Here is a 64,351-nt window from a genome sequence, read left to right on the forward strand (position 1 = left end):
ATGGGGAAAACCCTCCAGCACAGCCGAGAATTTGCTCAACACTGGTGTGAGTACCATGGACTACACTGCATTTTTTTCTGAAGAGATTATTCGGCTACTGGACACTTTTCCCAGGAATCGAAGCAGGATGTGTAAGCAGATGGCAATGCAAATAGGAAGATGTGATGGTGTGCAACAGATGCTTATGTTGTAGTCAGTTACTGTAGGATTCCCCTTCCCTCAGTTATCCTCGCCAAAGTCCAGTCATTTAAAAACAAAGTGGATGAACTTCAGGCAAATGTCAAGCTCCTGTTGGAGTATAGCAGTGCTTGTATCCTAGCCTTCATAGACACTTTGCTTAAGGAGCAAGACTGTCGAGATTGATGGCTTTGGAATTCCCTTTTGTTTGATATTGAGCTCCTTTCTATATTTCTACATCCCTTCTATCTTCCAAGAGAATTCACTAGGCTATTAGTGATTCCTGTTTATATCACCTGGTTTGACTGTTCTCTTACTATTGAATATGCATTTTGTGTATATGTCACTCACTCATGCCTAATTACCTACTGGAACCTACTGAACCTACCAGTTGGTTCAGTAGGTTCCAGTAGGTATCATTTTCATCATGTACATTATGTAAATTACACCCTTAAATTTAAGCATGACAACTACTCAGCTATATTTAGGAATTAAAACATGTTGGTCAGGTTTAAGCAACAAAATATGTTGGTTAGGTTTAGGCAAAAAAAAGGCCTGGTGTGAAGAAATAAAATGTCTTGTGCAGGTTTTGGCAATAAAACAAACAAAAACGTACAGCATTAGCTAATCACCATTGACTAGCATTGTCTCCAGTAGGTGAGTAGGCTTCTACTGACCTATATAAAAAGGACTGATTTAAGCTGATAACGCCTATTCAACAGTCAAATCGGCTGTTTATATCCACCCGAAGACTGATAATGAAGCTTCTCATGCCCTAACAATAAGAGTACAGCACCTTCAGGACATTGCGCGAGAGGCTTGTTATGGGTGATTTTAATCATTTTAAATGGTTGAGGAATAACATCTAATGTGTAATTAATACTTAATCTCACATATGCACCTGTGTACTGTTACTGAACCTCCACTCACCCAAGATACACTATACATGTAATCTCATTTATCCCTTCTTTGCATCTTTCATTAATATTAGTAAATGCTGTGAACCTAATTTGTGTTTTAACTGGGTGTCACCATGTGTCTGTTAGCTAATGCTACCTAAGGCTATCCCTAGCTCCCACCCTTAAAAAAACTAGAACTCAGTGTCCTGACCATCACAACACAACTCTGAAAGCTATATCTCACCATCATAATATCTCGAGTCCTCATGTTACCTTAAAAAGATATTTTTCTACGAACCAAAACCAGGTGGGACTTCTCCCTCAAAGGAGAAAAAAAAAATCCTTTTATGTGTGTTTTCTCTTTCTGAAAAACACATTTGCCTACTGTACGATCCACTTTGACTAATGTCAATGTAAAATAAATGTAATGTAAAATAAATTATTAAATCATTAATAAATAAATAATTATAATTAATTAAAGTAATTAAGATCAACATACTGACAAAATGATTTTAATTATATTCTCTTCTCCAATAGTCTCTCCTGTTCTTTATGAATACAACATTCTCCTTGAGGTGAACACTACAGATACAGATCAGCTGAGAAAGGCTCTGAAAAATATCACTTTCCCTGTTCAAATCAGTGGAAAAACAAACATCTCAGAGGCTGCTCTGACTGCAGGTAAAGACAAGTAGAGCTTGTCGTGATATGTATTTTGAAATTATAAGAAAAAATACAATACAAATATCTAATGCCTGAAGTTTTACAGGTGAGAACAACACAACACTGATTTTAACATTATACAAACAATCTGACATTTAATGTGTTTATGTGTATGTTTTTAACTGTCTCTGCAGTTTGTTACCCCAGTAATTCAACTTACCAATGCAAATGTGAAGAACAGTTTGGTTGGCCTTATAACACGTGCTCCACTTCTGGGACATGTGACAATAATAAAGTTAACAATACATGTGGATGCATCAATGCTATTCCTCCAGATGGTGTTTATTGTCAGCCACTGACAGGTAAGAGCTGAGAGCTTCATACAACTTGCTGTCATGGCTCAGTTACAGTGAACATATGTGCCATTACCAGTTCAGAATATTCTGTTAGGCATCTGTACCACTTTAGTGGACATCATTTGACTGAAACTACACAATATTTTATATTGAATTGAAATTCATATATTTAGTTTCATGTCTATATTTCTGTTTTTTCTGATTGTACCCTAGATTTTAACAACAAAACAGTCCCAACACCACAAACACCTGGAACAAGTAAGTGATCAACAAAAAGTGCTACAATGTGAAAAACACAGTAAAATGTACAATGAAATCTTCTAGACTTGCACAACTTTTTTTTAGTATCAGTAAGTTAGTAAGTTTTTATAATTAAATGGTACTTGTAGACGTGAAACCTGCTGCTACAAAAGGTATGGGCACTTAAGACTCCTATGTCTTATAGCAAGGCAGTTAATATAAAACTTGTTTGCCATTTCAACAAGTTTTTTAAGATAATTCTTACCTTACATTTCTTTGATATTACGTGTAACAAGTAGAAATTGCAAAAAAGAAAACTTTTAACACAAAGATGCGGTAAAATACACAACAAATCATTTAGACTTGCTCACAATTATTTGGTTTATTATCTGAGAGAAGGCATTATAATGAAATTGTCTTTTCAGACTAAAAACCAGCAAAATCAACAAAAATGGGTGAAATTAAATTAGAACATTTGTAATTATTTAATTAAGCTAATCAGTGACACCATTCTTGTGAATATTTAATTGAAACTCTACAATTAAAAAAGGTATATTGCATGACAACAGCCTACTGAACCTACTAATAGTTGAAGAAGGGATCTCCTGAGCCATAACTATGGCCTGATAAGAAATGATAATGGGCCATTGATTGGCATGATAATATCTGAAGTAGGTAAATTATGAATGAAAATATTATATGCCCTCATACTGCTCTCAAAAGCTTTCAACTATTTGCATGGTGTTTATACAGTAAAACTGTCACACGTGATCACATCACATGAATCTGGAACAACATACTGACAAAATGATTTTAATTATATTCTCTTCTCCAACAGTCTCTCCTGTTCTTTATGAATACAACATTGTCCTAGGGGTGAACACTACAGATACAGATCAGCTGAGAAAGGCTCTGAAAAATATCACTTTCCCTGTTCAAATCAGTGGAAAAACAAACATCTCAGAGGCTGCTCTGACTGCAGGTAAAGACAAGTAGAGCTTGTCGTGATATGTATTTTGAAATTATAAGAAAAATTACAATACAAATCTCTAATGCCTAAAGTTTTACAGGTGAGAACAACACAACACTGATTTTAACATTATACAAACAATCTGACATTTAATGTGTTTATGTGTATGTTTTTAACTGTCTCTGCAGTTTGTTACCCCAGTAATTCAACTTACCAATGCAAATGTGAAGAGCAGTTTGGTTGGCCTTATAACACGTGCTCCACTTCTGGGACATGTGACAATAATAAAGTTAACAATACATGTGGATGCATCAATGCTATTCCTCCAGATGGTGTTTATTGTCAGCCACTGACAGGTAAGAGCTGAGAGCTTCATACAACTTACTGTCATGGCTCAGTTACAGTGAACATGTGTGCCATTACCAGTTCAGAATATTCTGTTAGGCATCTGTACCACTTTAGTGGACATCATTTGACTGAAACTACACAATATTTTATATTGAATTGAAATTCATATATTTAGTTTCATGTCTATATTTCTGTTTTTTTCTGATTGTACCCTAGATTTTAACAACAAAACAGTCCCAACACCACAAACACCTGGAACACGTAAGTGTTCAACAAAAAGTGTTACAATGTGAAAAACACAGTAAAATGTACAATAAAATCTTCTAGACAACTTTTAGTATCAAAATGAAAGTATTCTAATAATATGGTTTTGTAGATTCCAAATCTTCCACTACAAAATTTCAAGAAAAAGTGTCCTTGTTTTTGAATATGAGACCATAATTTCGTGATTACCTTTACAACCTTTGTAATGCTTTCTTTTAACCTGCATGTCTGCTCACAGACAAACTTCCTGAGCTCACACCTAAATCCTAAAACTCGAGAATTGCAGCAGTAGAGTTAATGTTATTAATTGATTGGATTTATTTTTTTGGAGGCATACACTTTAAATCTTAATGCTTTAAAATAGCTATTTCACTACTTTAACATGTTATATTAGGTACTAGCTAATTAGCTCAGTATGAAATATTTGTGTTAAAACACTGTTTTGTGACTTGCAGTGCTTATACATTGTTAAATGACTACTGATCTCTGTAACTTAATGAAATTCCAGGTAATTGTAAATACTGTTATACTGCTGTTTTTTCAGCTCCTACTGGGACCACATCAACATCAGAAACCACTTCTACATCGCCACACACAACAGCTGCTCCTACCAAAACCACAACCTCTACCCTTACCACTACTACCAGTACAACTGCTACCAGTACAACAGGAAAAGGTAAGTCATAGGCTACTATAGTCTTATAACCCCATTTGTTTTAAGCATATTTGACACGTAAAAGAAAGTAAACATTATTCAGTAGTTTTACTTTAAAATGTAGTTTCTTTCATTCTAAATATAATGCAGTTTCAACATGGATACATTTCACCTGAAAATCACTACAAATTCTTTTCGATAATGTATTTTTTTTTAATATCGACATTTTCACTTTTTAAATTAAATCATGGCTTGTGGCTCTAACAGTCATATCTTGAGGCTTAACAAAAGATGATGTGAATAACAATTTTTCTAATAGGCCTATCCCCAAAGTGCCAGTGTAATAAAGTACTATGGAGCCTGTAGATTTTATTCTGAACTGAGAATAAATCCACAATGTATCTACAAGGAGAGATCACTGTTCTTACACCGACTGATTGATCATAAAAACAATCACGTCAGTAAAGATAAAGAAGTATAACTGTTGCTGTGTCTGAATTGTCTGAGAATTCAAACCTAGAAAGCAAAGTGGATAACCACACCCACACTGGGACCAGTTATTCACAAAAATCAACACAAAAACCTTGACATTTGCTAATAAAAGACCAGGACATTGCAGTTAAGTAATAATCAGTAGTGAAGATAAATTTATAAACTTTCATATGGTATGGTTTTTATTGTTCTACCATCCTTTGTCGAAAACGTACGAGGCATCTTGATCATCAGACAAACCCCTCCCATGGCAGATATGCCTGTGTATAACCAGCACATTTATCACCTGTTTTCTAATTCATCTAATCTAAATATGTAAGAATTTGCATATTTTATCCCAGAGGTTGATTTCCCAAAACTTGTAGACCAGTGTCTTTTGTCTAACCAGGATTTTATTTTTTATTTATTGATTTATTGAACTGTATGAATGGAGAAATAAAACAACTAGTCTGACAACTTTTTCAGACTCTACACCCTGGTTTCAAAATTAGGTAAGTACAAACTCAGATTACCAACAACACACGAGAAACTTTAACAGAAACTAAGCCAAAATGCAGAAGCAGTGTGTGAAAGTACTGTTTACTGTTTCCATAGGAAATAAGAAGGTAATTAGCAGCCAGGTGTTGCTGAACAAATGCACGTTGATCAATTGATTATTTGATAAACAGAAAGTGTGACCCCCTCTATAAAAGGAGACGTTTTGACAGTTTGCTGGTCTGGAGCCTTCAGATGTCAGAAAACAATGCCAAGGAGAAAAGACAGCAATAATCTCAGTGAAGCAATTGTTGCTGTCCATTAATTTGGGAAGTGTTATATGGCCATTTCCAAACATTTTGAAGTTTATCATTCTACAGTGAGAAACATTATTCACAAGTGGAAAACATGCCAGATAGTTGCCAGTCTTCCCAGTTGTGGACATCCCAGTGATTTCAGCCCAAGAATACCAAAAACCGAAGAGCTACATGTAGGACTACAGGCCCCAGTTAGCATGTTAAATGTTAAAGTTAATGACAGTACAGTTAAAAATACTGTACACAATTGTAGACTTCACTGTTCAGACAACACAAATGAATGAGGATGGAAGGTTTGCTAGGAGAAAGCCTCTGCTCTTAAAAATAACATGGCAACATGATTTAGGTTTGCAAAGGTGAGACCAGGCCAAAGTGGAGATGTCTGGCAATAAGGCACAATGACACAAACAGAAAACCAAACACAGCTTATCAGTACAAGCACCTCATACCAATTGGGTCATACAGCAGGTGCAATAATCCCAAGCACAGTAGAAAATCTACAACAGAATGGCTCAAAATAAAAGGAATTGAGGTGTTACAATAACCAAGTCAAAATCCAGATCCCAACCTAATTTAATGCTAATTTAAATACATAATGACACCATGAAATATGTGATATGTTGTTTGTCATCTGAGTTTGTATTTTTTGCCTAAAGACCTGGTACGGATGATTTGTGATGTCATGATACAAAACAACCACGGAACTGACAGAAAGTGTAATTCTTCACATGAATGTATTATGAATTAGAAATGTAGGTCACTCACTAATACAAGAGTAACTTAGAGTTTTAGAAAAATGTATGTATATATGTTGTCATGACCTGACTCAAAGGGTCACAACACCATGTAAATGTTCAAATAAATACTTTATTGAGCCTACTTAGACCAAATGAAACCAAAGTGAACGAAATTATATAGTCAAATTAAATAATTACATTACGATGTGTGGGAAATCAGTAGTGTCAGTAAAGTGTGCATGAGTGAAGAGTGTGTGTAGGTAGGTGTTGAAAAACCAAATCAAAAGAATAACTTAATACAGGTAATCAAGCCAAATCAAACATGTGGTGTGCCTGTAGACGGCAGCAGAGAGAGAGCCTGAGCAATTAACTGCAGTGGCTTAAATAGACTCTCCACACAAGTTCCATGTGTGTTGAGCCACTCTACACACCTGCAGACAAAGAAAAGACACACCCCCAAGATGACACACATGGGGCATCACACATGTTTTTTTTTATTATTTTTTTTTATTCAAGTTACTAATTTTACCCTATTTTTAAAATGGCTTAATGGCCTTTTATTGTATTATATATGTGTATTATGGCATGACAACTTAATCTAGTGCTTCTGTTGACATAGGAATTAACTGATTATATTGCTGTATAGAAATAAATATAGTTTTATATATATAAAAATATTTATAACCTCAACAAAAAGGGGTGAACATAGCTACCAAAGTTTATTTCGGTAAATTATCTGAGGTTTATCAAATAACATTAAATAATAGTGGGCTGTTTATTTAAACTTCACCAGTCACTAATTTATCAAAATTTTAGGAACAAAATTGTTTCCAGAGTAACAGCTTCACAGTATATACAGTACCGATCTGTATTTATTTGCTGCCAAAGCAAATAAATAGTAGTACAAAGTATTAAAAAGAGCCTTGTGCTTCTTTCTGGAAGTGACCAAGATATTATAAAAACAATGTCTTTGTATGTACTTAGTTTACACTTATGTTGTATGTGTTTGTTTGTCAGTACAGTTTCAATGTATAATATTGAAATATTTGTTTTTTTTGTTGTTTTTTTTAAAAACAGTATATAGAGTGAACATATCAGTCACACTGAACTACACTTTCACTGCAAATTTAAGTGATCCAAACAGTCCTCAGTCCAAGGACCTCAACCAAAAGATTCAGCCATTGGTAAATACAAACCCAATACTCATTTACATTTTTTGTCATTTGTTTGTATTGTAATGCAGTGATCATTAACAATATCTCTCCACAGTTAGAAGGGCAGTACAAAACCATACAAGGGTTTACCAGTGTTTCTATGACTGGGTTCAGGTATGAAATACTTGAGTATTTAAAAAGAATTGGATGCAGGAATGAAACCTCATTCTTTATCACAACTTTGACTTGTTTTTACAGACAAGGAAGCACAATTGTAGACTTCACTGTTCAGACAACACAAATCAATGCGGATGAAATAGTCAACGCAAATCAAAACCTTTCAAATTCATTAAAGGACATTGCCCCTGTCATTGGCTCGGCTTCTGCAGTTTTCAGTAAGTTAAAAAAGTTAGTAATATATGAGGTTTTTGTTTAACTTCACTGAGTTTCTAACTGATCTCTTTGACTTTCTCCAATAGGTGAAAATTCAAACAATCCTTCTACTGGTAAAGTGTGAGCCACAATGATTCAGTATTTGTATGTTTTTTTTTTTTTGTTTTAAACTTAATTTACTAATACATTATTGTACTGTTAAGTAGCTAAATGCAACGATTCTCAGTATGGGACTGGGCTGGAAGGGGACAAAAAAATCGTAACATGTGATCAAGGTCAGGAGGGAAGCAAGACTGTGATCTGTCAGGAATCAACATGGAAACTTCAGGACAACTGCATCCTAACAACAATCAAGAGATTAATCAATGTTTCACAGGTATGTGATGAACTGATTTACCACACACACTTATCACTGTAAGGTAAAACACAATCTAATTTAGCCAAAAGTTAAATAGTTTAATATAACTATTATAATATAATAGTTTTTTTAACATGAGTCAGTGTAACTTCTGAAGAAATAACAAATGAGAAGTTGAATTTTTTATTAAAATAAACCCTTGCTCAATTTAAGACTTTGTTACTATAGCCTTAGTGGGTCTTGTATAAATAGACACTAATGGTGACTTGACTGTGGCAAGTCTGTGAAGATTCTCAGTCGTCCAAGTGAAGTTATCCATACATTTCATAGAAGTAGGTTCATTAGTCTGATAAGGCTGACCTAAAAACTAGATGTCCAGTTGCCATGACTCAACATCTAGATGACTATAGCAAGCTATTTCTGTCAGTCTTTCTAACTTATGGTTGTTCTTGACACACGAGTTTAATTATGTCACTGCCTATTGTCAGTGTATTTATCTTAGAAGTAAACTAAAAAAAGAAGCAAACACTATTTATTTATTTTACTAACCTTACTGATTTAAGTTATGCAGAGAAATGTTGAAAGGCTGATATTACTGACCATAAGCTATATATCATACCAGACCAAGTCAGGCTGCAGCAACAAAACCCCTGAGTGGATTCAATTCAGAAAGGGTACATGTTATTTATAATATCTCTTTTGAAGCATGTGTTTTTGTATTTTTTTAATTTGAAGTTACAATGTCTTTAATGGACAACTGCATTGTAACACATTCTAATGTTATGTGTACTCCGACTTTAGCAGAAGTGGTAATGCAACTAATGGGATGGATCACTCCACAGAAAGTCAGAGATAATTTAATAAAAAGAGCTACCTACTCAGTCAGGCAAACCCAGGTTGTTGTACAGTTCTCTTTAATAGAAAACATTTTGGGGCATGTTAATCCTAAAAACACAATTTATGCTGTGATTGTTGCATCCCATACAGGGACCCTCTTCTATGTCATTTCCCCTTTCTTCTGCCCCCCTATTGTCAATCACCTGTAATTCCAGTTTTGGGTGAAACAGTTCATTGTATTTTGGACAAAATACGACCCTTGGATTTTATCCCCTACCTCTGGCAGTGTAGTTACATTACCAGGAAATTGGTTCATAATAACTCTCAACACCCATATCCCCCTCCTACAGTAGGTATGGAAAGTATTCGGACTCCTTTGAATTTTTCACTCTTTGTGTCATTGCAGCCATTTGCCAAAATCAAAAAAGTTCATTTTATTTCTCATTAATGTACACTCAGCACCCCATCTTGACAGAAAAAAACAGAAATGTAGAAATTTTTGCAAATTTACTAAAAAAGAAAAACTGAAATATCACATATCTATAGCTCTAACGGACATTTGAAGTTTCTTCCATCACTCTCCTTGGACATACCATATGTCTCCAACAGATATTAGTACTTTTGGCAGTGTGGGCAGGTGCCTGCTGGAAAATGAAATCAGCATCTCCATAAAGCTGGTCAGAGGGAAGCATGAAGTGCTCTAAAACTCCCTGGTAGATGGCTGCGCTGACCTTGGACCTGATAAGACACAGTGGACCACTACCAATAGATGACATAGCTCCCCAATCCACCACTACTGGAAACTGACCTCAAGCAACTTGGATTCTGTGCCTCTCCACTCTTCTTCCAGACTCTGGGACTTTGATTTATAAATGAAATGCAAAACTTACTTTCATCTGAAAAGAGAACTTTGGACCACTGAGCAACAGTCCAGTCCTTATTTGTCAACCCAAGTGAGGTCCCCTTTGAGGTTGTCTCTGGTTCAAGAGTGGCTTGACACAAAGAATGTGACAGTTGTAGCCTATGTCCTGGATATGTCCCTTGTTAATTCAGTTTGTTCCTCTGTCTCCTTTCTGTGCCCTGAGGACTTTTTTTCATTTAGTGACTCAACTTGCTTTGATATTTTGGACTGTATTTCCCCCTTTGAAGAGCAAATCTTCAAAATTTACAAATGTAAGTGTAGCAGATGCTATACAAACTTATTGAATTTCACCTTCAAATAGGATTCGACGTCACCAGCTCTTCTGTCAGACCGTCACCGAAGCCTATGGTGCTCACGAACTGCCTGTGAATAGCTAAGAGACTGTACTCTATCATTATCATTAAAGAAGGCAGTGGAACAAGTAACATGTGGCACACTGAGCAGCACCCCCATACAGAAATGTAATATATTTAAGTATGTCTGTGAATATTCTCAGTCGTCCAGAGGAGTTTATCTAGAGGTTGAGTCATGGCAACTGGACTATCAGTTCTTTAAGGCTGAAACGTTTCGCCACCCATCCAAGTGGCTTCATCAATCTGAGAGAGGCTGGACTAGAACCTCCAAATTTATTTCCTGGGTTGGTTTCACTCCACCCTTGGCCCAATAGGCTCACTAAGTGAGCTAAGCAAATCAGGTGAGAGTCGCCAGACCCACACCCCTGAGTTGGTTTCACTTCACACCTGGTCTGAATAGGCTCATTAAGTGACCAAAGGAGTGAGCTCAGATGAGGGTCATTAGGATCTAATGGTGGACTCATTCTGATTCTCCTACTGTCTGCAGAGTCTGTTCTTCCCGAGAAACATTGGATTTGTTCCTTAATTTGCTGGGAGCAGATGAAAGGACAGCCTGGTATATTGAAGATAGATTATGTCTGAGTCCTCCACCCCTGTTGAGAGAGGGTTTCTCTGCTTGGACACAGATAGGTTCTTTGACTCCTCTTTCAAACCATCTATCTTCCCTGTCCAAAATGTGTACCTCACTGTCTTTAAAAGAGTGTCCTGTTGCACAGCTGACTGTGGTCCTGAGGAGCTGCTCCTCCTGTGCTGGGCCATCCTCCTGTTGAGTGGTTGGCTCTGGTGTCAAAAGCAACAAACTTTATGAACTGCAAAGACGAGCAACAACTCAAGTTTAACCAGCCACACACAGTGAGATGGCTATCAGTTCACAGTGCAGTATGTGTAGATCCTTGAAAGCCCTAAGAGGTGTCCTGGAACACATGGTTACCTCTTACAGTCAGAACTCAGAAAATGCCAAAGGGTTATTGATTGCTGTTCGGCAGTTCAACTTTGTGGCCCTGTGTCACATGATAAAGGATGCGCTTATACATGTAGTCCTTCTTTCCAAGCATTTTCAAAGAGAAGACTTGGACTTCTCTATGTTCCAGCCAATGATCCAGGGTACCAAAGCAGCACTAAGACAATTAATAGCCCATCCTGGTCCTGCAGAACAAGAATTCTTCAGCTGTCTTGAGGGAAACAAATTTAAAGGAGACAAACAATTTGAATGCCATATTACTTTTTTATTTTATTATTTAACTTAATATATAATTTATTATTTATTTTTTATTACTTTATTACTCAAAAGTCAGCTTTTGATAGCATGAAGAGCAGGTGTGTGGGATCCTTGATTGATGAGACTGACAGAAAATTACCCGCTGACACAATCAATCTTTTTTCATGGTTCACAAGCCAAAGAAGGCCATCGCTGCTAAACAGTCTTTGGAGAGTTTCAGTTTCTACAATGTAGAGAAATTAGACAACCTGCTGAAACACTTTTCATCTAATGTGAAAGTGCCAGAAGCTCACCAGGAGTTTACGATGCCGAAGCAAGTCACGGTCTCCTGTAATTCATATACCTTTCAGCAGTTTGCAGAGACTGTGTTAAGTGAACATAGTCATGTTTTCACTGAAATGGAGAAGCTCATTCAGATAGCCATGGTCATACCAGTTGCAAGTGTGTCATGTGAAAGTGGACTCAGCACACAAAACAGGATCAAAACTAAATTCAGAAATTCATTGAATACAAGTCTCACAAATCTTATGGTCATTCCAGAGCCTGGACTTTCTCATGAACAGTTTGACTTCAACAGAGCCATCATCAAATGAAAAGAGATGAAGAGGAGGAGACAGAGGAAATAAGTCACAAAGTCACAAGCAATGGAAAAAAGTGACTGAAAATGAACTGAAACACATGAAAGACACTGAAATTAAGATACATTAATATATAATTTAAACAGCGTTCTTAATGTTAATTTGAAGGATAGCATGGTGTATTTTGTATAAAGTTTTTTAAAAACAAAGAAATTGAACTATACTGCAATGCAGTGACTCTTAATATATAGTTTTAATACAGTCTTAATGTCAGTTTGAAAGACAGCATGACAAATTTTGTTAGAATTCTTTGAAAACCACCATATATGCATCTACATTTTTTCATTAGTCCCCATCCTGAATTCTGACTAAGTGGTAAGCATTTCTGAGGTCAAACAAAAAAGAACCCGCATGCAACTGGAGACCAGTGTTAATTTCGCTGACGAAGTATTTTCGTTATAATTTTCGGCAACGACAAGTTTTCACTGATGAAAACGAGACGTTAACTAAATAAAAATTAAGTGATGATGACGAAAACTAAATAAAAATATACTGACATTGTTATGAGTCCCCTTTTGGGACTTCCTGCCGGGGACCTTTATACTGAAAGGGCTTCCTGTTTTCCCCCTGCATCGGTCCCCGGCAGCTTTAGGTTGGTCACTGAGTATTCCCACCTGTGTCCAATTACTTGGTTTCTCTGCCGGCTATATATACTGCCGGTGTTCCTTTGTTCGGTGCAGAAGCATTAGCCTGTTAACCTATGTTAACCCGTGTTGATGTGTGTAGATGGTTGCTGATTATTTTGTGTTTTGTTATACGCCTTATGTGGCAGAGTACGCCGCCACGCCGGCAACTATATGTTAACCGTGACACCTGGTAATATTTGGGTTTATTTTCCTGAGCCCTGGAATTTCCAGGAGTCTTATTAAAGCCTCGTTGTCCTGCGTTTGGGTCCTGTCTTTCCTTCCTCCTTCCAGCACCCCAACACGTAACAGACATTTTCGTTGACTAATAAAAACGAGACGAAAATGTGAGTGAGGGACGTTTTTAGAAAAGATGCAATCAGAATTAATCTTCTTAGACGCACTGGGTTTGTCTCTGACTTAAACTATAATGAAATGGAAACAGCTGAAAACAAAGAGAAGATATATGGGTCAATTTCACATTTGATGCAATGGCATTACTGCTAAATACAGTTTGTCTCTTAAATATTTTGGAGTTGCACTTTTGCTTTAAAGAATGAAGAATGTCATATGCAAGTTATAAACAATGCATATCTAATTTTTGGTCTTTTATGGAAAGGCCATATTCCATATATATTTAATGAAACTTGTTTTTCATTTAATTTTAATTTAGAATATTTTGTATATTACAATAGTTTTACTAAATTACACTTAAATTAAATCCAATAGATTTTAGTCGACTAAACCTAAAACAAAGCAGATGACTAAAATATGACTAAAACTAAAATTGCATTTTAGTCAAAAGACTATGACTAAAACTAAATTAAAATCTGCTGTCAAAATTAACACTGCTGGAGAGGAGGATGGGCAGATTATGCCAGACCTTAAGGAATCTTTGATATAAGCTTCCAAGTCCATATTGCATTGGTCTCTGACAGGTAGTGGGTTATCTGTGTGGAGATAATCAGAAGATAGGCATGTTGCATGGCACTTGTCACTACAATTCAGAATATTTCCCCTCTTAATGGATAAAGGCCGATGGCCCCGTAGTCGATTATCAACCTTGATGGCCCTCTCTACCAGGGCATCAAGGGTCTTGGGGATGTCATAATAGATGAGTTCTGCCTTGATCTTGTCACTGAGATTCTGGAGAAAGATAGCTTGGAGATTGCTGTCAGTCCAATCCATCTCAGCAGCACGACTTTGTACAACTTTTTACAATTTCAAGGGATACAGCTATGACATTTCTATATTTAGAAAAATATGTGTAAAAAAAGGAGATGTTGCACTATTTAAGCCTTAATTTATTTAGTAGGTGGACTTATTAGATACATATTATTAAAATTTGGGATATAGGCATTGCATTGATGTATAGTGAATTAACATGCTCCAAAAAATGGCACTACAACAAAGGGTTAAGTGACAAATTTTGGACAGAAAGTAAGACCTCTATGCATTTGTCGCAAATAATTTGCAATCCTATACTAACAAAATGTGATGTCATAATTGATTTTTGTCTTTCTGATGTTTCTTTCTTTCAGAATTTGACTGAGGAAAAAGTGCCAAATTTTGTGATGAATCTAAGTCAAACTGTCCGGGAGAACAAAACAGAAATTGTAAAATCACCTTTAACAATATCAACTATTGTTACAATCCTGAACAATATTGCTAATGTATCCCATACGGTTAATGCTACTGTCATGCAGGTAAAATAAATTTTGTACTATGTAGCTTTTTAAAAAAAAATGTCAACGGCAACAGCTGTAGTTTTGGTCTTTTTGATGAAGTTGTGTCCTCACAATGAAATTATTTTTTTAATCTGCAGGATGTTCTAAACACAGTTGACGTCATCATTGGTGATGGTGCAACACAGTCCTGGGCAGTTCTAAATGCAAATGATGCTCTCAATACCATCTCAAAACTCCTGGGTTCAATGGAGACTCTGTCTGACAGGTTGGTTGGGGAGTTTTCCAACTCAGCTCAACGGATCCTGCTCAACAGAACCATGTTCAACAACTCCTTCTATGCAGACCTCAACTCCAGCATCATCATAGATATACCAAACACTGGCATTACCAACACTTTTATCACCACTATCACCTTCTCCACCCTTAATAATGTAATGCCAGTACGGAACTCCACATTTAATGCCACCAACAAGGGAACTGCCATCAATGCTGCTGTGGTGCTTGTCAAAATAAATGCAACAATTAAAAATGTCACTCTCAGTTATAACAAGGTAAACAAGTCTCTGACACTGAACCCACAGTGTGTCTTCTGGAACTTCACACTTCTTCAAAATCTTGGTGCATGGGATGATAGAGGGTGTAAGTTTGTTTCTGACATAAATAACACAGTAACCTGCCGCTGCAACCACCTCACCTCCTTTTCCCTTCTGATGGCAACAGACATCCCTCCATCACTGACAGAGGCCTTGGATATAATCACTTATGTTGGAGTTGGGATCTCTCTGGCAAGCTTAGTTATATGTCTCATTATTGAAGGCTACGTTTGGAAAGCTGTTACCAGAAACAGCACTGCCTTCATGCGTCATGTTTCCATTGTTAACACTGCCCTGTCCCTGTTGATCGCAGACATCTGTTTCATCATAGCTGCTGCTATTGCTAATAACCCTCTTGAAAACCAAGGGAAGGACCTTACACTTCCAGTTGGACCATGTAGCACAGCAACATTTTTTATGCACTTTTTCTACCTTGCCCTGTTCTTTTGGATGCTCGTGTCAGGCCTTCTGCTCTTTTATCGGACAGTCATGGTTTTCTCCCACATGTCCAAGTCAACCATGTTGGCCACTGGCTTCAGTTTAGGCTACGGCTGCCCTCTGATTATAGCAGCTATTACTGTTGCTGTCACAGCACCAGGACATGGATACATCCGGAAAACTGATGGTTGTTGGCTCAACTGGAGTGACACAAAGGCCTTGCTGGCCTTGGTGATACCTGCCTTGACCATAGTTTTGATCAACATGTTAATTGTAATCGTGGTCTTGTTTAAAATGCTGAGAAGAGGTGTGGGAGACATCACCCAACGAGATGAGAGACACACGCTGGTGGTTGTTGCAAGATGTGTGATCATTTTGACTCCATTATTTGGACTGACCTGGTCTTTGGGAGTGGGAACCATGGTATCATCGACAGATAAAGGAATCCATATAGCTTTTGCGTTCTTCAATTCACTACAGGTATTTACACTGACTAAAATACAAACCTCTAATTTAATACATATATTTGTGTGATAAAACATTTTGTATCCTTTTTTCTGATAATTTAAAAATACATGTTGATTTTCTTTAGGGTTTTTTCATTTTAGTGTTTGGGACACTATCTGATTCCAAGGTATGTTGGATTTATGTATGTTTATACTGTCACACATTGACTGCTCTAACTTAGCCTCATGAGCCTCATGTTAGCAGAGCAGGAGCAGCTTCAGTTCTCCAACTGTCTATATGTGATGCACTCACCACTACCCCAGACACTGAGTGTAGGTCTCCCACTCAATAAAAAATTACTGTAATTATCCACTTAAAAGATAAAAATAATCTACATATGAACTGTAAGAAAAATATCTGGGTCACATTTATTTACATGCATAAAACACACGTCTTTGAGTTGTATAATAAGGTGGAAATGTATCTTTTTAGCTAGATGTGTGAGATGACTGAAAGTGAGATCTTTTAATGTGATTTTGTAGAATATTTTCTATATTGCACAGTAGTTGATTTTGACACTGATATGAATTTGATTTTGCCTGTAGATTCGTTCTGTCCTCTCAAGGAGATTACCCAGACCAACCACTGGCTCTAATCCAACAAGGGTAAGTTATTTTTTTTAATTTCCCAATTCTAAGTTTTTCAGGTTTTCTTCACCAGTGCCTCCAACCTATACTTGAATATACCTGGTAAACGCTACAGAAATAATTATAGAAAAACTTATTAACAAAATTAATTTTCTATGTACTTTTTCTGTTTGTATTTTAGAGTACAAGTGGTGGTCTTTCTGCTTCAAGTGGAATGAATTTGATAAATCGACTATTCAGAAAAAGATGTAAGTTGTTTTAAATTTAACTGTTTACTTATATAAGAAGTATTTATTATGCTTATTTATTATGCTCATTTGTTTTTGTTTTTTTTGTTTGTGCATTCTTCAGCTGTCCATCGTGTTTCACCACCTGCAAACTCAGGCAGCAGTGGAGCATCGGAGTCACTTGTCAGTAGTTGAACATGCCACAGTCTGTACACATGTAACCAGGTTTTAAGTCACTCAGTGTTACAATTACGCAAAATCTGTATTCAACCTCAAATGTAGCATACCCTGGCTAGTAAGATTTCCAAGCCTCTACAGCTCGCACTTATGTTTGCGGTAAATGCTCTTTATTCTTCGGTGGTATTCCCTCTGAGAATACGGAGCATGCCTCTTCCTCTCCCCTTTCTGGACGGTATTCCTGTGGGAGAGGTGGGTGCTGTTTTCCTCTGCTCAGTTAACGGTTCAGTTCTTGTCACTATCTGTTATTAGTCTGTGGGTATTTTAGCTCTTATCATTATGTTTGTCGCTAACCGTAATATGAGTGTGATGATGCATAAAGGTTTGAAATGTAGCGTTAACTTTTTACTGGTAAAGTGTCGCTAGCTAAAGAGCTTTGTTGAACTTAAGCTGACTCCTCCTCGTACTCATTTGTGTAGGAGGTAGTGAGGGCTGAGTGTTCACTGGAGGTGGTTTCATGTAGTTTTGTTTTGGGTACCAGGTATGTGAAATTGTAATTGAGTTCATGTTCTGTGTTACATGTGAACATGCTCGCGGCCCCTATCTGAATGGTAGTCCTGTGGGAGAGGTACTGGGAATAAATGAAAAGTCAACCTAGAACCCTGTGTGACCATTTTGTACACAACACGACACAACACAACGCGAAGTACTGGAGGAAACTGAAGATGGCGAGGCGAACACCAGCAAACCAGGAACAGGGAGGCTCCTAAAGCGACCATGTGGGTCACCGATTTTGCCTATCAGCGATCTCCTGCTCTACTGAGTGGTTGCAAAAGTTTCGTCGCTTTGTCTCTGCTGTGCTCTGTGTGGGTTGCCATCTTCGGGGCTGGACAGCCTACACTTCGACTCACTGGTGTTTTGGTTTGAAGTTGTGGTTAATGAACTAGTAAACTTTGATTCTCCACACTGTTTGCTGGACCTGTGACTGTTTTATTTCGTTGCTTGGGACACTGAAAATATTTACTAATGTCTTCTTTATGACTGAGGTGTCTCCAGTTCAGCAGCTTTGAGTGTAGTATTATAGTGAACATCTGATTTCTTTTACAGTTTTTATTCTTCTTCTCTTTTCAGTTTTCTTTGATAGTCTTTGCAGTGTGTTCAGTCATATTGTGCTCGGTCGATATGTCTAGTGAGGGATTAGTGGGTCTTCATAATGTGACTTTTGGGTTGGGGAGAGGTCAGCAGATTACTCCACCATGTTTCGGCAGAGGCAGGCTAGTTGCCCTTGAGATTGTTGATACTATGGTCGACCAGTTGGTAATGCATTAAAACCAGCGGTTAGCTCCACCCCAGTGGTTGACAACCCACACACCAGACCGTCACAGTCACAGATTGGGAATAGCATTTCATCTGCCTTTAGTGCCATGGCCCAGCCACTACCCACTACACCTGCATCTCCCTAGGCCCAGTTCTGCAGTGGTTGTAATCAGTCCCAGTTAAAGGTGTACAGTGGGTACGGAAAGTATTCAGACCCCTTTAAATTTTTCACTCTTTGTGTCATTGCAGCCATTTGCCAAAATCAAAAAAGTTCATTTTATTTCTCATTAATGTACACTCAGCACCCCATCTTGACAGAAAAAAACAGAAATGTAGAAATTTTTGCAAATTTATTAAAAAAGAAAAACTGAAATATCACATGGTCATAAGTATTCAGACCCTTTGCAGTGACACTCATATTTAACTCACATGCTGTCCATTTCTTCTGATCCTCCTTGAGATGGTTCTGCTCCTTCATTGGAGTCCAGCTGTGTTTAATTAAACTGATTGGACTTGATTAGGAAAGGCACACACCTGTCTATATAAGACCTTACAGCTCACAGTGCATGTCAGAGCAAATGAGAATCATGAGGTTGAAGGAACTGCCCAAGGAGCTCAGAGACAGAATTGTGGCAAGGCACAGATCTGGCCAAGGTTACAAAATAATGTCTGCAGCACTCAAGGTTCCTAAGAGCACAGTGGCCTCCATAATTCTCAAATGGAAAAAGTTTGGGGCGACCAGAACTCTTCCTAGACCTGGCCGTCCAGCCAAACTGAGCAATCGTGGGAGAAGAGCCTTGGTGAGAGAGATAAAGAAGAACCCAAAGATCACTGTGGCTGAGCTCCAGAGATGCAGTAGGGAGATGGGAGAAAGTTCCACAAAGTCAACTATCACTGCAGCCCTCCACCAGTCGGGGCTTTATGGCAGAGAGGCCCGACGGAAGCAAGGCACATGAAAGCCCGCACAGAGTTTGCCAAAAAACACATGAAGGACTCCCAGGACAGGACGACTGGTTGCAATTGAAGGAAAGATGAATGCGGCCAAGTACAGAGATATCCTGGAAGAAAACCTCTTCCACAGTGCTCAGGACCTCAGACTGGGCCGAAGGTTCACCTTTCAGCAGGACAATGACCCTAAGCACACAGCTAAAATAACAAAGGAGTGGCTTTGGAACAACTCTGTGACCGTTCTTGACTGGCCCAGCCAGAGCCCTGACCTAAACCCAATTGAGCATCTCTGGAGAGACCTGAAAATGGCTGTCCACCAACATTCACCATCCAACCTGACAGAACTGGAGAGGATCTGCAAGGAAGAATGGCAGAGGATCCCCAAATCCAGGTGTGAAAAACTTGTTGCATCATTCCCAAGAAGACTCATGGCTGTACTAGCTCAAAAGGGTGCTTCTACTCAATACTGAGCACAGGGTCTGAATACTTATGACCATGTGATATTTCAGTTTTTCTTTTTTAATAAATTTGCAAAAATTTCTACAGTTCTGTTTTTTTCTGTCAAGATGGGGTGCTGAGTGTACATTAATGAGAAATAAAATGAACTTTTTTGATTTTGGCAAATGGCTGCAATGACACAAAGAGTGAAAAATTTAAAGGGGTCTGAATACTTTCCATACCCACTGTATGTAAAATCCGATGCCGAACCCTCGCCTTACTTCAAGGGTGACCACACTGATATTTTCTCCATTAGTGAGTGGGAAGATATGAGGTGTTACTTACGGAGAGTGAATTGTGACATGTATGATGAATGTTTGTCCTGTTAATGTCCAGATTGACTGGCCACAGATGTAGTCAGAGTGTCACTGCGCTGCCGACCTGAAGTGGGTGGGGATGAGCGATTGACTGCAGTGTTTGGCATACTAAAACGCAACTTCAGTGATCTAACATTTTCCAACCTACCTATGAAAGACTTTTATAGCACTATGCCACAACCAGGTGAAAATGCAATGGCCTATTGGATTTGCCTGAATAAAGCTATCGATGCTGTTCTGTCTTCACGGACGGGGAAAGCTGGTGGAGGATCCCAACAGTGAGGTTGTGATGATGTTCATTAATGAATCTTCTTCAGGGACAAGGACATGCAAGGCACATAACAGGCCAGTCAATACACAACCAACGTATTGAACGTCTTTGGAGAGATGTTTTCAAGCAGGTTGTGCGTTACTTCTACATGCTTTTTTATTCATTTGAAGATGAACAAATATTGAACCCTGATGATAACACTCAGAGAATGGCACTACAGGTAGTTTACAAGCCAGAAATCCAAACGCGACTTGATTGTTCTGACATGCTTGGAACAACCACAAAATCAGATCAGCTAACAACCATACACCAACACAAATTTGGATGGAGGACATGCTAGTCACCACTGAGTTAGGAGTCAACACCTCTCAACAATGTCTTTGGAGATGACCCTTACAGCCAAGAAAATCTAGAAGCTGGCTTGGCAAGAAATGGCATACAGCTCACTCAGTTACAAGCAAACCGTGAAGACCCTGAACGAACAGTGATTCTGTCACAACCACTCAATAACCTGAGCTCTGAACAGCAGGAGCTTTACAATGCAACTGATGGAATAACAGACTTAACATGACCTGCCAGCCTGCCTGGCAGTGTGTTTGAAAGAAACATGAAGATTTAATATAGAAACAGAAGCAGACATGTAAACTCACCCACACTTGTCAATCAACACTCACACATGGATGGGGATTGTTAAGACTTCAACACTCCCTAAAAGGTGAAAATAACACACATTCTTTGTTTTCATATTCATGACTCTAAATGACACATTTGACACGTGTAATTATTGTCCATTAATTTGGTGTTGCCAATTCTGAGGCATCCCAAATGAAGTGACATGACTGATTCTTAGTGGGCTGTGTAGCCTGCTCTTGTTCTCTCTCCATCTTACTGCCTCCCTCCCTCTCTCTCTTTGTCAGTCGGTGGTGTTTTCTTTCACATTGAGCCAGTGGGAAAAGTCCCCACATTAACACTCCCTGGTGGTTTGTGTTATCACGTTACATTTTAATTGTGTTCAAGTTGCTTCTAGTGGGATTTTCTAAGAATACTCTGTTGTGAAGTGTTTAAGAAAAAATGTAATGAGCTGTTAAGCAATCTTTGTTTAACCCTATGACTTTGGTATTGCTGTTTCACATAGTAGCACAATGGGCCAGAAATAAATAAGGAAGTGAAATTGGACAAGAAAAATTAGGGAATAATTAAACCTGTTGAGCTACTGCCAGCACATTGTGTGTCTCTTACTATATTACAGGAAGTGTCTTACTATACAAGTTTGACAGTCTCTACGTTCAGTCCTCAATAATGAAGTGTGTTCTCTTCGTGGAGCAATTACAGCAGAAGAGGGTGAGACTGTGACATCTGGTAAGAAAGTTTTTTTTTTTTTTAGGGTGTATGTTTTCAGTTTGACGTCTTTTCTGATTATGTGGAAATCAGCTCAGGAAAGTTTTAGAAAAGAATATTTGAAATAATAGAAGTAAGTGTGAAGTAGTTGAAACTGCTACACTGCCCTTTTTGGGCAGTTTGCAGTGTTTTTGTGTGATTTTGGTGGTTATTGTATACTGTTGGCTTTGTGTTGGATTTGTGACATTTCAAAATGTTTTTAGCACTGTAAATGTAGTCAAAAAGAAAAGTAGAACTTCTGTATTCTCAGGTGCATTGAATGTTTATTATTGTTTTACTTCACACCTGTGTTTTTGAGCAGTGCTTTAGAAATAAATGTTTTTCTTATTACAGACTCAGTTCTTGTTTTGTACCACTGAGATCAGGGTTTTATTTTGTAAGTGAAACTTGGCAATGAATATAAGATGATAAATTAAAAACTGGCAAAGGTCATCAAACATTAACAAAACTCCCAAGTAAAGCTAAAAATCCTTCAGAATGACATAATTGTAAAAATGTGTATATCAAACCACCTAAAATTGAAACATTTTAACATATTTTACTTTACAGCAGCTGTTTGAACTGAAATACACAAATACTGTTATATGAATGAAAACCAAAGGTTCTAAGCACTGTACTGTAATTTAGTCAATCTGTAATGCTTTGTGTCATGCCTCTGGGCTCCGTCATGCCAATTTAGTTATATTCAAGTATTATAGGCATTATATTTTTACATATTCAGGGCACTTTAGCCTATATTTGGTGTTCATCTGTTTTCAAGGTTCTATAACAAGTTGGAGGATGTGATGGTGATTCTGTTTGACTACAAAATAATGTATGTTGAGCTTGTGACCACGATTGTGGCTCTGAGTGTCATAACTGCAACCTGTTCATATGTGTGAACTGCCTGGGTCCAGTGCATACAAAAATAATTTTTTCATTTTTATGGCTTTTTAGAGCAATGGAGCCCTGAAACTGATAAAATAAAGGGAAGGATTAGCACACAAATCAAAATGCTACAAACTCTCCCTCTCTCCATGTGTGTGTCCACTTGTTTATTACATTGTGTGGACAAAGTTTTGTTTGATGCACGATTCCTGTGAGGGGCATTTTGGCCTTGTGATGACATTTTGGCCAATCTTCACAACAATCATTGGGCTTTCATGGACTAAAACATGGTTTTAGGTATAGATTAGCGATAGGGTAAGGGCTGGGCTTAGGCATTACACAGGGACCAGGGATTGCAATCAATGAGTGTCCTCATGACTCTAGAAAGGCATGTATCATGCATTTTTCACCCACTTCCAATTCTAAACAGGTCTCCATTCTGGTATCTTGTATGAGATTCTGCTGGTTTGCCTACAAAACTGGATCTTGTTGACTCAAAGCCAAAGCTGCTTTGTCCAGTGCACTTAATGTTACCTTGAAGAGGATGAGCCATTCAAGGTGTGTACGGTATACTGGAAAGCAATTGTGTTGTTCTGAGTAGAATTGTAATAGATTTTAAGTAGCTTCTAAGAATATTTAGGCCCTGCACAATTTTTGCACACTTTGTGTTGTAGATTTAATTTTGAACTCAGTTAATCAATCTACACTCAGTAACCCATAATGACAAAGAGAAAGCAGGATTTTTTTTGTCAATTTATTAAAAGCTTGTAACATAAATCTCTGTTTGTCATTTCAAATAATGGTCACATTTCTTGCTGCAATTATACCACTGAGATGTGAGTAGGATGTGATTGGAGTCCACCTTTGGCAAACTGAAATAATTAAAACATGAAACACATTCTTGAGTAGGTATATAAGATCCCAAAATTCACACTGTCAAAACAGAAAAACAAGCCATGGATTCCTGAAGAATACCCTATAGATCACAGTAACAGCAGCATTGGGAGTGACGCATTATACAACAGTACTGTAATGTCATTACAGTAAAATTTTACTTTATATTACAGTAATATATTACTTTATTGTTGTAAAGCAAAGAAATATTACACCGATATTATACCCATTATAATCTCAGTAATGCATGCTACAACAAATAAGTGGTGTTTTTAGACATTCCAGTACTAGAGAAATAATCTGCAGGTAAATTAGTATGTCATGTGTCATACCTAGCAACGGGTACAGAGTTAAGAGGTCTAGTCTTTACAGAGTTCATCAGAGTTGCTCTAAGATTGGGCCTAAATAACTCTTAAATGAATTGCCCTGGCTAAAGGTTTTTAGATTAGGTTAGGAGCTCTATGAGAGGATTTCCTATAATCTTTATCAATATTGCCCCAGGTTTCATGGTTGAGTGGCTAGGCAAAAGGTACTTTGAGTAAAGGGCATATTAGAGCACATAGAGTTTGCCAAATGACATTTGGAGGACTCTGAGAGCATGAGTAAAAAGCTTTCCTGGACTGATGAGACAAAATTTAAATGTGGACTAAAGTCCAAGCAGTATATTTGGTGAATACCAGACATGCAATCTATAGAGATTGTATTTAACAGTATTTAACCAATACAATGAATAAATAATACAGTGACATCATCATGCTGGGCTGCAGGGACTGAGGGACTGAGGGAAGGATAAATGCAGGTAAAAACAGATGAGACTGTGAAGACTGTTCTCAAGTGGTCCATACTTCATACAGCATCTCCAATGTTGACTGTTGCTTCTGTCATAAATACTATGGCAGTTATACGTCACCTGTTGGTAGTATGTACTAATGGTCTGCACATTCTGGCCTACTGGTAATCTAATGAAATGTAATTACTGGTGTGATAGCAACAGATGACAGCCAGTTAGTAGGCTAATAATTTCAAAACATTAATCAAAAGGTCTTTACCTTATTGTCTTTAATAGATGTTAGACATCAAAAGTATGACAATATAAGACATTACCTATCCGTTGTCTGTGTATCAAGTAAACTGGCTATAAAACAATGCAGTGAGTAAAGGGAAATTGAGCTGTTACCTAATTTTCAGTTTTATCTGCTTGTTTCTACCTTTCTTGATAGGAATGGCACTATCTAAAAATGACTTGACCCTTTTCACCCTACTCATGACACTTGCCTTTTTGAAAACTGGGAACTTCCATGAATTTTCTAGTCCATTTTTACTGGTAGGTCCACTGTATTCATGATTATAATTCTGATTATTAATGATTAGGACACTTTTTAAATATAAGATTTGTGTTTGATCACAGGTTTTGATAAATAACTCTTGTTTGAACCTGATATATTTCTTATTTCCCAGGAACACAATGAAGGAGAACACTTTCTCTCTCACACCAGGCAGAAAAATAATGGTTAGTTTAGTACTGTATGTGAAAAACTGTGCAATCTTTAAACCATCAGCCCACTCAGAAAAAAAGTTTAACCTTCAGCAGAATTTTTAATTATGTGTAATATGATGTCTCCACAACTTCATGTCCTGAAAGCAGAAAATACCCTAAACCAGGGATGCCCAGTCCTGATCTTTGAGGGCCACGGTCCTGCTTGTTTTCCAACTATCCCTGCCTTACCAACTGCTGATTACCTAGATCAGGTGTGTTCAGCAAATCAGTAGCTGGAAGACACCATCACAGACCATACCATGTCACTTTGTCTTCCCTCACTTCCACCCTCATCTTCTAATGGACTGAACACACCTGATCCAGGTAATCAGCAGTGGGTAGGGCAGGGATAGTTGGAAAACAAGCAGGACAGTAGGGACCAGGATTGGGCACCTCTGCCCTCAACCATCTGATATTTTTTGTTAGGACTGAAAGCCCAGGTTGAGTATGAAGTCGATGTGGAGCTGAATGTGACAGATGCTGTGACACTGAACTACCTTAAGAGCCTACTGAGCAATGGCAGCTTTTCCCTGACTCTGGGTCCCACTGTGAATGTCACACACATTGATATCACCACAGGTAAGAATAGTTTTCTGGTCTGAACATTATGGGTGATCATTTTGTAGTGGGTGCAGGGTGCCAATTTCATTTATATCATTCCTTTGGTGAAATCAGTTCTTCATCATTTTCTATGTAGAGTCAGACATGATGTTTTTCCAGAAAAGGGAGGAGTATAGGGTGACATATAAGAGTGGAGGCAGGAGCACACAAGCTGATTACATCTTGTGCAGACATTTCAACTTGAAAGAGATCAGTGACTGCAAAGCAGTGGTTTGGGAGAGTGTAGCCAGACAGCATAGGATGGTGGTGTGTAGGATGACTCTGGTGGTGAGGAAGATGAAGAGGACAAGGGCAGAGCAGAGGACCAAGTGGTGGAAGTTGAAAAAGGAAGAGTGTTGTGTGGCTTTCAGGGAGGAGCTGAAACAGGCTCTGGGAGGTCAGGAGGTTCTTCCAGATGACTGGACAGCTACAGCTAAAGTGATCAGGGAGACAGGTAGGAGGGTACTTGGTGTGTCATCTGGAAAGAGGAAAGCAGATAAGGACACTTGGTGGTGGAATGAGGAAGTTCAGGAGTGTGTTAAGAGGAAAAGGTTAGCTAAGAAGAAGCGGGACACTGAGAGGACAGAAGAGAACAGACATGAGTACAGGGAGATGCAGCGTAAGGTGAAGGTAGAGGTGGCAAAGGCCAAACAAAGGGCGTATGAGGATTTGTATGATAAGTTGGACACTAAGGAGGGAGAGGTGGATTTGTACAGGTTGGTGAGGCAGAGAGATAGAGATGGGAAGGATGTGCAGCAGGTTAGGCTGATCAAGGACAGGGATGGAAATGTATTGACAGGTGCCACAAGTGTGATGGACAGATGGAAGGAATACTTTGAAGAGTTGATGAATGAGGAAAATGTTAGAGAGCACAGAGTAGAAGAGGTGGCTGTTGTGGAGCAGGAAGGAGCAAAGATCAGTAAGGATCAAGTGAGGAAGGCGTTGAAGAGGATGAAGTGTAGAAAGGCAGTTGGTCCTGACGACATACCTGTGGAGGTATGGAAGTGTTTAGGAGAGGTGACAGTAGAGTTTTTGACTGGGCCACTTAACAAGATCTTGGAGAGTGAGAGGATGCCTGAGGAATGGAGGAGAAGTGTACTGGTGCCCATCTTTAAGAACAAGGGAGACATGCAGAGTTGTGGAAACAACAGAGGAATAAAGCTGATGAGTCACACAATGAAGTTATGGGAAAGAGTAGCGGTATGGTTTCATGCCAAGAAAGAGAACCACAGATGCAATATTTGCTTTGAGAATGCTGATGGTGAAGTACAGAGAAGGCCAGAAGGAGCTGCATTGTGTCTTTGTAGATTTGGAAAAAGCGTATGACGGTGCCGAGAGAGGAGCTGTGGTTTTGTATGAGGAAGTCTGGAGTGGCAGAGAAGTATGTTCAAGTGGTGCAGGACATGTATGAGAGCTGTAAGACAGTGGTGAGGTGTGCTGTAGGGGTGACAGAGGAGTTCAAGATGGAGGTGGGACTACACCAAGGATCGGCGTTGAGCCCCTTCTTGTTTGCTGTGGTGATGGACAGGCTGACAGATGAGGTTAGACAGGACTCTCCATGAACCATGATGTTTGCAGATGACATTGTCATCTGTAGTGAGAGCAGGGAGCAGGTGGAGGAAAATCTAGAGAGGTGGAGGTTTGCTCTGGAAAGGAGAGGAATGAAGGTTAGCCACAGTAAAACAGAGTACATGTGTGTAAATAAGAGTGACTCAAGCAGAACGGTGAGGTTACAGGAAGTAGAGGTGAAGAAGGTGGAGGATTTTAAGTACCTAGGGTCAACAGTCCAGAGCAACGGAGAGTGTGGAAAAGAAGTGAAGAGACGTGCGCAAGCAGGTTGGAACGGGTGGAGGAAAGTGGAAATGAGGATAGTTGGTGTGGGTGAGGAGGATACAGAGGATAGGGTTAAATGGAGGCAGATGATTCGCTGTGGCAACCCCTGAAGGGAGCAGCCGAAAGGAAAGTCAGACATGATGTTTGCTATTTTCTTTTCTGAAAACATTTCAGAGATAGTATTATAGTTTCTTACATGAGTGCTTCTGGGCAGTTCTTTCAACTGCATCAATTGCACTGGCAAGTGTTTGTGTAATTTCTCACCTATTAACTTCAGATATCTAAAGGAAGTAATACAGTAAATATACTGCTTGGAAGCAAAAAACCTTCACCTACTCTTCTGACCAAGAAACCAGTCAATTTTTTTGCTGTTATTATATGTTAATATACTTTTTCTTACAAACCGAGACTTTATAATAACAGTACACTTGTAAGAGACAAGTGTACTATAATTTCATTTTTTTAAAAGAAAAAACGTAATGAACAATCATGTCTTATATTAGAAACAGAAAACTAATATTAAACCTTTCTTTTAGAAAAATGTATTGTGGAAGTTATGTATAAACAACTGCAAAATGATATTTCAATCAGATTAATGCCATTCAGATTAATAGCGATTCAATGACAATTATCCTTTTTGTTTTGGTCAGACTGGTGCTTTAGTGCTAAAACTTTAAGGTTGTGTTAGCTCATCAGAGGTTTCACAGGAGTCGGTCTGTTGGTAAAATGACTACTTTATTCAATTTACTTAAATTCATTCCAGTGTAATACAGAATACAAAATGAAAACCCAGTAATAACCTATAAAGCACCTTGACATTGTGTCCATGTTCTAAATTGCATATCTACCATATGTAAAACACCTAGTTCTGCATAATTTGAGTGATATTTTATATTATAATTTGACATTTTTTATACTAATATGATAATGTGTGATTAGAGTTTTAATGTTCTGTTAAGGTGATATTAGTTCATCAGGGAGTTTTTCCACTGGACTGCACTCATGGTTTAGCAGATGATGATGAGATGATTCATCTGAGGGGAGGAAGAAAAAGAAGAACAAATTTCTGATACATAAATCTGCTTTGATTGTTTGCACTTTCTACTATGTAAAACATTAGCTAACATTGGGGACCTGCTAATAACTTTGGAACCACTGGTTTAACGATTAATGTGCTTTGTTATATAGGCTTTTCACACTGACTCTCTTTTACCACAGTATGAAGTTTGAGTAGAAGAATAACATCTACTCCATATGTCACAGCCTATTAATTTTGCTTCACAACCAAAAGTCAGCATTTGTTTTGTTTGAATTATAGTGAGTTAGAGTACAGAATCACCAATGTGGAAAGTGTGTCACTATCCAAATACTTTAGTCCTGCACAGTATGCCAACTGGAAATTTCCTCCTGGGCCAGACTAGGTATTAATAGTGCCTGTGCCAACAATGCCTTGCATGTAAGTTAATTTATTATCTATATCCGCTTATTCCTTAACCAGGGCCACAGGGATCTGCTGGAGCCTATCCCGGCTTTCTTTCGGGTGGAAGGCTGAGGGTACACCCAGGATAGGTCATCAGTCCATCACAGGGCCACATATAGACACACAAAGACAAACAACCTCACACACTCACACTCACTCCTATGGGCAATTTAGAGTCACCAATCAACCTGACATACATGTTTTTGGACTGTGGGAGGAAACCAGAGTACCTGGAGAAAACCCACACAAGCACAGGGAGAACATGCAAACTCCACACAGAAAGGCCGGGTTGCAAACCCAGGACCTTCTTGCTGTGAGAAAATCATGCAGTCACTGAGCAGCACAGCCCTTTGGCTCAGTGGCCAAACATCAACTGCCTATCAATGAATAATTTTATTCATTGTTCTCAACCATGTAAAATAAAATATGGCATATTAATAAGTATCTGTTATGAAGCTGACCCAAATGCAGGATTATGTTGAGAAAACAAAGTCTTTAGTTGTCAAACTAAAAATCATTGGTGCAGGAGACCTGTGAAATAAGAATACGCAGGTAAATAGCCACTCAGGACTAATTATGGGCATAAGAAAGCTGACTTCACTACCGCGTGAGGTAAACGGACGATCAGGCAATGACATGGAGAAGAAATTTTTATTGCTGAAGTGAGTAATTCAGTGCAGGTGTAGCTCATTCACACCGGTCGATCTCTTCCTGCACCTGTTAATTAAGCACACACAATGTAGACAGTCCACACACACGAGGAAGAGGGGAAGAGAAACAAGCAGATCTGGGAGGGCAATACCGCCACCTCATGGCAGTATCAGACCACAGCAAATTGCTAACTCTTTTTATTGTGTCTTATGTCTGTTTTTTTTAGTCTGTTATCCAAATGGCAGCAACTTCCAATGCAGATGTGAGGGCCAGTATGTTTGGTCATACAGAAACTGTATTATATATGGAGCATGTGATGAGATTATTGATGACACATGCACATGTATCAACAGTATTCCATACGATGGACAATACTGCCAGCCCAAAACAGGTGACAGAGTTTAATGTTTTACATGTTAGAAATGTGGAGCAAAATAATGTCAAAAATAGTTTTTAATTGCATTTTCCTCTTCAATAGTCCATCCAGTTGTGTATGAATACCAGATTTTCATTGAAGTGAACACTACAGATGCAGATCAATTGAGAAACACATTGAAAAGGAGCATGTTCCCGGTTCAAATTGGTGCACAAATATCCATCTCAAGTGCTGATATTACTACAGGTAAAGACAAATACCAACAGCCCTCAAAAGAGACAATTTTTTATGATGTGTGTTTTGAAATTTTGACTGTTTACAAGAAAAACGTGGTGGTTCTTGAAGTTTGCAGGCAAAGTGACACTGGTTTTCAGTGCCGCTGCGAAGACGAATACATTTGGCCTTGTGAAAAGTGTGCCACCTATGAAAAATGTGATAGTAATACAAACAACACATGCAAGTGCATCAAAGCTATTCCCACAGATGGACAATACTGTCAGTCAAGTCATCATCAAAGTGAGTACTGTTGTCACACATGAATCCCACTTTTAATGACCAAACTCAGTTGAAGGTTTTTGTACTTAAAAGAGTGCTGATATAACTTCTTTCTTCCTTTAGTTGTTTTTATGACATGGATGAGTTATTTGAGAGATGTGCCTGTACTTTAACTTTTGTATTACATATCTTTCTGGCAATGTAGCAGATGTTGCAGTGTGTCCTCTGACAACATCTTTACCATCAACAGGTAAAACTGAAGAGATATTATTGGATTCAATTAGATTAAAAAGCCAATGAAGAAGAGTCATATTTATGTATGATCCCTTTGATTCATTTATTGTTTCTCAACATGACCAAACTAATTTAATTAAGGTGTCCCCTTCTTCTAAAGCATTCTTTTTTCTGTCTCTGCAGCTCCTCCAGCTCTTTATGAATACCTCATTTCTATTGAGTTGACCATCTCAGATGTTGCAGTAATAAATGAGCTGAGGACCATTCTGAGCAACATCAGTTACCCCATTAGCATCAACAACCACACACAAATCTCTGATCTCAACATTTCTACAGGTGGGATTAATGACTGAGCACATACTCTTGTTCCAGCTGTTTTCATGCTTTCACAGTTTTTGTATAAAATAAAATAAATATCTTTGTCTCCAGTTTGTTCTCCAAGCAGTGGTGGTTACCAGTGCAGATGTGAGGATCAGTATCGTTGGTCATGTGACCAGTGTTTAACATTTGGAGCCTGTGACAACATCATGAATAACACATGTGGATGCATCAGCACCATTCCTCCAGATGGACAGTACTGCCAGTCTGTTTCTCTATACAGTAAGTTGGTGTTGAATAATTATTACATTGAAAAAACAGGTTTTTGGCTTTCAAGTTGATGGAAGAAAGGAACTAGAATCAGAAGGTAACCTTTAGAAACAGTGCCATCTGTTGCTGAGAAAGTATAATTGCATTTAAATGTCGTCCTCAAATGTAAAATGGCTCAGCTTTATCAAATGTTACATTCAAGTGTCAGCACTTACAATTTCCTTCTTTGTTTCAGACTTTACATATTGCCCGGTTACACCAACTCCAGCACCAGGTAGGACTAAAAAAGAACATTTAATCTGTGAAAACGGAAAAACATAACAGTACTGATTTTAAGTGATGTGTAATTTCTGTTTGAGTTTAAATTTCACATTTCTCTTTTGATTTCTCTATTTGCAGCTCTTTATGAATACCTCATTTCTATTGAGTTGACCATCTCAGATGTTGCAGTAATAAATGAGCTGAGGACCATTCTGAGCAACATCAGTTACCCCATTAGCATCAACAACCACACACAAATCTCTGATCTCAACATTTCTACAGGTGGGATTAATGACTTTGTTGATGGAGTTTTAGACTTGTAATTACTTACAATGTTTTTTCAATTTGACCCGCAGGAAATTATCAATGTTTGGATGTTTGAACAGATTGTTACTACTTGTAAGAAATTAAACTTTTTTTTTTTAAAAAGGCTGAGTTGACAAAAAATTGGTTATGAAAAAAGACCTTTTTCCAAATTTCAGCAAAGTCAGTAGACATATTACAGACATATTACAGATACCTTTAATTAGACATGCCATTGATATCTTTGTCTCCAGTTTGTTCTCCAAGCAGTGGTGGTTACCAGTGCAGATGTGAGGATCAGTATCTTTGGTCATGTGACCAGTGTTTAACATTTGGAGCCTGTGACAACATCATGAATAACACATGTGGATGCATCAACACCATTCCTCCAGATGGACAGTACTGTCAGTCTGTGTATCAGCACAGTAAGCAGTTTGAAGTCATCATGGAAATGATCTAAGTCAGTCTCCATAATAGGTCAGAATTAATATCTTCTCTCTTTTCTTTTTACAGACTTCACAGCTTGTCCTGTTACAACACTTTCTCCAGCTCCAACATGTAAGAAAATGTATAGTGAGTCATCTGGGCATGCACAACATTGTTTTAATGTTAGAATGAAGGCTTTATAATACACTGGTCCTCGCAATCTCAAAGCCTACGCATACAAAAGTTGTCATTGCACATCTTCAACTGCACCAACAACTGTTAAAGTGTTTTTATACAAAACAGCAGTTACTACACTGAAGGATTGTTTTTTCAGATTCAGCACCTGAATATACTACATCTATGAGCTCTACAACAGCTGCAACACCAACAGTAATCATCATAAGTGAGTGCTTCAAAAATAAGACTTTCACTTCCTCTCATTGTCAGAACTAGTTATTGTCTTAGTGTTTTTTTTTTTCGCTTTCACATACATATTCATAAAATGGTCTTTTTTAGACTCAACAACTGTTGCTGTAACTAGTGTGAACATAACAATTATCACACCAACAACTGTAACAAGTAAGTCCTTAATATTTTATTTTAAATAGTTTTTCTCTAGTAATAATAATTGAATAATTAAAAACATGCTAAAACAATTTACAATGTGTTTTCAGGAGAATAAGAACACCACAACAAAACAATGTTGACATTTTTATCAATGAAAACAGTATACATGATATAATAAGATAAAAACAGGATTTAAATGAAAATAAGACATAGATTTTTAAAAAATGTCAATCACCAGGAAGTCTTCATAGAAAATGTTGTTCAAAAATATTTTAAAAGTTAGTTAGTCACATCCAACCTGAATTTTTCAAGAAGCCTGTTCCATAGTCAGAGCTCAAAGGCGCTCTGACTGCAAATGCCTGTTCTCTTGTTTTTTAATGTTTGACATTGGAACAGCCAGATAAGATATGTTGGATTTAGAAGTTGATAGTTTATGCATAATTTATGTATAGTTGTATGTATAGTAAGGCTGAGGTTTGTGTTAAATAAAACACTAATATTTGTATACTGGTGGGTGAAATAAGAGCCAAGTTTCAATTACATCCACATCAAGTAAAGTGATTCTATTTTTTTGTGGGATTAACTTAAAAAAAAATTAAAGTGCATAATTTTTTGATGTCTTTAAAGCAGTTTACACAGTAGAGAATCTCATTAAGGTTATTGGGATCACACTTACTGCCACGCTAGTGTATGTAACGTCAAAAGATCGGACACCAGAGTATAATGCTGATAATCAAAACAAAACACTTCATTGAAGCAAACACAAAACTACTTGAGGCTCAAAAAACTTTCAAGAGGGAATACAGAGTCCAGGTCTTTGTATCCTTTTCAGTAGTAATAATAATAATAATAATAATAATAATAATAACCTTCTCTTTTGTCTCGCCGGGTCTCTCCTTGGCGTCGCTCGTCTCTTATCAATCAGTGAAGAGAAACAGGAGAGCAGGAAGTATCGGCGTTAAAGTTTAGTCAGTCTCTTTAACTCGAAGGGGTTGATCCGCTCCACCTCAGTTGGCTAAACAGCTGATCACCCACTGGTTTTCCCATCTAGTGTTCTGCTGGGTACTTGTCCGTGACAGAGTCTATGCAACCACTGTTGTCGCTGAAGTCCTCTTAGAAACGTTCCGGTGTTCTGAAGCTCTGTTCAGTGGTGTGGCTAATCGGTGGATGTCTGTGAAGGCGAAATCCAGGCTGGTAGAGAGTCTTTTGGGTCGAGTGGTACGGGTGGAAAGCCGATATTTCCAAAAACGGAAACCCAGATGGTGAGTACAGGATCCCAGGGCTTGGCAGGAGTTTACTGGTGACTACCGGCTTAATATGGGAGACATGGAACACAGGGTTAATCTTCACTGTCCCGGGAAGACTAAGTTTAACTGCTCTTGGATTTATTATTCTGACAATGGGAAATGGGCCGATGAACCTGGGGGATAGTTTCTTGGAGATCAACCATAACGGAATGTTTGCTGTGGACAACCAAACTCTTTGACCAATGGAGTATCTGGGCACTGGTCTACTCTGACAGTTTGCCTGTCGCTCGGTTCGGACATTAGTGTGTGTTAGCACCTTTCTGGTCTCCCTCTAGATCTTCCGACAACGGGCTATATAATCCTGGACTGCTGGAGCCTACAACTCCCTCTTGTAAACAACGATGGCTGATACCCCAAAGACACTTGGAAGGGAGATAGTCCTGTGGCTGAGCAAGAGTGAGTTATGCACGTATTCCACCCAGGCAATCATCGAACTCCAGGTCTCTGGGTTAGCCTCACATACACACCTCAGGGTTGTTTCCATCTCCTGGCCATTAGACTGCAGATGGAAACTGAAGGATAGGCTCGCCTGGGCACCGAGAACTTTACAGAAGGACACACAGCACAAGTAAAGTGGGGACTCTGATCCGCAATGATGTCCAGGGAATGCCATGGAGGCGGAACACACACCAGGAGGTCAGCTGTTTTGGTAGCAGTAGGTATTTTTGACAGTGGTATGAGATGCGTGGCTTTTGAGAAGTGGTCAATGATGGTGAGATGGTGTCTCCCTTAGATTGTGGTAGTCCCTCTACAAAGTCCAAGGTGATGTGTCAGTGTGGGTCAGTGTGGAATTGGAATTTAAACACACCGCGGGTAGCTGGTGAGCGGGCTTGGTACAGGCGCATACTTGACAAGCTTGTATGTACTCCTGGGTGTCCACGTCCACGGCGGGCCACCAAAAATGACGCTTGAGCAAGAACAGGGTATGAGTGATACTGGGGTGACATGTAAACCTGCTGCCTCATGAGCCCATTTGATCACTACCGCGCGCGCCCCTGATGGCACATACCGCTTGTCCACCGGACCCTGGCCTGGATAGGGGTCTTGTGACGCCTCTCGGGCAAGTCTCTCTATCTCTTGTGAGGACACCGACGATGCAGGTCTGAGGGGGGATGCTAATGGGTTCCATCTCTGAGTCCTCTATGGAGTGAAGCCGAGAGAGAGCATCCGGTTTTGTGTTCTTGGATCCTGGACGGTAGGACAGAAGGAAATTGAAATGAGAGAACAGTGATCACCGGGCTTGTAGGGAGTTTAGCTGGTTTAGCTGTCTTGATGTACTCCAAGTTATTATGGTTGGTGTAAATAATAAATTGGTATTCTGCCCCCTCTAACCAGTGCCACCACTCCTCCAAAGCCAGCTTTACCGCCAGGAGTTCCCTGTCACCAATATTGTAATTCTTCTTTGATGCCAAAAGTTTCTGGGAAAAGAACACACACAGGTGGTTCTTGTGGGTGTCATAAGCTCTTTGCGAGAGAATGGCCCCCACTCCACTTTCTGAAGCATCCACGTCGACAATGACTTGTCTGGTGGTGTCGGGTTGGGTCAAAACTGGCACAGACGTGAATCGGCCCTTTAGTTCCGGAAAGGCTCTTTCGGCCTCCGCAATCCAAGTGAAACATAACTTGGTGGAGGTAAGGTGTGTAAGTGGGGCGGCAATCCTGGAATAATTCCTGACCTGTAAAAATTGGTGAATCCAAGGAAGCGTTGCAACTGTTTGCAAGACGTGGGAACTGGCAACTCCCACTGGTGCATGACATGACCCAGAAAAGAAAATGTGGGCGCATGGGACTCAGATGTCTCAGCCTTTACATATAGCTTGTTCTTTAATAGTCTTTACACGACTTGTCGGACATGATGATAATGTTCACCAGGGTTGGAGGAAAACACCAGAATGTCGTCCAAATACATGAAGACGGACAGTGCAAAGGACAGAGCGCACCCACAGAGCAACCCAATAATGCAAGAGGTAGAAAGGGGGGTGAGAAACAGGGAAGCACCATTTATAGTCCATATAAGGATTTGAAACTATATTTAAATATCATACCTTTTTTTACATTTTTTTAAATTATATTTTTTTCTTTTTAGTGACCCACGCTGGTAAAATTCTGTGCTGTATAAATAAAATTGACTTTGTCAATTGTATTTTCAGCTACTAATGTAACTAGCCAAAACACCACAGATGTTCTCTCAACGTCAAAAGCTACATCTAAAGCAGCTCCAACTGCAAGTCTTACAACACCTGCTACTGCCAGACCTACTACCACTGTCCCCACCATGATGACTACTGCAACTACTGCCACGATCCCTGCCAGAACTAGTGCAGCCACTACCACTGTCCCCACCATGACCACATATATGACTGCTACCACTATCCCTACCACCTCAACTAGTGTAGATATGACCACTATCCCCACCACGACAGTTACCACTGCTACAACCACTAGCCCCACCACGACAGTTACCACTGCTACAACCACTAGCCCCACCACGACAGTTACCACAGCTACAACCACTAACCCCACCACGACAGTTACCACAGCTACAACCACTAGCCCCACCACGACAGTTACCACTGCTACAACCACTAACCCCACCACGACAGTTACCACAGCTACAACCACTATCCCCACCACGACAGTTACCACAGCTACAAGCACTAACCCCACCACGAAAGTTACCACAGCTACAACCACTAATCCTACCACGACAGTTACCACTGCTACAACCACTAGCCCCACCACAACAGTTACCACAGCTACAAGCACTAACCCCACCACGACAGTTACCACAGCTACAACCACTAATCCTACCACGACAGTTACCACTGCTACAACCACTAGCCCCACCACGACAGTTACCACAGCTACAAGCACTAATCCCACCACGACAGTTACCGCTGCTACAACCACTATCCCCACCACGACAGTTACCACTGCTACAACCACTAGCCCCACCACGACAGTTACCACAGCTACAAGCACTAATCCCACCACGACAGTTACCGCTGCTACAACCACTATCCCCACCACGACAGTTACCACTGCTACAACCACTAGCCCCACCACGACAGTTACCACTGCTACAACCACTAGCCCCACCACGACAGTTACCACTGCTACAACCACTAGCCCCACCACGACAGTTACCACAGCTACAACCACTAATCCTACCATGACAGTTACCACTGCTACAACCACTAGCCCCACCACGACAGTTACCACTGCTACAACCACTAGCCCCACCACGACAGTTACCACAGCTACAAGCACTAACCCCACCATGAGAGTTACCACAGCTACAACCACTAATCCTACCATGACAGTTACCACTGCTACAACCACTAGCCCCACCACGACAGTTACCACAGCTACAAGCACTAATCCCACCATGACAGTTACCGCTGCTACAACCACTATCTCCACCTCGACAACCAGTGCGGCTACGACCACTATGCCCACCACGACAACCAGCGTGGCTACAACCACTATCCCCACCACGACAACCAGTGCGGCTACGACCACTATCCCCACCACGACAACCAACGCGGCTACGACCACTATCCCCACCACGACAACCAGTGCGGCTACAACCACTATCCCCACCACGACAACCAGCGCGGCTACGACCACTATCCCCACCACGACAACCACCAATATCCCCACCACGACAACCAGCGCGGCTACGACCGCTATCCCCACCACGACAACCAGCGCGGCTACGACCGCTATCCCCACCACGACAACCACCACTATCCCCACCACGACAACCAGTGCAGCTACGACCGCTATCCCCACCACGACAGTTACCACTGCTATGAGCACTATTCCCACCACAACAAGAAACACTACGATGACAACCATGGCTCCTACCACAATTCCTACCTCTACTACCAGAAGAACTGCTACTAGCATTCTTTCAACTCCACCAAGACCTCCTACAGGTATGTTTTATTTTCAAAAAACTAATTACAACTGATCAAACATGTCACAGAAATTTGAATTCTACTGCCAATCCTTAAGAATGACAATTTATAAGATTGATTGATATTCTACATTAATACTGGTTTATCTTTTTAAATTCCAACTCTAACACAGTTTCTCTAAACTTTAGTAGTAATTAGTAGTCATTTTTCAGAGTATTAGTTTCATATTCCTGTATATACATTGCATTATCACTGCACTTTTACACTGTTCATGTCGATAGAAATTAAAAAGAGCTTTTTGCTTATTTCTGCAAGTGACCAAGATAATAGAAAAAATGCCTCTGTAAACCCTAATTTATACATTTTTCCTCTTTTGCTTATTATTTTGTCTTGTCTATGTTGACATTTAGTGTTTGTGTTTACATCTCAAAAAATCTTAAATGTTCACTCATATATGATTGCTTTCTTTTTCATAAACAGCATTTGGTGTTGAAATGTCAGTCACATTAGGCATTGAATTCACAGCAGAACTGAATGATGCAACAAGTCCTAGATACAAGGAGCTCAAATCAAAGATTTATCCAGTGGTGAGCTCATTAATACCATACCTACTACTATACCTTATATATATATATATATATATATATCTGGAACTGAAATTATATATTATTATGATTATATATATATATATAATTTCAGTTCTTTGTTTACTAATGTTACTACCATTAAGCATATCTCTCCACAGTTAGAGAACCAGTACAGACGGATCACAGGGTTTATCAGTGTTTCTATTAACGGGTTCAGGTGACGTATGAAAAATCTTGCATTATCAAAAAATTTACAAGCAGGACTCATACTGTACTACATTCTACATTGCAGCTTTGGCTTTTGTTTGTTCTTACAGAAAAGGAAGTGTTATTACAGACTTTGTTGTTGAGACAACACAAGTTAATTCAAATGAAATAGCTGAAGCAAATCAAAAGCTCCCAGAAGTGATGAAGCCTATTGCCCCTGTCATTGGATCAGTTTCTGCAGTTTACATGAGTAAGTAAAAAAGGTCATTTATTACTTCGTTCAAAAATTCCTAATTGAATTTTTAAGAATGGAGAAACAAGAAGACCAAAATAAAATAAAATAAAAAAAACAAGAATAAAATTACTTATTAAGTCAGAATGTCCAGCAACCTGTCTTAGCCAGCAGACATTCATATTACCTATTTGATTTCTCCAAATGATTTTGGTGATCCCATAGCTTTTCCTGTAGTGGGACCATGAGATTGATTGATTGACCCTTTATTGTTTTGAGTGAAATATTTCACCAACTTTAGGATAGACTGGGATGAGGTTTGTATAAAGACATTCATGACTTCCTGAAGGTCAATTGTGGAAAATAAAAAAGTCAAGGCTTTAATAACTGGCCCTATTGCCGATCCATGTCAATGCTACAAAATACAAAAACATCATAATAATGATGCCATCCAGCCATTCATTCTCTTCTGCTTATCTGGGGCTGGATAGCAGGGCAGTAGTCTAAGCAAAGATGCCCAGACCTCCCACTCTCCAGACACCACCATTAACTCTACCAGGAGCCAGGGGTGTTCCCAGGCCAGCCAACATGCCCGGAACACCTCCCCAGGGGAGGTGCCTAGAAGGCATCTCCAAGACAAATGCCACCCCAGCTGGCTCCTCTCAATGTAGGGGAGCAGCGGCTCTACCCTGAGATTCTCTGACTCCGGACTGCACCTAGAAATTCTGTCCATAAAAACAATGAACAGAATTGGTGACAAAGGGCAGCCCTGGCGGAGTCCAATATGCACTAGAAACGAGTCTCACTTAACAAACAAACAAACACATACAACCATCAAGGCAACCCTGCCACTCGGCGTACAAAGTTTAGACCTTCAAAAATCCACTACAATTTCCTTGGTTTTAGTGGTTTCTAGTTTATTGTTGGTATTAGGAAAACTAATTATTATATAAATTTTACAGTGGAAATTGCTGTAGACAGCTATTAATTGAATCAGGTGAGGAGAGTGTGAGATATGGATGTATTATGGAAAATAAGTTGTAAGAAATTTTATGTTATTTCAAAATTGAGACAGCATTTTTTGATTATTTGTTTTGAGGTTAACAGTGCACAGTTATAGACAATAAAAAACAATGTGTGATGGTTCGAAAGAGCTAAGTCAGAAACAGATGATCCTGAATGCTAAATTTCCCATTGTGGATTAATAAAGTTTACCTTATCTTAACTCAAATAATACATTGACCGCAATAGATAAAATAGATGTGATTTATGAGTTGGCTCATTAACATACTGTTTAAAACCCATACAACTTAACATGTTTAAAAAGTTATTTGCATTTGAATCTTGTCTCTCAATTCAAATATTAAAATAATGAACTAAAATAGAGCAATCATATTTAACATGAATATCCAAGTGAAAATTGTAACAGCTAAACTGAATTGTATTTGAAGGCAGAAAAGCTTCCACATTTGTACCCTTGAGAGTGTGAGAAAATATTGTAGCTTTTCCACCAATTCTTCTTCCCTCTCTGCGTTTGTTTTGTTATTTGTTTTGCAATGGACGTGACATAAACCACTGCATCAATGGGATGAAAAGTGAAATGATAAAAATTTCTGTAGGACAAGGCAAGCTATATAGAATAAGGTGAAGTCAAGTTGAATACCTTTGCATATCTAGGAGTTGGTAATCAATACTGAAATAAGTCAGCCAAGATTGTACATCTCATTAAAAGATATTTTACATTACTCAGAAATACAGTTTTTCCAATGGTTAACTTAACTGAATTCCTAACAGATCTTTGTTCCATTCTCCGAAAGGTCCAACTCCAATTAGCTTTCCAAACCTCACTTATACAGGTGACAGTATGATGCTCAAGTGTGGGCCACCTCCTGTAAACATTCATGTGGGGCACATTTCTGGTTCTGTGTGGAAATTTAAAGGACTGGAAATTAAGGCTGGTGGGAGAATCAAAATAAATAATACTGGCAATGTGTCAGTGCTTACAGTTAACAACATCATTGCTGCTGATACTGGTAAGTCAAAGCTACCTGTATTTATTAACTAAAAAAAAATCATTCACCAGGAAATCACTGTATGACTTGAATAATACATTAATTGGTAACGGTACACCATAAATAGATTGTAGGTTGGAGCAGAATATCATACAAAATCTTTGATATTATCTTTTGCTGTGTTAGAGAATACTGATTTGAGATATTAGCAATTATCCTGTTTGCTTTCTGTTAACAACAGGATTTTATGAATGTACTCTGAAGGGCAGAGTAATGGATTTCCTCCAAAATGGAACTGTAAGAGAAAACCAAATCAAACAAGCTCCCATTGTGCAGCTACAAAGTCAAATTAACATTCAATGTAAAGAGGGACAGATACAACCACTTGAGTGTTGTGTGCAGAAACCCTACACAGTCCAGTGGTTTCAAGGCACAACTGTTTTAATCTCAGGTAAGTATGAAGTGACATTGAAAACCTGATTGTAGCCATGATGAGAAGCTGGACATCTTTTTAACAACACTGTTAAATGTTCACAGATCCCACTAATGGCACTGAAAACTACTGTATCAAGTATAACTACAGCACAAAAAGCTGCAGCACATCACAGGACAAAACAATAAGTTTTATATGTCGAGTGAATCAACCACATGGTTATGAAATGACAATGACACTGACCATTTTCAACAGTGGTAAGAGTAATTTGTGGATAGCACTAATTTCCAACAGCAGTAATTTGCTATTTCTCATATTCATTTACTGTTAGTACGATTATTAAATACTAATAAACAATTTGACTCTTAAGCTGCCCAGTGTAATAATAATGGCACTGGGTATGGGATTGGACGAGCAAATGACACGTCAGTCATAGGGTGTGATAAAGGTCAAGAGGGGAATAAGACTGCGACCTGTCAGGAAACAGGAGAGTGGCGACTTGTGAGAGACACCTGCATCATAACAACAATCAAGGAATTATTAATTGAGTCACAGGTATGTGATGAACTTGTCTGCTAAACTAGTTCTTGTAGGCTGATACTGACAATATACACCTAATACTAAGTGATACTGTGATACTTTTGTGAATTTACTGTAAGATTTTTTTAACGAGTAAGATTAACATGAAGAATAAAACAACAAAAAATGGTTAAAAGAAGACCTACTTATGTGATGATCCCAGTGATGGACTTTCAGTTATGAGACTCTTATTTTGGTTATGTTTCCTGACTCGCCTGGGCTTGTCCCAGGTAGCTTTATGTTTAGTTATGATTATTAGTTTCACCTGCATCTGATTGGTCTTTTGTATTCACCCTCATTCTCTCCCCCTCCAAGTGTGTGCGTGTAGTCTTGGGCAACAAGGTGGTGAGCCTCACCTGATTATAATTAGTAATCAGTGACCAGGGTACAGTATTGTTCAAAATAATAGCAGTACAATGTGACTAACCAGAATAATCCAGGTTTTTAGTATATTTTTTATTGCTACATGGCAAACAAGTTACCAGCAGGTGCAGTATATTCTCAGAAAACAAACAAGACCCAGCATTCCTGATATGCATGCTCTTAAGGCTTTGCAATTGGGCAATTAGTTGAAAGGGGTATGTTCAAAAAAATAGCAGTGTGGCATTCAATCAGTGAGGTCATCAATTTTGTGAAAAAACAGGTGTGAATCAGGTGGCCCCTATTTAAGGATGAAGCCAGCACTTGAACATGCATTTGAAAGCCTGAGGAAAATGGGTCGTTCAAGACATTGTTCAGAAAAACAGCGTACTTTGATTAAAAAGTTGATTGGAGAGGATTGGAGAGAGAAAACCTATAAAGAGGTGCAAAAAATTATAGGCTGCTAAAATGATCTCCAATGCCTTAAAATGGAGGGCAAAACCAAAGAGACGTGGAAGAAAATGGAAGACAACCATCAAAATGGATTGAAGAATAACCAGATTGGCAAAGGCTCAGCCAATGATCAGCTCCAGGATGATCAAAGACAGTCTGGAGTTACCTGTAAGTACTGTGACAGTTAGAAGACGCCTGTGTGAAGCTAATCTATTTTCAAGAATGTTGCATGATTAATGGCCACGGCCCCTACGTCAAGACTGTAGGAGCTGACGGACCGAGTAAGCGGGACTGCTGTCGATAAGCCAGGCGGGTGGTGGGGGAGTGGTGGAGGGCAGGAGTCCACTCCTGTGGACTGGTTTAATACGCGAAACATGAAACGTAGGATGAATCTTCAATGCCTTGGGTAACCGTAGCCTAACTGCTGCCGGGCTTATCACCTTCATTATCGTGAAAGGACCAATGAACCTAGGGGCCAACTTGGCGCAGGGTACTTTCAGGGGGACCTCCCTAGTCGACAGCCAAACCCTCTGTCCTGGTCGATAATGAGGAGCCGACCTCCGCCTCCTGTTCGCCTGTCGTGCATAGCTGGTTCCTGAGGCCAAAAGAACCTGTCTTGCCCTTCAGGTGGCACTGGCGGAAGGTCGCAGCGGCTGAAGGAACTCTTCTTTGGAGTATCTGAGGGCCGAACATTGGAGGCTGATATCCATAAACGACTTGAAAAGGGGTGAGTTTAGTGGAAGCAGATAGAAGAGAGTTCCGTACTCAATCCATGCAAGGTTTCTTACCCATAAACTGGGGTCTTCGGCACACAGGATGTGCAGTCCCTTCTTCAACTCCTGGTTGAGCCTTTCAGCTTGTCCGTTGGTTTGGGGGTGGTATCCTGAGGATAAACTCAAGGTAATTCCTAGAAGCCTACAGAACTCCTTCCAGAATCTTGCGATGAACTGTGGTCCTCGGTCGGACACAATCTCCTGCGGGATCCCGTGCAGCCGAAAAACATGGTCTATGAGGGCTTGGGCGGTTCGGGAAGCAGAAGGTAATCTGGATAATGGAACAAAATGCACCATCTTGGAAAATCGATCGACAATAGTCAGAATGGTGTTCATACCTAAACAAGGGGGGAGTCCCGTTACAAAGTCCATAGAAATGTGAGACCAGGGTCGGCTGGGTATGGGAAGGGGTTGGAGAAGACCAGTGGGCTCCTGGTTTGATGCCTTGAATCGGGCGCAGGCAGGGCAGGCCAGAACATAGTCGCGAACATCCTGTCACAACCCAGGCCACCAGAAGTGTTGTAGCACCACTTGGAGGGTCCGTCTGATTCCCGGGTGGACATGGAGTCGAGATGCGTGGCATAGATCCAACACTCTGGACCGGAACTGGGAAGGAACAAAGAGACATTGAGTAGGACATTGAGAGGGAGTGGCGTTACCTGCATTGGCTTGGAGGATATCTTGCTCCACCGGAAGTCGAGCTGCCCCTAGTCTTACTGAAGCCAGCAGGATGTATTTTGGGTCCTCAACCTGGTCGGGCGGAGTGTGTAGACGTCATAGGGCATCAGCCTTATTGTTCTTGACTCCGGAGCGGAAAGCTAGGGTGAAATGGAACCTGAAGCAGCAGCGTTCTGAATGTACTTTAGCTGCCTTACAGCTCATCTTGAGAGCCCTGTGAACAGGCTGTTACAGTAATCTAACCTGTTGGAGATAAATGCATGGATGAGTCTCTCCAAGTCTGGTTTAGACATGATCCCTTTCATTCTGGAAATGTTTTTGAGATGGTAAAATGCTGACGATGTAATAGATTGGATGTGGCTGTTAAAATTCAAGTCTGAGTCCGTGATTACCCCTAGATTTCTAACCTGACTTTTGGATTTTCGAGAAAGAGACTCGAGGTGACTGCTGACAGCTTGTATTTGTTTCTGTGGCCCAAAGGTGATTACTTCAGTTTTGTCACTGTTTATTTGGAGAAAGTTGTTTTGCATCCACACAGTGATTTGTTCAATGCAGTGACAGTGAAACGACTGGTCCATATTCACCTTCTGTGAGTGATATGTAAATCTGAGTGTTATTTGCATAATTATGTGTAGGACACATTATTGCTGCATATTAACTGTGGCCCGAAGGAAACATATAAAGAATGAACAAAAGGGGTCCCAGGATGGACCCCTGGGTGACATGTGGGGTCACCCAGGGGACCATTTGGTCTGAGACACAATTACACTTGAAGAGCTACGATAGTGCACGATAGTGCCTCATTCGTGATAGTGTTTCTCCCTCACCCCTGAGGAATGGCACACTTAAACTGGCAGCCCACCAGGGGAAGAATAAGATGGGATTATTATTATTATTATCAGTATTAATTGGAATTATTAATTGGGGGGGGGCAATGAGCATGGACAATTCTCAGTGCGTAGCATGAGGAACAGGGTAGCCCAGGGAGCTGCATCCCAGGGAGCTGCATCCCACGCAACCAAACATTTTTGCTACTGTTTTATATAGTTTGGTTAAAAAAGTAGCTTGGTGGCTAATAGTAACTACTATTAGCTGACTTTAGATAGATGTTGCTCTGTAACTGACACTTCTTAAAACAGTAATTTTTGTAACTGATGGAATATATTTCAGTATATTGCATATTACAATTTCAGTTATTTAGTTATGATGGCAGATATGATTACAAAAAGTGTCATATATGATTACAAGTGCCATATAAGTCAATTTACCCCTTATATTACCACCAAAATGTTTGCTAACACAGTAGACCAAAACTTGTAAAAGGCCTACTTTCTGCCTTTACCTAATTACTAGAGTAATCATGTCATATGTATGTATACATTGAAAGTATTTGGTCATAGCAGTGTTTTCTTCTACCTGTAATGGCTGCTGGATGATTTCATAGGGCAAATACACTGTAACAAATGTGGGACAAAATCCTCACTGAGGGGAAAAGCTTGTTCCACTGAAGTTAATGAGGCTTCAACAGACTTAAAATATTCAAGTGGCAATGAAATTATAGGGTTCCGTCCCTTTATGTTGAATCAACAAGAATATATTTTGGTAAAAAAGTCAATTTCATAGTAACTTTGGAAAATATTTGACGATACCAAATATCACGTTTATTACAATGCATTTCCTGATTCCTAATAATAAAGACTCCAAATTGAAATTCATGCCATGATCATTCAGTCACAGGTCAGATTTAGTTCCACAAAGGCAATTTTCATGTATACCATTCAGCCTTTTCTGCAGTCACAGCACTACTACTCCACACTTTTAAATAAAGACAAAATTTGTAAAAAATGTTCATTTAAATGTATTTTTGCACAGAATAAGACCTGTGGATTGTGTCCCTGATTTCTTATAATGTAGTTGCATTAGCAGAGTATTATTTCAAAATAGTAGTGATCAGTAAGTACCTCAATATACCGTATGTACATATGTCATTTAAAAATTGTATTAAGACAGGTTTGGACAATCCAATCCTAGTTATTTTGAAAGGGAAATACTTCAATAATCCGCCCAACCTGTCTTGCACTTGTTGTGTTTCATTTCAGGATTTGAATGTGGAAGAAGTTCCTCACTTTGTGGTGGCTCTAAGTCAAGCTGTCCAGAAAGACAAAAGCGAAATTAAAAATTCATCTGGAACCATATCAGCTATTGTTAACATCCTAAACACAATTTCAAATGTTTCTACTGCAGTTAATTTTACTGTCATGCAGGTAAAATACATTATTTACTTTGTAGTTTTGGCAGCCAATGTAATGTCTTTGTCTTTTTAATATCAGGTTCTTCTTTTTTATTTGTAGAATGTAATACATACTGTTGATGTCATTATTGGCAATGATACAAAAGAGTCCTGGGCAATTCTGAATGCAAATACAACCTACAATGCCAGCTCAGAATTATTGGGTTCAATGGAGACTCTGTCTGATGAGTTGGTTGGTGAGTTTAACATCAAGACTGAACGGATCCTACTCAACAGAACCATGTTCAGCAATTCCTTCCATGCAGACCTCAACTCCAACATCATCATAGATATTCCAAACACTGGCATTACCAACACTTTTATCACCACTATCACCTTCTCCACCCTTAATAATGTAATGCCAGTACGGAACTCTGCATTTAATGTCACCAACAAGGGAACTGCCATCAATGCTGCTGTGGTGCTTGTCAAAATAAATGCAACAATTCAAAATATCACTCTAAGTTATAACAAGGTAAACAAGTCTCTGACAATGAACCCACAGTGTGTCTTCTGGAACTTCACACTTCTTCAAAATCTTGGTGCATGGGATGATAGAGGGTGTAATTTTGTTTCTGATATAAATAACACAGTAACCTGCAGCTGCAACCACCTCACTTCCTTTTCTCTTCTGATGGCAACAGACATCCCTCCATCACTGACAGAGGCCTTGGATATAATCACTTATGTTGGAGTTGGGATCTCTCTGGCAAGTTTAGTTATATGTCTCATTATTGAAGGCTACGTTTGGAAAGCTGTTACCAGAAACAGCACTGCCTTCATGCGTCATGTTTCCATTGTTAACACTGCCCTGTCCCTGTTGATCGCAGACATCTGTTTCATCATAGCTGCTGCTATTGCTAATAACCCTCTTGAAAACCAAGGGAAGGACCTTACACTTCCAGTTGGACCATGTAGCACAGCAACATTTTTTATGCACTTTTTCTACCTTGCCCTGTTCTTTTGGATGCTCGTGTCAGGCCTTCTGCTCTTTTATCGGACAGTCATGGTTTTCTCCCACATGTCCAAGTCAACCATGTTGGCCATTGGCTTCAGTTTAGGCTATGGCTGCCCTCTGATTATAGCAGCTATTACTGTTGCTGTCACAGCACCAGGACATGGATACATCCGGAAAACTGATGGTTGTTGGCTCAACTGGAGTGAGACTAAGGCCTTGTTGGCCTTGGTGATACCTGCCTTGACCATAGTTTTCATCAACATTTTAATTGTAATCGTGGTCTTGTTTAAAATGCTGAGAAGAGGTGTGGGAGACATCACCCAACGAGATGAGAGACACACGCTGGTGGTTGTTGCAAGATGTGTGATCATTTTGACTCCATTATTTGGACTGACCTGGTCTTTGGGAGTAGGAACCATGGTATCGTCGACAAATAAAGGAATCCATATAGCTTTTGCATTCTTCAATTCACTACAGGTATTTACACTGATTGAAATACAAGGTTGTTATAATGAAACTGTTTCTGCACTTTTAAAGATTAAGAAATATGCGTGTCTTTCCTCAGGGCTCCTTCATATTAGTGTTTGGGACACTTTTTGACTCCAAGGTATTGTGACTTTAAATTCATCTATATGTTTATCTATAGGTTGTGCTCTAACCATGTTGGGTTGCATATATATGCATATATTTTAATGGGCATTAAAAAAACCCCACAGCCCTTATGTGGCCTTTGTAGACAGTTTGATTGGATTTTACAATAGAAGCTTATCTGTGTGGTTAGATGTGTGTAAAGTAGTTTAAACATAGTAACATGCAGTTTTTCACTCTTCAAGAGTTAATGAGATGATCAATACCATTGTGAGAGTAGTGGAAGAAGTATTCCATTACTATTACAGAAGTACTCAACATTTTTCTCAATTACGACTGTCACTTGTGTTTGTATTTTAAATGTAGCTTAATTACTGGAAACAGTTATTAGCCTGGCTCTGTTCAATGTTTTAAAAAACTACCTAGAAAAATCAGCTTCCCTTCTGACGCTTAGCAAGAAAAACAAGTTTGTTTTAAAATGCTATTTTTGCTTAATATTTAACAACTGCTTTGACATTGACATTATTTTAAATTGTGGCTGTAGATTTGTTCTATCCTGTCAAGGAGATTACCCTCAACAATAGTAAGTGATTCATTCATTATCTACAAGCTATCTACAAACCTATTACCAGGTTTTCTTTGTGTACCAGTGCATCATATAGTTGTAGCCATTCAAAATGTCACATGTTTTTGCTGGAATGAAAGCATCTTTGTGAACATTCATTTAAAATTTGATATCACACAGCTGCTGTCACAACCATATGTTGTCTTTAATCTTATCAGCAAAAGTATTGTCAACTGGGCTACAACATAGCTGAATACAGAGAGAGAGAGCAGAGGTTTAACAATGGACATTGCACTGTCTACTTCACATCCACTTTCCCAATGACTGTTTTACAGCCGACTTTTTACTCACCCTGTGTCATCAACAGCACGAGTTCGATTTAAGCATGATACCGGCTCTTGCAGTAAGGCTGAGGACCGTTTTTAAGTTATTCTCTTAACTTAACTTCATTAATTATATGCTTCCACATTTTCTCTTAGAGTTTTGCAGTGGTTTTTCCAAGGCATACAGTAACGAATGAGGTGGCAGATGTAACAAAATCTTTAGGCTCTGCAGCATCGCTTCAATGTTGCTTTTTTTTTAAAAGTCTGCAGGCTGACATCCAAATACATGACTGAATAAATACGCTACAAAATAAATGTGCTACTCTGAGTTGAGTGTGAGATTTGAAAGCAGAACTTTTCATCGTCGGAGGGAGGGGGAGTAATCTAGTGGTGCACATGAAGTACTTCCATGGTGGAAGACCATTAGACCATTTAGACACTTTATAGGGGTGCTCAAACACACCTAAATTTCATCTCAGCACATCTAAAAATTACAATAAAAATAAATCATTAGGCCTATTATTAACTGCCAGACTTCGCGAACAAATTGTTCCCCTACACACAAGCAATGCAGAAGAAGGAGGAGATAGCGATGGATTTCACAGTGGAGATTAAATTCACAGGTTGAAAAGCAAATATAGTTGCTGCCTGTTCTGACTGTGAACATTGTGTTGTTATTACTGTCTTAGAAAGTGTGGTTACAGCTCTATGGTGTGAATAGTGTCAAACAACGTTAGCTAACTTAGCTGTGCATATGCAGAATATTCAGCTACTATAACTGATGAACTTTACTATTTCAGTTGAAGTGGAGATAAAATACCAAACCTGTGTGGTATTATAAAGCATTGCAATTATTATTCTTCATTAACAAATAAAATAAATTTTGGATATATGTTTACATTAAAGTAGGATTTTTTTTTTTTTTTATAGAAAACAATCAGGTTCAGGTAACAAAGCGAGGTCAAAATGACACTACATACCTAATTCCATTACCCATAACAACTTAGTATTCAATTAGACTAATATAAATATGTATGGTTCAATTTATGCCTTTCATAAGGTTGTAGTTTCTGTTCAATTCTATATGTTAAAATGTTATGCCATTATTACTCATTATTACGCCATACTCTATTATCTCCTAAGACCGACATTTTCTCGTAATAATGTGAGCCCTGCACAGCTGGCACCGCAGAGCATAGTCTCACTTTGGCTACAGGCTGTAGGCTACAGCAATGCTAGTACAAGCCTCTCTTCCAATATCTCCATACCATATTCACACATAATGACCAGTGTTGTGCTAAGGAGGTGTGCTACAGTCTGTCCATCACTGATCTGACACTTAAATTCATGCACAATAACTGGTCCACAATCTAACACATGAATGTAACTCATGAGCAAATACCTTGCACATATCCCTGTGATGCTTCAATCACTACTGACAGTAAATGAAGTCTGTGTAGCTGTGTAACTCAGATCAAGCTGTGCAGGGCTCAGGGAAGGGATTAGAGAGGATATGAACTAGTCTGAGTGTGTGAGATATTATAGCATGGTCTACAGTGTGGTCTGTGCATTTGCAGGGTGCTGTACATGTGAGTGTAAGCTGACATCTACAGACAGTGTAACACACGCTGTGCTGTGGTACAAATGGCAAATAGTTGTGATGAAATTGTCAGCCTACCATGGCAGTGTGACACTGAATCGCTACTACTGTACATGTAACTGAATCTACATACCTATAAAATGCTACAGAAGTAATTACATTAATTATTTATACACACTTTTGTTTGTTTCTGCTCTAGAGTACACATGGTGGAATTTCCTCTTTCATTAGAAGAAATGTTATAAGTCGACTACGTGGAAGAAGATGTAAGTCATTTTAAATGAAACTACTTTCCTGTTTTCTTGAATCACTTATCTTATCAGGAAATTATTTTTCTTTCAGATGTCTACCATGTTTCAACAGCAAACTCCAGCAGCAGTGATGTATCAGAGTCATTTGTCAGTCTATAAATCAGTGTAACCTTTGTACATGTAATTCAATTTTATAATTAGGTAATAAGATCTGTCAGGTCGTACAAGAATTTTCTGTACGTAAACTAGGTTTTGTTTGTATGTAAGTTTTATAGTGTTTCCTCAATAACTTCAAATCAAAGACAATGGCATTGATAGGGTTGCCATTTGTGTATCACCTCAAAAGTTGTAGCACAAGAATTCAACAAACTACAGTAATTTTATGTACCTTACTACAAAGTGTTACTTCTGTTTAAAGCTGAAATACCTTTCTTCAGTACAGAAGTTATATCATTATAGTTGTCGAGCTGTTTATGCGGCATTATGTGGTTTCATTGTTAGCAATGTCATGCACGATTTTTGTAGTTTCACACATTCAATCAGAAATAAATAATTTCCTGCACCATGTAGCAAAGGGTTTATTTGACATAGATGAATACATACATGCATGTGGAAAAAACTCAAAAAAAAAAAAAATAAATTTTTTTTTTTTTTTTTTACTTCAGATTGAGAATGTTTTGGCTAATATTAAAACTACAACTGTTGAGACACAGGTTGAAAATTTTAATATGTTCTTTATGCCTATGGGCTATCACTATGGATCATATCCCTTCTTTGTACCTGCGCACTGAAGAGAAATTTGTTTACACCCATCTGAAGTGGGCCCGCTCGCTCGAATTGAGTGTCTCAATTACATTCACAGCTTCCAGATATAAGGCGGTGGTTTGGGCAAACTCTTTTCTCCATGTCTTTTAAATGTCTTTAAAATGACTTCAGCAGACTGCAGCATCTCTAGAATGAGCGGTGAGTGTGGTACCGGCTAGATCTTTGGGGACAACCTGCACCCCCAATGAGTGGGCTGTATGGGAGGGGGACACACCGACAGGGCCCTTTGGGCTGTGGACCCCACTAGTCCCTCTCTCACACTCAGGAAAAACACTCACTCACACTCAGGTCAGGCAAGATGACCCACTCCAGGTGGGTGTAAATGGATTTCTCTTCAGTGCGCAGGCACAAAAAAGGGATATGACCCATAGCAATAGCCCAGAGGGCTGTGCCCAATTGACAGAATCTTGGGTTATGATATGTAACCAATATCTTCATCGCGGTAATGATGACAATGAAGATTTATGGGATGATAACAACCTACTGAAAGTAGACCTACTAAGGTAAAGAAGGGACCTACTAAGGCATAACTATAGTCAAAACTGAGCAACTGATAACAGTGAGCATTGAATATGTGATAAGATTCCCTTCTCACTCCTATGGGGTAGTGTGCGTGTCTTCCTCACCCAGCTCCTCTACCAGAGGCCTGGGTGTTTGAGGGTTCTTCGCAGTATCTTAGCTGTTCCTAGCACTGTGCTCTTATGAACTGAGAGCTCTACCACTGTTTCTTTCACCTTCCACACCTTTTCTAGTTCTTCTTTCTGATGAGGCTATCACTTGGGATTGCTACATCTACTACTATGGCCTTCTTCTGCTTTTACAGTTAGCCATCACCAATTTGTCAGTCTATATCTGAAAGTCCCACAGGATCTTGGTCATTCTCCACCACCTGCGAAGTTATATCCCATTTTGACCTTGGGACCTCCAGTCCATACTCGGCACAGATATTCCTCTACACTATGCCGGCCACTTGGTTATGGCGTTCCAAGTATGCCCTGCCTGCTACCATCTTACAACCTGCTGTTATGTGCTGGAGTGTCTCAGGGACACCTTTGCACAGCCTGCACCTGGGATCCTGCCTGGGGTGGTAGACCCCAGCCTCTATTGATCTTGTGTTCAAGGCCTGTTCCTGTGCTGCTATGATTAGTGACTCCATGCTGTCTTTCAGTACAGCCTTTTTTTTTTGGACAGGTCTATATTGTCCTCTGCTGGACAACACAGAAATGCACTTTTTTCCAAAAAAAGAAAAGTAGTGCAATATACTACCTCTGCATTGTTTTCTGAGTTATGGTCTGATTTTGATATGAACCTTTTTTGCTGTTTTTATTGTTTCAGACATTCAGTCAGAACAAAACTGATGTAGAACTACATGTTGTGAGAAGGTGACTTCTTTTAGAATGTGTATTTCATCTAGTGACCAAGTGCAGATTTCTAGTTTTAAAACTAGACAGTTCTCCACAGCCATAAAGGACTAAATAGGTTTGACATCATTTAATATGTTTCAGATATTATTGTAAGATTCGAAAATGTTTTGAGATAGTTTTTAATAGTAGTAGTCCACTTGTAATAATGGGAAATTTCTGACATTATCACAAAAGATTTTGGCATCTGTCTTGTGCGAGATAAGAATTCACATTACCAGAATTTCCTAATTCTTTTGAGGCTGCAAGGTTGTAAGGATGTTTTGGGAGCCTTATTTACACTTGTCTTTTCAAATGTTTTGTTTATAATTAGACACTTGTGTTTCTGTCCACCTAATACCAATCTGACAGCATACTCCTTGGTTTTACTAAGCTACTTCATATAAATGAGTCTAATCCCTGCTCCAACACAGATTATTTAGATCATTAGACTGACCAGGGATAAGAGAAAGCACCTGTGTTTTCTCAATGAAGTGTGATTATGCTTTATAATGTAATCAAGAAAGTGTGGAATACTCTGCAATCTCATCATTTTTTCTTCTTTTTTCAACATAATGTAACTGTAATTACTGTGTGGATTGTTTACATAATTTACTTTGACATTATCATCACAGGTCCTTCTGATACTATGCTGTTTCAAGGTGAAATGAAATATGAAAGCATACATGTTGCAGTATATTTCCTCATACAGCACAACCAATTATAGTGTTTACCGATTTTAAGAAGCCAGACATGCAAAAGTAGAAATATGTAATAATAGTTTATTGTACTGACAGTGATCATTAGAACAACATTAGTATTTTACACACTAAAAAGACACTAATGGAGCTTTGAGTTAGCAAAGTCACCTTGAAATATTTTTCCTGAAATGATCATTCTGAAAGCTGATCTGAACCAGCTGTAAAAGAAAGCATAAACAAATGGGTTGAGCATTGAGTTTGACCTTCCAAGCCAACTGAATGTTTCAATGACAGAAACAGGTATTGCATAATTACTCACAGGCTGAAAAGTGATGCAAAGGAAAAAAGGAGTCCAACACGTCAGAAAAACACCCATAACAGTAGCCAAAGTTTTTGTGGCTTTTCTCTCCATCTTACTGACAGTTACTCCAGACTTTGTGCTCTGACTGACTGTGTTCTGGATGCTATGGGCCTGTTTTTGTGCTACCTGGAAAATCTTTAAGTAGATAGACAGCATGACACTTGCTGGGAAATAAAAAGATGCGGTGGATACAAAAGTGGATATTATCTGAATATGAACAGGACAACTGCCAACACATTTTTTCTTTTGGAATCCTGCTATCATCACACCAATTCCAGTCATAATAGAAACACTCCAGCTCACCAGGATCATGATGGTAGCAACGTCAACATTTATTTTTGTTTTGTATCTCAGAGGCTGACACACTGCATAATATCTGTCAACAGAAATACAACACAAGTGAAGAATTGAAGAATTGTTCAGCGCTATATCAAAGCTGATTTTTACTTTGCAAAGTAAACTTTCATAATACCAACATGAGGATTCAGTTTGTGCCATACTGAAGGGACAAATTACAATCCCCACGAGCAGATCAGCCACAGCCAGAGAGAGAACAAGAGAGTTTGTAGCAGTGTGGAGCTGTTTGAAGTAAGTTATGGAGATTATTACCAGGAGATTTCCACATGTTATGACTACTGATACGCATCCATATAAAAGACCTAATAATATACGGATTGTTATAGGGCTGATAGCCATTAAACATGATGCATTTATTGAGTTATCACATGTATATTTTTGCTGAAAAATATCAGTTTTGTTAAAAATTAACCACAGGTCCATGCTTCCTGTTTCCTGTAATTCAGATAAAGGCATTTACACAACTTCTGCATAAATGAACAATTCCAGCAGTAACAACTTTTGGTAATCACATAAGACCTTGTAATTTCATTCTGCTCATCCTGTTGCTTCCTACCATGATGTTAACCCCTCTAACTATGATATTCATCTATGTCAGTCCCAACCTTATTATCATAATTAATTTGTTCATCAGCTGACCATGATCAGCTGACCATGATTAGGCAAGTTGCCACATAACACAGGTACTCTAAGGCTGTGTGTGTGTGTGTGTGTGTGTGTGTCCCTATACATGAATCCTTTCAGAAATTGACAGGGACAGTCTTGAAAAATAAATGCTTAATATACAAAATTGACAGGCATCTATTATTTTGCCAGCTCAAATCTCTGTGGCCCATGAACAGGAAAGTCCAATGCTAAGTGCTGGGTGGCTCTCATATTTTCCCAGTGCTGACAGCATCTTTGCAGTTCATGAACACAACCCTATGCTAACAAGGGTGTAGCACAAAATACCATCATCTTACCTTCATAAATATCTGAAGGAGTACTGTAATACAAGCATCTTCATGGTGATTAGAGTAATCTGTATAAAAGGCCCCAAAGTCCTTATAATATATATTTGTTTATGTAAAGTTGTGGTTCTAATCTGCAGCAGAGCTTCTGTTCTATTATGCAACAACTTCTTCAACAAGTATTCCATGCATGATTGACAAAGGGACTTGCTACCTGGTGTGTTACTGAACATAATTTATTTGGTATGGTTATGTGGAATGTGTATGAGTATTGTTACCTGCTAGCTATCTGCTTACCATGCGAGTTTGCTTTCACTCACATCAGTGTACGCTGCACGAGTCGGGTTATCCACTGAAAATTTTAAGGCAAGGCAAGTTTATTTGTATAGCACAATTCATACACAGAGTAATTCAAAGTGCTTTACAGAGAGACATGTTAAGAGTACATATGCAAAAATCAAAACAGGAGACAGCAACTAGTAAAAAATGAACTTGAAATCAAATTAAGGAGAATGAATAAAACATTTTAGATAAAACACTTTCAGTTCTCATATGCAGAGATAAAAACATTTTAGATAAAACACTTTCAGTTCTCATATGCAGAGATAAAAAGAAAAGTTTTTAACTTGGACTTAAACATTGCCAGAGATGGGGATTTGGTGACAATGTTACAGATTTGATGTGGCTGTTATAATTCAAGTCTGAGTCCATGATTACCCCTAGTTTCGAGGACAGCAGAGGTTCTTTGGCATATCTGTCACAGACCTTATCAACGTTAACATTAAAATCACCTGTAATAACTAAACACTCAAACTCTGTGAATGTTTAGTTATGACCTAAAAAGGCACAGACGCCCCCGTCCTTTTTGTTTTCTCTTGTTTCTGATAGAAATGTAAAATTAGGTGGGTGGAATCAATAAGAACTGCATTTCCAGTCCTGCTATCTAACCAAGCTTTTGTTAAAAACATAAATTCAAGATTATACGAGGAAGCCTGCTAAGACAATTGTTTAAATTCATTTTTTTGTCATTAATATACACAGTACCACATAGTGACAAACTCAAAACTGAAATTTAATAAAATGATTTAAACTAAAACACTGAAATATCACATTTATATAAGTATTCAGACCCTTTGCAACAACATGTAAAAATTATCTTAGCCACCATCCATTTCTCTTGCCCTTTGCTGAGATGTTTCTACACCTTGATTGGAGTCCACCTGTGGTAAATTAAATTCATTGGACATTATTTTGAAAGGCACACACCTCACTATAGAATGCCTCACAGCTAGCAATGCATATCAGAGCAAAAACCAAACCATGAGGTCAAAGCATGCAGAGTTCAGGGACAAATACATACAAATAAATACATTGTGGTATGGAGCTGGATCATTTTCCTCACTGATGTGAGAAATTGATGATGAACGTCATTTTAAATACTTTGGGATGCCTGTCGGTGCGTTCAACAACTTGTTTCAACGGGTGGCCCCCCACATCAAATATGGAAACTCACACAGTGCCCCTGTGAGTGAGGCAGAGCAACTAGCCATGACCCTACACTTTCTCACTTTTTGGGTGATGAAGCATTTCCACAGAAGTTAAACCTGATGAGACTATACCCAGGTAAAAAATAAATTATTAAATAAGAGGCAATACCGTAGAAAGCAATAGATAGTATTTCATTTCATAATCATTTCTTGTTTTTTATACAATTATTTTTTTAAACAGAGTCACAGGTCACTGATGGTCACTGGACCAACAATTACCAGCATTTGGCCAGACAAGTTGTGGAGAATGCTTTTGGCATCCTTGCAGCAAGGTGGAGGGTTTGTGGAAGGGCCATGGAGTGTTCCATTGAAACTGCAGAGGACATCACCAAGGCCTGCATTGCTTTGCATAACTACCTGTGTGATGCACATAAATCCCAACCAGAAACTGAGAGGTACATCAATGCTGTTGAATGCTGAAGGTGCACCTGGAGAATGGAGACAGGCAGTTCTGAGAGACGCCAATCTTATCGACCCTCAGCGTGTCACTGCTGCTCTCACAACAGCTGATGGCATCGCTAAAATTAGTTTTTGTCTGATTAGAAAAGGGTTGCTTGGCAGGATGCTGTCATCCATGGAGGCAGATTTCATTGGAAATGCCACAAAGTCTGTACATAACAGCTCAGCACAGACATCTGATAAATCAAAAATCTGATATTAAAAAAAACTTTATCCTTCCTTATTGTTTGCAGGCTGCATTTGACCAGTGAACAGCATTATTTTTTAAATACAGCACAGCTGTTTTTGTCTTTTACTGAAGTAGAAGTTTAGTACTATTATTACTGGTGAAGGTACTGCATAGGAGTAAAACATAAACTTGTCTGTAGTAGAAATGTGCAAAAAGTATTTATGAACACTTTTATTTAAAGTGAACAGGTGCATCACAAGTGCATGTCAAAAATAAGTTCAGATTAACTTCATTCTCCACATAGGCTTATACAGAACTTGAATTATTACATAAAGTTCAGCATGATGGTTGAGTGGTTGGCACTGTTGCCTCACAGCAAGAAGGTCCTGGGTTTGCAACCCGGCCTTTCTGTGTGGAGTTTGCATGTTCTCCCCGTGCATGCATGGGTTTATTCCAGGTACTCTGGTTTCCTCCCACAGTCCAAAAACATGTATGTCAGGTTGACTGGTGACTCTAAATTGCCCAGAGGAGTGAGTGTGAGTGTGTGAGGTTGTTTGTCTATCTGTGGCCATGCGATGGACTGGTCACCTGCCTTCCACCCGAAAGAGAGCTGGGATAGGCTCCAGCAGATCCCCGTGACCCTCTCGTTAAGGAATAAGTGGATATAGATAATGAATGAATGATTACATAGAACTTATTGATAACTCATTCCCTGTATGTCTTGGACCAGTTTCATGGATTTATCTTCAGAAATCTGCTGCAGAAAGTGGTTGAGGTAGGTCATGAAAGAGGAAAAGATGTTGTTCTGGAAGAATGCCGAAGAATTGGTGGGCCATTTGCCCATTCAGCAGCATCACCACCAGCATTGATTTGTTGTGAGTTCAAACAAATCGGTCCCACACAGACCTCCACTTCTCCTTCGTTGCCTTCGAGCCCATCCCAAACCCAATCTCCTCCCAACTGTTCTTCAGCAGTTCTTAGTCCCAGCGTCCAGGCGAGGTAATTTTATAAATGTGTCTATAATTATGGACAGAGTCACATAGACTTTCCTCAAAATCCTTTTCCATTGTCATTGCAAACACTGCCCCCATGATCTCTGGTGGTGCTGCTCCATTTGGGTACACGTCTGGCAAGCTCTCTGAAAACGTACCAAATTACGCACGTAACTGACGCAGATTACACACAGAACACCCCATCCATACACAAATGCGTATTTAACATAGAGCATAAATGAGGCTTAAGTCAGGGCAGCAGTGACATTTGTCAAGTATTCATCATTTTTTCTTGATGTTCCAGCATGCATACTTGGTATACACATTTACCCATTTACAATGTATTTTCAATCTGTTCTTGTGAAATTTGCCAACACTGGGACTTGGATCACGAGCTGTCTGCACACTGAAAAGGAGACAGCCCAGTAGACATGCAAGGTCGTTAATTATTATCATGGTAACTGATAATAACCAGGAGGTCCGGTTGGAGCAGTTTGCTGGTTTAGACAGGAGTGCCAATCAGATCACACCTCTGATCAGAGTTTAGTTTTACTAGCAACCCTACATAGATACATAGTATGTGCATATATTTATAGCCATCCTTCAATAGTTCCTGTTTTCCAAGACTTCTGTCTGTATTTCAGACTTTAGGCAGATGGTAATGTAAAGCACTGGTGCCCTAAACAATATTCACTGTAGGACTGATTCTGCCTCATGAGCCATATTCTTTTTGAATGCCAGCAATCTGAGTGGTGCATGCAATGTTTGTGTTAAAAGAGCTACAGACTACTAGGTTCTGGGATAACAGGCCTGAAGGATGGATTACTGGATTACCTAAATTGATTAGGTTAGGAACCTTCGATCTAAAGCCAATTGGGTCAGGGACTCAGGGGTTAGGAACCCAGGCGCTTTAGTGTTATCCTTAGAATACGGGTCTAAACAGCTGTAGACTTAAATAAGGGGTTTGGAACCTCCAGCTGTAGTCTACTCGATCCTAGACGCAAGAGTCCGGGACTCAGGATCGTCTCCGCAGATAGTCTGTGTTGAGGTACTTTTAGTCCATCAGGGACGGGACAAACTGAAAGTAGGGGACCCACAAATATGGGTCAGCGTGGTCCGATAGTCGATATCACAAGGGGCAAATATGGTGACAAAGCGGTGGCATGCCTTTTTATTTTTATTCTTGCTTATGTATTTTAACCTGTCTTTATTTCTGTAAAGCACTTTGAATTACTCTGTGTATGAATTGTGCTATATAAATAAACTTGCCTTGCCTTGCCTTGCCTGCTATTATTTGTTCCTTCTCTAAGTCTGACCATTGCATTGGGGATTGAAGGTTCTCAGTTGGATAATATGTCCTGGGGTCAACACACTGCAGGTGAAAAACAACTTAGTACAATCAGGGCAAACTCTGACAGGGGGACAGTTACTAGTAACAGGAAGGATGACCCAAGCATTGTTTATATTCTGCTCCACCTCCCAGACCCACCACACAGGTGGCCCAGATCTCCTCCGATTCCATGGGTTTCCATTCTGCTGTGGGATCGGCCATGTGGCTTGTGTTCTTAGAGCCAGGTTCGTAAGAATTGGTGAAATATAATCCATTAAAGGCCTATGGGCTTGTTTGGTAGTTAGGTTTTTGTGTAACAAACCCCTGCTCCGCCTGCTCCATTCCTCACTGACTAAAGTTCTCACTTACTGATGTTCAGGTGACGAGTTTGATAGAAAAGAAACACACGGGTTTCATTTTTTCATTTTATAAGGTGCACTGCAGTCCAGTCAGAGACATGTTCAATATGTCAACCAAAATAAAGTATCTATGACCTAGTGACATAGATAAAAAAAAACACATGTGGTTGGAATAGTACAGGTATTTTTTACTTTTAATTTTCATTTGTAATTATGTAACCTTTTCCCTAATGTCAAGTGCTTTGAGTTGTGTATTTCCTGGAACAATTTCTGTTTTGGGGAGTTATCAGTTGTCTCCAGAGCTTCAGTTATTAAAATTAATGATAACACCAGGACACTGTTTATGGAAATAGTCAGGTTTGGAAATACCTCTTTTCTTCATATTGAAGATTTATTGAACTCTTATACTGCAAGCAAAGTGAGTGCCAGAAGACCAAATTAAAATGGTGTAAATCAAAGCTCCAAGATCATTATAACACTTAAAACCAAATGTTGTGTTTGTTCAATGAAACTCTGCAGAAAAAAGAGAAATGTATTTTTCTGAAAGTGAACAGACTAACAAACCCTCTGTCTCTTTTGCCATCAGAACTAATTTCAACATCTAAATGTAATGAGTTTGCATTATTTTTTAATGACAAGGTTCAGGGTATTAAACAAGCAATAAACTGCACAACAGAGATAACAATTCTGCAGCCATCCAGGAGACACTTGTTAGAACTGAAACACTTCAATTCAGTTCAATTCAATTCAGTTTTATTTGTATATCGTCAAATCACAATACAATCATCTCAAGGCACTTGGATAGATAGAGGAGAGAGAAAAGAACTGTAACAATAAACAACAAATAGACACTGCAGGTTGGTGGGGCCAGTAACTGCACATCAGCAATATACAGCTCCAGGACCAGGGACACCTGCAGAAGGTACAGAGAGAGAGAGGGAGAGAGCACAAACTAGTGGAGAGAGAGAGCACAAAGTCAGTGACATTCAATGGTGGAATATACATGTGAGGGGGGAGGAGAGAGGAGAGAGGAGAGGGGAGGGGAAGGGAGGGGAGGGGAGGGGAGGGGAGGGTTAGGGTTAGGGTAGGGGAGCTCAGTGCACTGATGGTCCTTAGGCAGTCTAGGCCTATAGCAGCATAACTAAGGTTACCTGAAGCCAGCCCTAACTATATGCTTTGTCAAAGAGGAAGGTTTTAAGTCTTGCCTTAAAAGTACAGAGAGTGTCTGCCTCCTGAACCCAGGCTGGGAGCTGGTTCCACAGGATAGGAGCTTGATAGCTAAAGGCTCTGCCTCCCATTCTACTTTTGGAAACTCTGGGAACCACAAGTAGACCTGCACTTGATGCCACTTTACACCTGTCAATAATAAAACAGTTGAAGAGATCATCTCCAGTCTGAGTTCATCCACCTGCTGCCTCAATATTTTACCCACTAGATTTCTGAAATCAGTACTAAGCAGTTTGTTACCACAAGTCACTCAGTTAGATAATAACTCATAGTCTGGAACATTTCTGAGGGCCTTTGAAAACTGATGTCATCAAGCCTCTCCTAAAGAAGAACTGTCTAGATGATACAATACTGAACAACTCATATCAGCCCATATCAAACCTGCTGTTTTTAGGTCCTTGAAAAAGTTGCATATCAACAACTTACTGACTTTCTCCTGTGAAATCTGAAATCTGAGTGTCATCTGCATATCAGATTTACATTTCACTCACAGCAGGTGAATATGAACCAATATGAACAGATCACTGTGTGGATGCAAAACAACTTTCTCCAAAAAAAGATAGAAAAGCCACATCAAATCTATTACATCGTCAGCATTTTACCATCTCAAAAACATTTCCAAAATCAAAGGGATCATGTCTAAACCAGACTTGGAAAGACTCATCCATGTATTTATCTCCAGCAGGTTAGATTACTGTAACGGTCTAGTCATGGGGCTCTCAAAACAAGCTGTCAGGCAGCTGCAGTACATTCAGAACACTGCTGCTCAGGTCCTGACTAGAACCAGGAAGTACAACCACATTACTCCTGTTCTCAGATCTCTGCACTGGCTTCCTGTCTCTCAGAGAATAGACTTTAAAACAGAACTGCTTGTATATAAGTCTCTTCATGGCTCAGCACCACATTACATCTCTGACATGCTAATATCATATGAACCATTTTGAACTCTGAGAACATCAGGGACAGGCCTTCTGCTGGTGCCCAGAAGCAGCATTTCAGTTTTATCCAGCTAAAATCTGGAATAGTCTTCCTGATGATTTTAGACAAGCCTCAGCATTTAGACAAGTTAATTTTCTATAGTATCTGCTGTCTTTTATCTTTTAACTTGTTTTTTATTTCTGTAAAACACTTTGAATTATTAATAAACCTGAATTACTAATAAAACTGAACTTAAACTTTAGAGTTTTACTCATAAAACGTACAGTGAGATATTTGTTGTATTACTGAAAATGAATGTCTGATAAAATCTAATGATCAAAGTTCATTTAGCAGGTTGTTAATTGTTTGTTTACAGTCTGATGCCATGGTATTATGCAGCCTGGGACCTCTCTTATTAGAGGTGTGACTGAATGTTAAGCTTTTGGTCCCTGAGCTTGTCTGTTGGTACACAAGTTATTATTTCTCTCCAAGGTGAAGTGTGTAATCAAAGTCACTAGGCAATTATGTAATGTTTAATTGTTAATAATAAAGTTTCTGACAAAGTTACACAATGAAACAAAACAAGCAGTTGAGTAACAACACTGACATGACATGGCGATATATAGTATAATAACAGACAGAAATTACTGTAAAAAGCACTGTCTTTCTATTTCAGTGCAGGACATTAGTTGGCCTATTTTCTCTTACAAGATGAAGCAGTCATGCACTGGCCACCAAAATATTATTTTATTTATTTATTTATTTATGTATTTTGTTTACAAGCTTCATTCATAACTATAACACCAGATTTTACTTTGGACAAAATAAATAAATGCACTTCCACACACCTCAACTTATACCTTGGAGTCCAAACATACCAAGTTTCTCTTCTGGATTACAATGGCCTCCTTCTGCGTGTGTGACTGCAGACTCCATCACCAGTGATTTTCCACTGTAACTACAGTACATGATCTTCGTCAGAGCTCTCTCAGTGCAGGCAGCTGTATGAGGGTCCCCATGTTATGCGTTTCTATTTGCTGCCAAAGACTGTCACTGGACAAAACTTCTTCTATTGGGAACATGTTATTAACCCAGATGCAGTGGCAGAAGCTGACAAAGATACCCTTTCCCAGCACCAAGATTGTTTATGCTGAGACTGTGTGCTTGTACCACCACTCTTGTGCTGACATACTTGGGGAGATTTCTGAGCATGAGCCCTGTGGTAGTTGCAAGATTAACCAACCTGGACTGGATCATGTTCAACATATAGCTTTACCATTTCTCCTAAAAACATAAAATAGACAATTCAAAAAACATGAGAAAAGTCTATTTCAAAACATTCTTACATTTTCATAAAATATTGCCTGCTACACAGATCTTGTGGGAAAAAAATGATAAAAGTAATGCCTCCTGAATGTTACATGTATTGTTCACTGTGCAATTTGTTCGAAGAATGTAGTGATGATTTTA

The 64,351-nt window shown here is 39.1% G+C and overlaps 3 protein-coding genes across 3 annotated transcripts in view; 2 read left to right on the forward strand and 1 right to left on the reverse strand.

The window, feature by feature from the left end:
* The window catches only part of LOC113137285 (adhesion G-protein coupled receptor F1-like), a 19,832-nt gene extending 2,266 nt beyond the window's left edge, over window positions 1–17,566 (forward strand). The window contains exons 3-20 of the mRNA XM_026318826.1: window positions 1,614–1,757; window positions 1,934–2,101; window positions 2,309–2,353; window positions 3,174–3,317; window positions 3,494–3,661; window positions 3,870–3,914; window positions 4,462–4,593; window positions 7,670–7,776; window positions 7,862–7,920; window positions 8,005–8,141; window positions 8,226–8,252; window positions 8,346–8,515; window positions 14,631–14,795; window positions 14,915–16,288; window positions 16,401–16,442; window positions 16,861–16,920; window positions 17,084–17,150; window positions 17,254–17,566. Coding sequence (XP_026174611.1) covers window positions 7,907–7,920; window positions 8,005–8,141; window positions 8,226–8,252; window positions 8,346–8,515; window positions 14,631–14,795; window positions 14,915–16,288; window positions 16,401–16,442; window positions 16,861–16,920; window positions 17,084–17,150; window positions 17,254–17,324 — 2,127 coding nt within the window. The 5' untranslated portion in view covers window positions 1,614–1,757; window positions 1,934–2,101; window positions 2,309–2,353; ... (4 more) ...; window positions 7,670–7,776; window positions 7,862–7,906 and the 3' untranslated portion in view covers window positions 17,325–17,566. The remainder of the gene's footprint in view (window positions 1–1,613; window positions 1,758–1,933; window positions 2,102–2,308; window positions 2,354–3,173; window positions 3,318–3,493; window positions 3,662–3,869; window positions 3,915–4,461; window positions 4,594–7,669; window positions 7,777–7,861; window positions 7,921–8,004; window positions 8,142–8,225; window positions 8,253–8,345; window positions 8,516–14,630; window positions 14,796–14,914; window positions 16,289–16,400; window positions 16,443–16,860; window positions 16,921–17,083; window positions 17,151–17,253) is intronic.
* Window positions 17,567–21,911: 4,345 nt separating this feature from the next.
* Window positions 21,912–51,848, forward strand: LOC113137432 (uncharacterized threonine-rich GPI-anchored glycoprotein PJ4664.02-like). The gene is made up of 31 exons (XM_026319066.1): window positions 21,912–22,016; window positions 23,353–23,480; window positions 25,037–25,140; window positions 25,275–25,326; window positions 25,780–25,932; window positions 30,144–30,308; window positions 30,396–30,539; window positions 30,639–30,809; window positions 30,994–31,038; window positions 31,206–31,358; window positions 31,452–31,622; window positions 31,846–31,884; window positions 32,010–32,153; window positions 32,429–32,599; window positions 32,688–32,732; window positions 32,935–33,003; window positions 33,117–33,179; window positions 36,625–38,415; window positions 38,878–38,984; window positions 39,143–39,201; window positions 39,302–39,441; window positions 41,241–41,456; window positions 41,677–41,886; window positions 41,973–42,125; window positions 42,239–42,423; window positions 46,811–46,975; window positions 47,063–48,436; window positions 48,525–48,566; window positions 49,092–49,130; window positions 51,235–51,301; window positions 51,378–51,848. The coding sequence occupies exons 3-31, from the start codon at window positions 25,039–25,041 to the stop codon at window positions 51,443–51,445; spliced, it is 6,303 nt and encodes a 2,100-aa protein (XP_026174851.1). The 5' UTR covers window positions 21,912–22,016; window positions 23,353–23,480; window positions 25,037–25,038; the 3' UTR covers window positions 51,446–51,848.
* Window positions 51,849–54,351: 2,503 nt separating this feature from the next.
* LOC113137310 (trace amine-associated receptor 1-like) lies at window positions 54,352–55,269 on the reverse strand. The gene has a single exon (XM_026318871.2). It carries the CDS (start codon window positions 55,267–55,269, stop codon window positions 54,352–54,354), a length of 918 nt encoding a protein of 305 aa, XP_026174656.2.
* Between the last annotated feature and the right edge of the window lie 9,082 nt (window positions 55,270–64,351).

This window comes from Mastacembelus armatus, chromosome 24, assembly GCF_900324485.2.
Source record: "Mastacembelus armatus chromosome 24, fMasArm1.2, whole genome shotgun sequence".
NCBI lineage: Eukaryota > Metazoa > Chordata > Actinopteri > Synbranchiformes > Mastacembelidae > Mastacembelus > Mastacembelus armatus.

Coding starts and splice junctions, on each gene's coding strand:
- LOC113137432 (XM_026319066.1), top strand. CDS start 25,039: ATGGCACTATCTAAAAATGACTTGACCCTTTTCACCCTACTCATGACA. Junction 32,733..32,934: donor ACTTTCTCCAGCTCCAACAT/GTAAGAAAATGT, acceptor TTGTTTTTTCAG/ATTCAGCACCTGAATATACT. Junction 46,976..47,062: donor TTAATTTTACTGTCATGCAG/GTAAAATACATT, acceptor TTTTATTTGTAG/AATGTAATACATACTGTTGA.
- LOC113137310 (XM_026318871.2), bottom strand. CDS start 55,269: ATGGCTATCAGCCCTATAACAATCCGTATATTATTAGGTCTTTTATAT.